The following is a 72,089-nucleotide window of genomic DNA, read 5'->3' on the forward strand; positions in this document are numbered from 1 at the left end:
TTGGCTACAGGACTCCTGAGTCTCCCGCATGATGGTGTGTGGGGAGGACCCGTCAGACAGACCGCTGAGGTAGTGTGCTGAGTCTCACCTAGTTCCAGTGCAGCGCCTCCACCTCACCAGGGTCCCTGCGTCCGCATGGGGATGATCCTGACGAGGAACTCCTCGGTGGTGCAACCTCCTGTGTAATCATTGGACTCTCACACACTGGGGTTTGTCTGATCAGCTCCATCTTTATTGTCACGGTGGGCATAGCTGCCCTCCACAATGGGTATATTCAGCCAATCATCTCGCCCGTGCTCCCTTTAGGTAGGTATATCACCTAGATCAGGGATTCACTTATTCCCGCAGGAATCACTGTCCTGTGCCAGGTCCCTGGACACAGCCTCCCATGGAGTTACTATAACATAACTGACACTCTGATAGAACTTGAACTCCTTCCTCAGCTCTGACAAGAGCTGGAACTCTTCCTCAACTGAACTAACTCTTAGACACAGTGCTGTGCCTTATGTAACTTCTGAGGCTGACACATCTCTGACATCACTAACCATGGAGTCAGAGCATGTGACCAGTCCCAGCCATACACAGGGCACCCCACCAGGGTGTGAGGGTAAACCTCCATAATTACTGCTGGCATGCCCACACTTACCAGGCCTTACTGCCAGCAGGAGAGATGACTGTAGGCATTTTACATGACCGCTACATTAGTAAAAAGATAAAAAGACTTCAGGGATCATCAAAGTCCCCCAGCTGCAAAACTGGGGAAATACAGATTTAAAATCCCTGCACCATGTTTAGCAAAGAAGAAAAACACATTGGTTCCAATGGGAATGGGTTTTTTTTCTTGATAAATTGGCTAATGTCTGTTTTTTCCAGTTTTGAAGCTTTGCTAAGGCTTTGATAAATAGAGAAAATGGAGGTCTGAGGAGTAAAAAAAGAAAAAAAAGAAGCAATATGCAACTGTAACCCTCCCTGCCCGGCTCCCTAGGGAGTTACATTGAAGTAGTTGTGTGGTTGACATCAGCAGCTATTCACCTTGTCTCGGGGTGCTGTCTGTGGTCGGCTGGGCGATGGAAAGGATGGGCGCCAGGAGTTTTTATAGTACAACATCAATCTTTATACATGTCCCCATGCTTGGGAATACTGCAGTCACCGTTACATTTATATTGACATGGTTGTACTTTATTTCATCCATACAGCTATCATTCTTGACAGACTTCTTCCCTAAGTGCCCTAAGTGCCCACTCTTAACACTCATGGGAGATGCATTCGTTTGATACTGTACTGTCTTCATCTTGTGAACCGGGCCCCCCTTTTTAGTAACATTGTATGGGCCCCATGTACTGCTGGCCGCTGCTGAGATCCTGGCTTATTCTGCGTATGTTACTATTAATAGCAAGCCCTATTCTGGAAATGACACTTCCCCAGGGGTGATGAGCACTGTGGATGAGGATCCGCTTGTATAGTTGATCCTCTGACATGCTGCGTCGTTCTCTGCTTTGCCCACAATGGCATGTCTGCATTCCCACTCAGGAACATGCTTCTTTCTTATGGCCATGCAACAGGACCATGACTTTTAGGACACTGTCTCTACTGTACCTGGAATATAATAAAAAGGGTGCCTGACCAGTACTATAAGTGTGGGAACATATCCCCTACTTGTACTCCCCGATGCTATGTTCTTCCTCTGATTCTGGAACATAATCTTCCAGAAATCTCTCTCTTTTGTACCCCTGCTACAAAGTTCTCTGTGTCATTACAGGATGGAGCCTATCAGGGCCACAGACAGATTTCCCGGGGCCCAGGACTAGAGTTACGATCGCCCCCCCCCCTTTCCTGTGTCAGCGGTCTTGCAAGCCCCACAATTTCACGCTTCACGAGCCCCCTCCTCTATTCCCCCCTCTTCCCATGTATTTATCTCCCCTCCATCTCACTCTTACCCCCTCTCTTCATCACTCACTCCCCCCCTAACCCCCTCTTCTCAGTGTTCATTAATGATCTTCCCACAGCTTGTAAGGAAGCCTCAATACACATGTATGCAGACGACACAATCCTTTATGCACACCGCCATAGCCTCTCTGACCTTCAACACATACTTCAGTCTGACTTTTTGAGACTCGAAAACTGGATTTCCCAAAACAAACTGTTTTTAAACACTGACAAGACTGTACCAATTGTATTTGGGACCAAGACTAAATTTTTAAAGCTTCCAGCGACTGAGCTCCTGATTAGAACCAACGCTAACACCACCCTAACCCCTGTCACTAGTTTTAAATACCTGGGCTTATGGTTTGACTCCCACTTAACATTCGGAATGCACATTGATACCCTGACAACCAAGACCTATGCCAAACTAGGGGTACTTTACAGGAACAAATCCTCCCTAAGTCTCCTGGTCAGAAAGCGTATCGCACAGCAGATGCTAATGTCAATTATTGACTATGGAGACATAGTATATGGCTCGGCACCTCAAACCCACCTTAGCAAACATGACACCCTCTACAATTCAATTTGTCGTTTTGTTCTCCAATGCAACTACAACACACATCACTGCGAAATGCTCAAAGAACTAGATTGGTCATCACTAGAGTCTAGGCGCAAAGTTCACCTTTCCTGTCTTGCCTTCAAATTCTTTATGGGCAAGCTACCCAGCTATCTGAACAAGCTCCTCACCCCTACCACATGCAGCACTTATCACCTGAGATCAGACTCCAAAAGACTGTTCATGGTCCCAAGGCTCAACAAAGTATCCGGCCGTTCCTCCTTCTCCTACCGTGCACCCCAAAACTGGAACAACCTACCAGAGACTCTCACATCCACCACCAGTTTAAGTTCTTTAAAATCTAAGGCTGTCTCACATTTTTATCTGATCTGTAACTGTTTCATACGCTCATAATATATATTTTCTTTAACTGTGCATACAATGTCTTGTATATAATGTATACCCTGTTCATTTATGTAACTGTATTTGTAACCATGTATTATTTGTCTTACTCTGTGCCCAGGACATACTTGAAAACGAGAGGTAACTCTCAATGTATTACTTCCTGGTAAAATATTTTATAAATAAATAAATAAACCCCCGCTCTTACACCTCCTCCTCTGTGTCATTACAGGGTGGAGCCTATCAGGGCCACAGACAGATTTTCCAGGGCCCAGGACTAGAGTTATTAACACCCCCGCCCCGTGTCACCGGTCTTGCGAGCCCCCCATTTCACACCTCGCGAGCCCCCTCCTCTATTCCCCCTCCTCTTTCCATGTATTCCTCTCCCCTCCATCTCACTCTTACCCCCTCTCTCCTCTCACTCTCCCCCCCCCTCTATCAATTACCCCACTCTCACTCAATCCCGCTCCCTCAATCCTCCCTCCTCACATTCATTCCCTCTCTACCCCCCAGCCCCATACACACAATCCCCCCACAAAATACATACAAAAAAAACCTGCCCCCCAATACAAATAACCTACCCACTCGCAAATGCATACAAAAAAACCATCCCCCAAATACATACAACCCCCAACTACATACAGCCCCCACCCCCAAATACATACAAAAAAACACCCCAGCCCCAAATCCATTAACAATAAACCCACCCCACATACAAAAAAACAAAAAGATACATACAAATACATACAAAAAACCCACACCCCAAATGCATACAAAAAACCCTCATCCCCAAATACATTAAAAAAAACACCCCCAAATACATACAACCCCCCCCCCACATACACCAAATAGATACAAAAAAAAACCACTTCCAAATACATACAAAAAAAAAACCCCTAAATAATTTTTTTATAACACTCCAAATACATACCTGTCCCCCATCCCAAATACATACAAAAAAACAACAAATAAATACAACCTCCCACCCAGAAATACATTAAAAAAACACCCCCAAATACATACAAAAATAATCCACCCCCAAATACATATACATTCAACCCCAAATACTTACAACTCCCCCAAATACATACAACCCCCCTCAATACGTAAGAAAAACAGCCTCCCCCCCAAATAAATACACAATACAGACTTACATACCTTGGGATGGTCTCAGGCCTCTGTTGCAGTGGTTCTCCCCCAGCTGCTACTGGCCTTTTGCCAGGGTTCCTTTTCCCCCACACTGTGCAAGCCTCCCTCACTGTCCCGTGCCGGGTCTCTTTCCCTCAGGCCAGTGCACTCCGGAAGCTGGGCCCAGCTTGCTTCTGGCACGTGCCGCCATCAGAGGCTTGACGTGTGAGAGTGTTAGTGAGGGAGGCCCGCAGCTGGTGAGAGCCGGCTATTACTATAATATTTGCAATCTGATTACAATCTTCATAATGTTGATTTAATTTATTACAGGATACATAAATTATGATTGCACATGTACACATATTGCAAATACTGTAAGTGTTTTAGAAACAGGTCAGGATGTCATAGAGCAGGGGCGCGCAAACTTTATTTGCTGCGCCCCCCCTGCCTGCTCTCCTCTGTCGGTGTGCTCAACTCCTTTGCCTCATGCAGCGTCATATGACGCTGCGGGGTCGTGTGATGTTATGTCACGTGACCCGCAGTGTCATTTGATGTCGCGTTACCGTGGCAACCATACGTCACATGACCTTGCGGCGTCCTTGCCATGGTCACACGTCCTGAAGCCAGCTGAACCTCGGTAAGTAGAGGTTGCAGAGGCCTCGCATGGTTCCCGGCATTTAATTTAAATTCCTTGGGGAAGAGCGCGGGACCTCTGCAACCGCCCGTGCCCCACCAAAAAAATCTCGCGCCACCCCCCCCCCCCCCAGTTTGCGCATTGCATAGAGGACGGAGGCATTTCCCTTTTAAGATAGGACTCCATGAATGGGTGAATTAAAAATGTTCTATGTTTGAGTCAGCATACAGCAGCAATAAAGAAGCAGAGGTTGTTAACTGTATCACTCTCTCCCACTCCTACTCTATGCAGGGTAATCAGAACTGGAAGAGCATGAATCACTGGAAACATGCTCCCAACGACAGGAAGTGAATTCACTGGGGATCAGATTTCCATTCCTTTCTGGTGACTGGCATTTGACATGTACTTATCAAATGTATTTTTATGCATTCACATTTTTTTTTTTAAATGTGCTCTTATGAGTCCTGATTACTGTCTGCTTAAAGTTATGTCTTTTTTAATAGTATTTTTAGCATGTGTTGTACCTGTACAACACAGACATAACACAGTCAGTGCTTCTGAAAACTTAATTTGCTACATTATACATCGTAAAATAGTACATAAATAAAACCGAAATATATATATAAATGCAGACCTGTCTGAGACATACAAATTTAACTACAAGTGGTATTTCTATTTGCTGTACAGTGTACGGTGGAGTTTTTTTTTTAACACTTTTGTACTCACAATAACTTGTTTTGTGTAGATATCAATATATCAATATTTTAAATATTAGAAATAGAAGCTTTGGAAACAAATATATTTCAAATACAAATATAGCCATGGCTGGTCCAGACTATCTGTGTGCCCTCCCGTCACGTAAGACATAGTAGCTACAGGCAGTGACAGGCTACCCTGTGGGGGTTATCCCCCTTCATGTGGCCAACCTGAGTGGCAGGAGAGGTGGTGACACTGGGTCTGTGTGCAGCCAATCGTGGTGCAGACCACGTGCCCTCCTCTTTCTGCATTAGGGAAGATGCACTCCAAATTATAGTCAGTTGGTTATTTATTTTACAACATGGTTGGTACTGCAGGTCAGCAGGGACCCCCGGACACCCACGGGAACCACCCAAGGACACCTGGACACCCATCGAGCATGCATTTCACTTGCTGAAGACAAAACTTAAGGCAGAAAGACCCACGAACAAACAACAACTGAAGACAGCTGCAGTAAAGGCCTCTGGCAAAACATCACAAAGGAGGAAACCCAGCGTTTGGTGATGTCCATGCATTCCAGATTCAAGCAGTCATTGCCTGCAATGGATTCTCGACAAAGTATTAAAAATTAACATTTTATTTATGATTGTGTTAATTTGTCCAATTATATTTGAGCCCCTGAAATAAGGGGACTGTGTATGAAAATGGTTGCAATTCCTAAACGATTCATACAATATTTTTGTTCAACCCCTTGACTTAAAGCTGAAGGTCTGCACTTCTATTGCATCTCGGTTGTTTCATTTCAAATCCATTGTGGTGGCGTATAGAGCCAAAATTATGAAAATTGTGTCAGTGTCCAATTATTTCCAGACCTAACTGTATCTCTCCTTTTCTTGGGGACCTAATGTAGCCAGATAATAATATAAAGATGATATAATTTTGGTTTTCCCAAAAGCTTGTCTACACATTTTCTCATAATATGTAAGATCTGGAATGTCAGCCTTGCCGAATTTCTCTTCTTTTAAATGTCTACCTTGTAGATAGCGGTAAAAAACTCTGTTTGGTAGACCATATTGTTCTTGCAAAGTTTGGAAAGATTTCAATTTGGACTGCGAGAATAAATCTATAACCTTTGAGATACCCCTAGATCTCCAGTTATCTAAATAGGTTTCATGATATCCTGGGGGGGGGGGGGGGATTGTGATTATTCGCCAATGGGGTCATCTGAGAACTCTTCTGTGTGAGTTTCAATTTTGTCCTGGATATGTCCCAGATAGCCCAAGAATGTTTTAGTATCAAATTGTCTGATACTATCTTTGGCTGGTCTTTCTTATCTAACCAAATTATATCTGCCAATGGTACTGGTGAAGTTAAACTGGCCTCCAGCTCCACCCATCTTTTAGATGTTGGAGGAATATGGCACTGCATCACCTGCCCCAGTTACATAGTTACATAGTAGACGAGGTTGAAAAAAGACATACTGTACATCCATCAAGTTCAACCTATGCTAAATTTAGACAACAGATACTTTATCCTATACTTACTTATTGATCCAGAGGAAGGCAAACAAAAAACCCCATTAAGGGGAAAAATAAATTCCTTCCTGACTCCAAGCATTGGCAATCAGATTAATCCCTGGATCAACATTCTTCCCATGTTTATTTATTTGGTATATCCCTGTATACAGTAAATCTGCCTTATAGCAGTTGAGAACATTCAACATTGCTAGACCCTCAAAGTCTTTCGGGTGATACAATATGATTCTGGGTTTTGTAATGTTCAAAACAAATTTGGTGAGTGTTCCTTGGAAAACAGCTAACTCCTGGGGTGGGACACAGATCAACAAAGTATGGAACAAATAAAAGACGCGGCAAAACATTAATTTTTATTACCCAGATGCGTCCCAGCCACGAGATAATGTTGACCATTGTGTAATTTCTCTCTCTGTTTCGCCAGTTTTGAAGAAAACACAACACTTTTACTGACTTCATTTTGGATAGTTGAACACATATCTACTTCCCCCTGAAGCCTTCACCATTTCTGTACATTATACATTATGCACTGTGACAAGTTTACTGTCACAGTGTATGAGGAAGCACCAATTAACTTTCTTAGAAAGGTGATTCCCCATTGCAGAGGAAACAAGTATTTAAAACAATTTGTCATATCAAGTCATATCCCATGGAAGCACCTCTTTGTATAACTGGTTGGCCAGTGGTTACTGTATGTGTTTAGGAAAATATATCACAGTATGCAAGCACACTAATTCTTGATTTTTTTTGGGTGGGATTGTAATAACACAAGTGTCTGTGTCTGTAATCCTATTGTCACACCCACATTGTACTGCTCTATGAAATATGTTGTTGCTTTATAAAAAAAATGATACTTATAATGATTAGAATATTTGGCTTCATTAGAAAAGGGTAGGATTCTGCATAAGAAGTACTGTTCTTTGTAAATCCAGTACCTTTCCACATTTATTAATAGATACAATAAGCTATGGGAAAATTAGCCATAGAAACTAACTGGTTGAAATAAAAAAAACTACTGGTTGAAAACAATCAACGATATTTCGTAACAGGCAAACATTTTTTTTTGCTTAAACCACCGTCCTTTTTTCGTCTACGCGCTAATTTTATTTCCAGGATAAGAGGAGAAATCCGGCAGACAGATCATTCATGTGCTGCAAATTGACCAATTACAGAAATGTTAGGGGTGATGCATATAAAAATCTTAAGAGCTTGTTTCATTTTAGTCTTTATACAGTACCATGTGAAACAGATATATATATATATATATATATATATATATATATATATATATACACAGCTAAACCCCGTTATAACGTGGTTCTTGGGGTCCACATATTGCGACCACGTTGGCAGCACGCTGAGCCTGTATAACTGGCACCATGAGTGAGAGGTACCGGGGGGGGGGGGAGGCATGGCAGTATGCTGAGCCTGGATAACACCGGCACCATAAGTGAGGGACATGGGGGGATACTCCCAATGCTGAGCCTGGATAACAGCACCGCTATAAGTGAGAGGCACGTGAGTTGGAGGAAAGATGAAATATACTTGGGGGTGACTGTCCGTTTGCACAGGGTCTGGCGCGTGCTCATTTCTATTTATAAAGTAAATAAACCCCTTTTTTGTTTTAACTTCACTTTCTCTCCAATTAAATTGGCTCTCTCGCCCTCTCTCTCCCCTTTCTCAGAATGCATGTGTGGAACTGGTGACAGGATTAAACTTTGATGACCCCACAGTGAAGCCTTCCTCCTCCGCCAACATTACATTGTACTCTTTCTTTAGAATAGAACAGACTTGTAAAGATGCAGTTCCCCTTACATGGGGGTATGTGTGGAGATTTCTTACCAGTGTCCATTCGTGGTCCCAGTCTCTCTGTGGTGGGTCAGCTTCCACTACTGGGGTTAGCTTCCACTACTGGGGTCAGCTTCCACTACTGGGGTCAGCTTTCACTACTGGGATCAGCTTTCACTACTGGGATCAGCCAGCCATGCCCTCCTCCATCACCGGGCCCAGCCACCCCCCCACATCCCCAACCAAACACAGTTGCGAGAGCAAGCCCTGACCCTGGGGACATTTTACTGCAGCTCTAACTTAAGCCCAGTTCCCATGTACACGCCCCTGTGCCAGAAGCTGGGTAAACTCATTCCCACCCCTCCCACGTGGCAACATGACATCACATGACCCCACGGGGTTATGTGACGCAGGAGCCGAGGGGAAAGGGTGGCGCCGTTAGCAAGAGCAGGCAAAAGGGAAATAAAGGTAGGAGATCTTTGGGACCCACGCTCAAACCACGTTATACGCGGATCCACGTTGTAGTGGATATAAACTTCTTAGGCACATTCTGTCAACGGTTCCTCCGCAAAAAAAACCTTGAAATTCATACCCTAGCAATCCCTGCACGCTGGCATGCCCGTAAAGGGAAAACCACAAAAAATACTTTTAAGGTGTAACCAGGCTCGTTAATAAAGGTCAAGCCCATTTTGGTTACCCCTGTTCCATGTATAAGGGTCCAAGAGTGTTAGATCTTGGTCCCAGTAACATTGTACCATTCCAATGTATTAAAAGTATTTTTACTATTTTTACAAAAATACATTGGAATGGTACAATGTTACTGGGCCCAAGATCTAACACTCTTGGACCCTTATACACGGAACAGGGGTAACCAAAATGGGCTTGACCTTTATTAACGAGCCTGGTTACACCCTCCCGTCACAACAATAATTAAGAGCAGTGTGGATTGCTGCTTTAACTGTTCAGTGGTGGTACGTGCCACCTGGCTTTGCAAATCTCTGTAGTGCTGGTAGGTGTAACAAATATTCTTGGCTGCTTAAACTTGTGTGGACTCACAGTTATGAAATTGTGTAGGTGTCATCCATTCTCTTCCCCCAAAGCGCTAGACAAACAGGTAACACAATATCCTACTTTTAACCCACGCTTATTACCTCAGGCTAAATGTACTAAAAATATATTTGTCAGAAAAAATGTTTCCTTAAGTGAGTGTAATCTAACTGAACAATGTTACAAAAGGTCATTTATAATTAACTGAGTAGGGCTGAAATAGGAAGCAGAAGACCAGGAAAATTACATCCTTCTGTAATGAAATTGCCCAACTTCCGCTGTCTGAAGCCAAAAGTGATATCCTATTCTGTGCTGATATATATTAGATGTTTTCTAACTTTGAATCCAGCAATTACAAAAATCATAACAATATAGTTCTGACGTGCATTTCCTGTATTTGTTTTTTTAGGTAGACATTATGACATATTGCTAAGTCGTAAGGCATTCAAGTGAATGGGCCGTAAGATAGTCTTATGGCTCAGCACTAGAGCGTTTATATTTTTTGCAGAAGCTCGTTGCGAAAATGCGAAAACCGTTGCCAAGCATTAAAAGTGAATATGCATTGCGAATTCCAAAATACAAGCAAATGGCATCAGGTCACAGAGAAAGTTGAAAATGTTGCATTTAGGTCTATCTTTGGTGATTCCTCAGCAATGTGAACATTTTGTGAAGCAAACTTAAAGCTGTAGACCAAGCAATAACCTACACAGCAGAAAATAAATAGAACAGGTTGCCCAGGTGTGCTGTGTGAGAGGCAGTGCAAAGACTCTGGTTTCTTACCTGCACTCCCAAGATATCCCACACTTTCCATGATAGTCTTAGCACTGAGTGTGGTCCTGAAGAGCAGCCCCCTGTGCACAATATTGTTCCAGTAGCCCTATAACAGGGGTAGCCAACTCCAGTCCTCAGGGGACACCAACAGGCCAGGTAATAGAGATATCCCTGCTTCAGCACAGGTGGCTCCATTCATCGCTCAGTCAGAAGGGCTGAGCCACTGATGGAGCCACCTGTGCTGAAGCAGGGATGTCCTTCATGGTGGCTCGTTAGGACTGGATTTATGCATCCCTGCCCTATAAGGGCTCGTCCAGGGTGGCGCTGAGAGGGCGCACACGCTCACCGTAGACACGTTGCGACAATGCACATGTCCTGCGTGAGCGGGTGGGCGCGCCTGCTCGGTGCTCAGCCGCTAGCCGATGAGGGCGAACCAGCTCCGTGACGTAGAGGCCGTGCCCCCAGACGCGCGTGCACCTAGCCAGCCAGGAAAAGCACGGACGAGCAGGGCGCAGCGCTGGAGCGTCAGCGCACCTCTACCCACCCTGGACGAGGCCTACGGTTGATAAAGAATAAGGCAGAAGCATAACACAATGCCTAACTCCATGATTATTTTTTAATGTTTATAACTACTTAGCACTGGAGCACCGAGAAATAGTGAGGCTATCCTGATCCCCTCTAACTACATGACGTATGACTGCTTTAAAAATGATCGCATTCTTATATATTTTTAGTGTATTCCATTCTTATTTATTTGCATAAAATATATATATATCTTTTTAGTTTTTCATAGGAAAGTCATTATCATAATCTTTTTTGTTACCAGAGCCAGGTACTATTTTTTGTAGGATATATATCCAATTGTTTTCAGATTTACTCATTATCTGGTATATTAAATGATACTGTTGCTAATGTAATATTGGTGGTTATTTCACAACGGCTTTACATATTCTTATACTGCTGTCACTTCAGAAATGAAAACCTTAACTACATAACACAGGATTTGTACTTTAGTTTAATAATGAAATATTATAGACAGAATGCAACAATGCATATTGTGCCTTTTTCCCCTATCTACAGTATTAAAACTCTTTATTGCATTAGACATACAGTATGTGTTAAAAATTTCAATGCATTTCCAGATTCTAACAATGGGCCATGGAATACTTTTGCCAGTAATAGCTTGTCTGCTGTACTACTACTAAGGTGATAACAACTGCATGGGTTGCATGCAACTGTTCCCACACCACAATAGCTCAGTAAGTACACACGTGAAGTATTCCATGTCCCTTTGGGAGAGTGACATAATTCCCTCCTGACTATGGTGACTGCAATTTGCACAATGATATAATCACTTTTTTTTTTTAAATCCTTTGCAACCTGTTACATCCTGTCCTGCCTATGAGTAATAAAGTATTTTTATAACTTACACTTTTTATAGCAAGAAAAAAAGTTTGTTTCATCATTTTCCAACCTTATTACATGTGGACTTTTTCGTGACTCAGTAGGAAATAGGCTTCTTTGTCACACATCAGCATGTCTCATTAGGATCCGAGAGCATTTTCTTGTCAAGCCCCCTGGATAAAAGGCTTGGATTAATACTTGTACATTCGTGTTCTATGCACTCATTTTTAATCAACTATTCTAAGATGTGTAGGCACATAAAATTAAATTGTACTGGTTCTGATTAACCTATTGAATAGCTTTAGAAAAAGTAATACTGTATGTATCTGAAAAATATAAGGGAGTCTAACCTGGGAACCTGTGTTGTCCAACTCAAAATCAGATTTGTTCATATGGTAGTTACTCTTTGTCAATTCAACTTTTTGTAATTCTGTGTTTGTAATGACCCAAAGTAGGAGGCTGTGAATGTGTGTAAGATGCTGGGTATGTGTATGCGTCAGATGCTGGTCCAATCAAGGTTACTTTGGCAACCTCAGATGCTGGTCCAGTTATGGTTGCCTTGGTAACATTGGAATGTTGTTCTTTGAAAGGTGAGGATGCTGAAGGCTAAGTTGAAGATTCAATTAGAAACAGGACTCACATGGGTACATCAATGTGAGGAGTTGTAAATACATTCATTCTTTAAAGTGCCAAGTAGTGTTAAGTCTTCCTCCAGCCTCTCCTTGTGTGTTACAGTATGGTGAATGTGCCCTGCCTGATTATTGGAATTGTAGAGGGGGACCGTACATATGGCATCACAAACAGGATGTAAGGAGTCCAAAACAGGAGGTGAGTGAGTGGCACCATGGCATTTGTATATACTGTATAATACGTATGTATGGAATATCGCTGGAAACCCAACATTATTACGTACTCCTTTAGAGCACCCTGGCTGCCAAGGTTCACTGGTGAGGTGTAACGGTGCTCTCCACAAACAGGACTTATACCGCGGGGCTGAGATGGGGATACAGATAACCGCCGACCTACAACCAGGAGAACAGGTCCGGATTGCAGAGTCACGGTCGTGTAGCCGGGTCAGGGCAGGAGAGTTTGGGTAGATTGAGGTTCTTGCCATAGCCATGGGTTGGAGAGAGAAGAGTAGTCTTAATCCGTAGCCGTGGTCGAGGAGAAGAGAGAGTGGGAGTCCAGTAACTAGGTTATTTGCGGTAAAAGGCTTGGATAAGCCTTTTTTTCCCCAACTTATATTTTATTATTTTTCAAGACATATAAAAAAAAAGGGGGGGGAGGAGGGTACAGAAAATAAAAAGTGTGTGTGGGGAAGGGTAGGGGGTTGCATCCACATTGGTCTCCACGCAGGGAGCATACAATAACTTGTATCTATACATGCACACATAGTGGCTGTACAGTCTATTCAGATCGTGGTCGTTTCTGGTCTCACGGCATAATTCAGATCGGGTTTTGCCATACATATGTCTCCCAAGGATCCCAGGTTGTCAGAAAACTGTTATATCTGTCGTGGATTAAACTAGTGAGTCTCTCCATAGTCATTACAAGATTCATTTTATGCATTACTGTCGTGATAGGTGGGGGTCGTTCTGTTTCCAGTATTTTGCAATCATTGCTTTGGCTGACGACAAAATTTGTACTGTTATATGATCTGCCTTCCTCTCTAGACCCTCTATTGGCTTTAGTAGAAGCACGTTTTCTATATCGCATGTCAAATCTAATCCTAGTACCCCCTTTATTAATCTTCTGATTTTACCCAAAAAAGAATTATCTTGGGGCAGGACCACCAGACATGTTTGAACGTGCCCAATTGTCCACAGTTACGCCAACACATAGGGGAAGTTAATGGGGAAAAAGAGTGGATGCGAGTAGGCGTATAGTACCACCTGTGAAGAACTTTCAGATTTGTTTCCCTAATCGCTGAACATCGAGAGGTTCTGGTTATTCTTTTATAGATTTCGTCCCAGTTCTCTTCTGTTATTGGATTGCCTATGTCCCTTTCCCAATCTGAAATATTTTTACTCGTTTGCCCCCTGTTTTGGTGCATTAAAACCTGAAAGAATTGAGCAATCGTTCCTTTGTGATATTCGCCTAGTTGGAACAGGTTCTCAAAAGTAGTGAGAGGTCTAGTCCATGTATCATATGGTTGTATCGAGGAGACCTAGTGTTTGAGCTGCATATACATAAATATTTGCGTATTCGGAATATCGAATTCTTCTTTTAATTCAGGGAATAACTTAATCCTGCCTCCTTTTTGCATATCCCCAATGGAGGATTGCCCTTTCTAGTTCCATCTCTTAAAAACATTTGAGTGGTATGTTGGAGGGAACTCGGGGTTATATCTAATAGGTGTCAGAGGGGAAGGGATAGATGAGATCTGCTTATCTTTACAGTTGTCACAAATCTTGAGGGAGTGTGTTAGGACTGGGTGTTCCTTATAATATACCACCCTATTTTCTTTTTTTTAACCACAAGAAAGACGTCGTCTCTGTGGAACGAGCCTCTGACCTCTCTATATCCACCCATGGCTTTGTGCCCTGACTTGCAGACCAATAGATTAGTGAACTCAACCTAGCTGCTTCGTAATATTTGGCTAGGTCTGGCTGCCCCCAACCACATTGAATCAATGGAAGCACCATCTGTTTTTTCTTGATTCAGGACTTCCTGCCATTTCGGATAAATTTGGCTCTTTCTCTCTCCAAATCTCTGATAACATATATTGTGACTGTTACTGCCAACACTTGGAATAGATACAGTATTCTAGGTAATAGATTCATTTTAATTGAGTTAATCCTGCCTGACCAGGATATCTGCTGCCCTGACCTGCTCGACAAATCTTTCTTCAGAATTTGATAAGATTTGGGTAGATCGTGCTATAGATATCCTCGTACTATCTTGTGATAAACACTCCCAGATACTTTATCTTATCTATCTTCCATTTAATAGGGAATTTCTTTTTCAGTTCGTTCTCTATTTCTTTGGGTATATGTAGGCTTATAGCTTCTGATTTGGTATGGTTGACTTTAAAATGTGAAAATTTGCCGAATTTATGTAGTGTATCAAACAGGCTTTTTAGGGATGATTCCGGGCTGGCCAGAGAAAGTAAAATGTCATCCGCAAAAAGGGATAATTTATATACTTTGTCTCCTATTGAGACACCTTGTATTTCTGGATTCGATCTTATTCTTGAAGCCAGTGCTTCTATACAAATAGCGAATAGTAGGGAGGATAGCGGACATCCCTGCCTTGTGCCATTAGAGATTTTGAATGGAGCTTAGATGTAGCTTGAGGTACACACTGTAGCTGTTGGGCTAGAATAGAGTGCTATAATAAAATTAATAATTATGAAAATGAAAAAGCATTTGATAGAGTGGCTTTGCCATTTATGTTTCTGGTGCTCAGAGAGGTGGGTCTCCATGAAAATTAATTATTCCCACTTAGGGGCAAGAAGGTTTCATCAAACAGTACATTACACAACTGTGATATACAACACAACATGTCTGCAAACAGCACCCAGCAAAATGACTTCAATAGAAGACGGTATGAAAGGGGAACCGAAATTGCAACAGAAAAAAATCTATGCACAAAAACATAGCATTATACGCCTCACTACCACCTGAGATCCTGCAGAGGAACTTTTGATATACATTTCCTCGCCATTTAGTGGGGGCACTTCTTTTTTTTAAACTAGTTTTAACTGCATTGTACCTCACATACAGTATAGCACATGCAGGGATTCTAAATTTGAGCCCCTCAGGTACTACATACATGTGACACATCCCATGCTATTAACTATATCATTGTGTTATTTTCCTCTTTTCTCTATGCAGTGGAGGATACAGTATAAAATTGGCAGTGTAGGTACAGTAGCAGCTGAAAGGGTCTACCTTGATATGCTTGCAGGCTTAACATGTTTTAGCCAAAAGATTGAATTAAATGACCCATACTTAGGAAAAGAAAAATCATATAGAAATTAATCAAATAATTTGTCATATTGGATGTGCATTGGGGCTGCTTTGTTTACTGTAGTCTATGGGTGAAGTTTTCGGCTGTTCTATACAGCATGCGGCCGTGCGGCCGCGCGTTCCTATGCGAACGCGCATGCACGTGCCGCATGCTTTTCATGTATATAGAGCCGGGAGCTGCAGGTTAGTGTATATGTGTGTATATGTGTGTATATGTGTATATGTGTGAGTATGTGTGTGCATGGGTTGTGTTAGTGAAAGTAAGTCCTAGATAGATTTTTTTTAAAGTTTAATAAATATATATATTTTTTTTTTTTTTACAATCCTTGACACACACACACACACACACACACGCACGCACGCACGCACGCACACACACACACACACATTTGAGCGCAGGTAGCGGCGCGTAAAGATGAATTTCTTCATCTTCGCCGCTGTCTGTCGGCTCCCCTCTCTCTGCCGTGCGCGGCCCTTCTATAGAAAGGCTAACTGACGTCAGCCAACTGAAATTCCGCGCGCGCGCACGGCGCTATAGAACGTGCCTTACACTGCTCCACCTGCTCAGTCTGTCTTCTACTTCTACATCTGAAAACAACAGCAAAGTGACCCCTGGTCGTTCTCATTCAGGACTTCTGACATTTTGGGGGTTTTGAAATCGGTAGAATATTTGGATGAGAAAGGCAAACATTTTTAATAAAAAGCATCAGTCATATCTGAGAGCAAAGATTATTCCTACAGTAGTTGTGTCATATAACAATTCCCCCTGCCTCACTACTAGGGACCCTTTCTAAATTCTGTTATAAATAACACTGTTTAATATAAGGGACCTTCTATAAATTATACTATCATAAAATGTGCATATATCCACAGTAGCATAACTTTAATAATAACTATACGTAAAGGAATATTGTTACATATTGAATTCTACTGTGTGTGCTGTACACTTTGTCTACACATTTCTGTCCAATTTAATGTTTCTGTTTTCAACCCAGCACATTCTTGAAAACAAGATTTTTAATTCAATGTATGTTTAGTGGTAAAAAAAAAACGTTATAAATAAATGCATAATTTTACAAACCATTAGAGCAACACACATTTCTTTTCTGTTTGTGAGTCCACATAAAGTAAACAGTAACCACTAACCTTGTATAAAACTAATTAATTGCTCCCCATTACATCTTTCATTCAAATAGTTTGATTAAAGCTAATATTTTGTTTCATTTTCCTTAAATGGCTAAAACTAAGGTAAGGAATAAGAATCTCTAGAAATGTCAAAAATATTTATTCAATGTGGATATTCGCAAACATACTGTACAAAAGTAATACTAAGGAAACTCAATCTGTTATCAAATTAAAGCAATATATTCTCCTTCCAAGCAGGAACATTGCTTTATGGACTGCGCTCTTTGGCACATGGCGTGCACCCGAGGCAGATCTAAACAAGGGGTCATGTGAGTGCACCTTTTTCCTATACCTACTGTATTATCAAATTTAAACAGACATAGTGTAAAATAAAAATGGAGCAGCGCACACATTGCCCAAGTAGTGTTATCAATGTAAGAGAAACTTTTAGAATGTTAAACATGCAATTTTTTGAACACATATGTGGAGAGTTAAAACTGCATTGGTGTAATACTGCACATACAGTACTACCTACATTTTGTCTCATTCTTTAGGATCGTGGGAATGAAGAAGTTATTATAGTACTTTCTACAAGAAAGGGTTATACAGAAAATTAATTACTTAGGAGGCTTTTACTTTACTAAATTTCAGAAACATAAAAAATATGCAGTAATACAAAAATATGCTTTAGTCTTATCGGTTAATTCATTAGCTTGATATTGCATAAAATAACACAGATTTTACCAATGCATTATTTTAATATTAAATTGAATGGACATGTACTGTACACGTGCATCCCAATATTGCAAAAAATTAGCATCTAGTTTGGGCAGCCATTAGATGTACGTTAACAAATATATAAACCCTCAAGAATGCATTACTCTCTCTAATGCTCACGATCATGGAGCCTTTAAAGTCAAGGTTGCAGATGAGAGAAAGGCAGAAGAAGACAAATGCAGTGAAACAGAGAGAGAGATGAAGGGAGAGAGCTGCAGAGGAGGAGGCAATTCAAGGGAGGAGATGGATTAGGGTCAGGGTATTCAGGGGGAGGAATACCCTGACAGGATTCAGTAAGGAGGTGGTGATACTGTTTAGTGAAGGTATAGAGGCACAAGCCCCCAGGGATGCTGACCAGGAAATGCCCATGTATACATTCACAATATAAAAGTATCTTCATTCTTTCCAAACATAGCTTAATAAGCCCAGAGATCCATATTCCACAATTGCATAGGTCAAACAAAGCCACCAAACAAAGACACCCACTCCAGGACATCTGATTATAATCCAGTGCTAGATAACCAAGATTAATACTGAATCTTATTCTATATGAGAGAAATTACATGATGTGTCTTGTATATTTAGAATTTTTTTACATTTTAGACCATTTTTGAGATACATATTTCGTCAATGCAAAAATCTTTTTCTCATATCTGTTATCCCATTTCAACTAGCGATTTATAAATTGCTTTTCTGCGGCTTTCAAGACAAGCCATATATACAATATGTTTTTTAACTATGCCAATTGTTTATGTCATTTATGTTGTTTTTATTTGTCATTTTAGACAGATAAGTGATTGTGTTAAGATATTTTGAGGATTTAGTAAGATAGCATTTGTTGTTTTATTTTCTGTTGTTTTATATTGCTTCATTTTTCATGTGGGACAGTGCTATATCTATCAACAATTTCATCCTTTATACAGATAGATTGTTACTTGTTTACTGCACTGTCTCCTTCTTTGTATATAAAGTTTTTTTCTTGTGCTCATTCCCCCTCCCTGAGTCTTACCACCCCAGTTGCTAGTTCAGCTGTTTAGAGGTTAAAAAGTTTTCAATTCTCCGTGAGAGAAGGGGCGTGACGATTGTCATTGGCTTAGAGTGCAGATACGTCACGAAGGGAGGGAATTATGGGTATTTATGTGATTCATGTGTCTGTGTAATTGTACTCTTTGATAAAGCGTGGGTGACCACGCGAAACGCGTAAGAGTGTTACTTTGCTGTTTTTAAATGTGCCACGAATACATTTTTGTACTTAGTAAGCTGGCAGTTCTGTTTCATATTTTCCTCCAAGGCAGCTGCACCGCCATCTACTATTTTTTCGTGGTACTGTTTAGGAAGAAATGCTATTGTGGCTCTCTAAGGGGGCTATGCACTAAACTCCGCGTTTTTGCGTTCGATTGGAAAAATTTTGCTCGGCCATTACATAGGCGCGATTCACTAACAAGGTCAGGCCAATTTGTTCTGGTCGAGCAAAAATCTGCCCGATCGCGCGAGCTGCTTTATACCCCTCTTGCTATAGAGCTTAAACTTGTAAAGTGTGATAGCTGATAGAAAAAAAAGCCTGTAAGAACTGCATGTAGACGCTGCGTCTCCATGCACGGCTCTTACAGGCAATCTTACTGTATAAATTTTATTTTATTTATAAAATGTTTTACCAGGAAGTAATACATTGAGAGTTACCTCTCGTTTTCAAGTATGTCCTGGGCATAGAGTTAAAATGACAAATAGTACATGGTTACAAATACAGTTACATAAGTGAACAGGGTATAAATTATATACAAGACATTGCATGCATAGTTAAAGATAATATATATTATGGGCGTATGTAACAGTTACATATAATATACATTATAATACTAGTGTACATATGCAGGGGGTCTCCTGAGCTGACCCGCATTGGTTGCAGCCTCAGGGACCCCCTACTTCATGAGATAAAGGCCCCGTTATGGGGTGCCTGTATCCCCTGTGCTTTTAAAGGTCCCGCGTCACGTGACCGGGGGATTTAAATCCTGCAGGGGGATACCGGCACCCCATAATTGAGCTTGTATCTCATGAAGTAGGGGGTCCCGAGGCTGAAACCAATGCAGTTCAGCTCAGGAGACCCCGTACACATCTACACTAGTATTAAAACACACATATCAATAAACAATAATTCATCACCGTGGCGGCTATCCGCTATGGTAATGAAGCTGCATTAATGTAATATTTAGTAATAGTGTTTGGGAGCAGGGGGTCTCCTGAGCTGAACCGCATTGATTTCAGCCTCGGGGACCCCCTGATTCCTGAGTTACAGGCCCTGATATGGGGTGCAGGTATCCCATTATTTACATGTCACACGTGACGCGACGTGGACGCTATAAAGATGGCAGCGGCACTGGCATCCGATGCCCCTTACCTGTAACTCTGAAAGCAAGGGGTCCCTGAGCCAGAAATCGAAGCGGTTGAGCTCAGGAGACCCCCTGCTCCCGCTAACTATTAAAAAAAATACATTAAAGCAGCTTCATTACCTTAGCAGCTATCCGCTAAGAAAATGAAGGGGTTAAGGCACAATAGCATGTTTATTGGGGACAATTGCCCCCAATAAACATTGCAATATACAACACACCTACCCCCTGTGCCCCCCAACAATGCCTACACCCTCCTAACATACATAAAATATCTTAATTTGGGGGGATGCACAGGAATTATACTATAGGCCGGCAGTGGCCCTCGGGTGGTCCCCGGAAGTGTCCAGGGGTCCCCGCTTGCCTGCAGTACCAATCCTGTGCCCCAAAAATTAAATAAATAATACATAAATACTTTAAAATAAATACGGCACCCTCCCCCCCCCCCCCTCGCACCCTAACACATACAGTACAATAACGGGCAAAATTACTATTATACACATATGGATAATAATGCATTTGCCCATTTAAAATACATTAATCAGCATAAATAAAGTAAACAAATCTCCAGGAGGTCCCAGCGGGTCGCCACGGGCTCCAATGGGGTCAACGGGTGGTCCCGTGGGTATCTGGGGGTCTCTGGGTCATCCCCACAGGTGTCTGGGGGCCCTTGGGTGGTTCCCACAGGGGGCTGGGGCCCTCAAGTGGTTCCCATGGGGGTCTGGGGCCCTCGCATGGTCCCTGTGTGTCTGCGGTCTGGGGCCTTCCCTGCAGGTGTCCCCCGTGCAGGTACCCATCGGCATCTGGGGGTCCTCGGGTGGTACAAATGCTTGGTTTGCTTGTTTTGATGAATTTTAAATATAGTTGGCTTGTTTGTTTAGAAATGTTGGTGCAATGTAATTTGTATTTTTATTTAGTTAGATGTCATTTTTAGTGGTGTTTTGAATAGTTTATTTCAGGGGGTGTGCTTGCTTTTTAATAGTGGCTTCTTTTTGGTAGTTAGATTTTGTCTGCTGGTGGTTTCTTTGAGCGTTCATTTATTGCATAATGGTTTGGTTTTGGTGGTTTTTTTTTTATAACTTGTATTTTATTGTGAACAAATGCATGGTATACAGAGTGAACATTATATGCATGCACAATATAAAATAGCACATGTAATGTGGGCTTTGGATCACATATATGAGAATCGCACAACTTTTCGAGCCCTACTCGGTCGTGCGAGTGCAGGTGAACAAATAATAAATAATAATAATGAAAAAAAAAAAAGGGAGGGAAGGGTTGGGGGGGTAGAAGGGAAAGGGGAGGAGGTAAAGGTGGTTGGTAGGGAAGGATATAACAAGGCTAGTTTTTCTTGAAGCATAGATGGCCCATGAGTTGTAAGGCTATAACTAGGGCTTTATTCAGCTTTAAGTAGTTGATCCCATTGTGTGTGTGGGGGTAGTTATTTTACTCTCCTGTAGGAGAACGCATTTCTTACTATTAAAGCCAAATTGTGTCACGCTCTACCCCAGGGATGTCTGTCTGTGCTAACCAAGGGGTCCAGACTTTTAGAAAGTTATCGCCAGTATCATTAACTAAACTTGTTAATTTTTCCATCTGGCAGATAAACCAAATACGATTCCGAATCTTTGGGATAATTGGAATATCGGGGCGTTTCCATAGTGCTGCAATCTCACACCGTGTGGCTATTGCAAAATGAGCAATTAATTTGTTATGTGACTTTGATAGATCCTTTAAAGGTCTGTTTAATAGAAACAGCCAAGGGTCAGGGGGAATAGAGAGGTCAAAAATCTTCTGAATCCAATTTCTAATTTTTTCCCAGATTTGGGTTATCAACGGGCAAGACCACAGCATATGTAACAGATCAGCTGTTCCTCCACATTGTTTGGGGGCACAATGGGGAGGACCCTGGTATGTATTTCGATAATTTTAGTGGGGTGAGGTACCATCTCATAAGAACTTTATATGCGTTCTCCTTCAGTGTGGTGCATATGGAACTTTTGGCAGTGGCTAGAAATATGGAGTCCCAATCCTCATCATCTAGGGATTCCCCTAAATCTATCTCCCATTGGTTCTGGAATGAAGGTGTTTGCTGTTTAGATCTAGCAGATTCGACTACCTCTCCATAGATCGTAGATATAAGTCCCTTAGTGTCGGTTTCTGCCCGGCAGAGCTTTTCGAATTTCGTCAGGGGAGGGTACGGGGCAAATTTGTTATAGAATGCTCTAATCTGGAGGTATTTATAGAATTCTGAGTGGGGCAAATCTTTTTCTAATCTGATATGGTCGAATGTTTTAATTTTCAGATTATATCCTTCCATATCCTTGATTCTATTGTATCCTTTTAGTTTCCAGATTGAACTATTTGTACCAATTAGGCCAGGTGCAAAACATGGGTTATTCCAAATGGGGGACATCAGAGAACGTCCTGATGTGAGTGAGTTTTTTATGTTTGTTGCTTCCCAAACCGATATGGAGTTGGTCAATGAGGTGAGCGGTAGGGCAGCAGTTTTCCTCGCTTTTTTAGGTAGCCAAATCAGGTTGCTAAGCTCTAATGGAGAGCATGGTTTTGGTGTTTTAATTGTGAATTGTGTAATTTATTTTGCATTGGATTAATTGATTGTTGTTAATTTATTTCTGTTTACTTCTTGATTTGTTTTTATTTTCTTATTGTTTGGATGGCATTGGACTTGTTTGTAATTGTTTCTCTTAGGTTTAATTAAATAACTAAATAATCATCACTACTCACTAAAACCATTCAGATGGGGATTGATTTACACCTTTAGAGAAATAACTGCAGATTTTTAGAAAATCTAAATACATTTATTTAGAGAAACTTGGTCAAATCCCAAGCAAAATTGTGTAGTAAAACATATTAATGCTTTGTCTTGCAATTCTAATAACATATCATTTTGCTTACTCTGTAAATACCGAGATTGCACTATAGATCAATTGCTTTTTCAGAGTTTGTATAAACTTCTGGACTTAAAATGTAAAATAGTCAAGAAAAGACAGCTACAAAGGCCTATTTAAGATGTCACACCTGTTTAAACTTAGCTGGTCTTTGCAAAAGTTATATAATTGTCTCTTTGTCAGCCCACTCAAAGAGTTCATGCACTTTTCTGAGTTAAGTAACTGAAGTAAAATATTTCTGATGCACTGGACACTAAGCAATACATAGAACTTCCCGTAGCACTGTTATTTCCCAACTACACAACAGGGAACTTTGGCAAAGCCAATGTTCTTATACAATTATTTCTGGCAATGCTTTACAGCACTATAAAAGAAGTTTGGCATTGGAGTACTCTGTTGTACGAAGCTGAAAAACTAAAATACACAATTCCACGGATAGCTAAGCATTTATTGTTCCAGGAACTCTGATATGTGGACACACTGTGTGTATGTAATACCTAGCCTCCAAAAGTATTGGCAAAAAGTATAGTTCTTTATTTCATCTGAGCGAGCAATGACTCTGAGCCGTTATTGACACACATCAAATATTGATAGTTCAGCATTCAGCCTTGATAGGCAACCTAACAGTCAAAGTTCATTTTTGGTGGAGGTTGAGAATGCAAGGATGAGGATTTGATAGAAAAGAATCCGTATACAGAGAAAAGATGAATGTACATTATACTAACAGACTTTATTAAATTGTTGGGTTTCACTGAAATCTGAAGAAAACAAGTCATTTTAATATATCTCGTAGATAAAAAAAAGTCTCAGTTAAGAAAAATAGCGCATTTACTGTACGTTGGAGTTCAAGACCATGTAAATGTTTTATTTACCATACAAACATCATACAGACATTTCTGTAAAGATGATCTTCAATTTTGTGGAGCAATGAATCTCTTCTACTCAAAAGGTAATTTAAAGAAATAAATGTGTAACTCAGAAAAAAAATTACACGTATATGTTAAGGTGCATTTATAAAATCAGACTAAAGTAGCACAACTTTGCAACTGTTTTTCAACATGCAGAAATTAAAATGTTTGAGATATGATTTAAAATTAGGTTGTTTTTTTTAACCAAACAAATAACATGTTAAGTGAAGCAATTGCTACTTACTCTGGCTGCATTACAGTAACACATAACCTAAATGTCATAGTAATTTGCCACTGCTGTAATTACACCTGCTAGTAAGGAAATAGACTAACAGCTGTTGTCACAAAATTCTACCACACGCTTTCTAAAAATAAATATATTGCTAGCTAAAATATAACAGAATACTGTTTTTAGCAATAAAATGAATGACCACGTTAAATACATATTTAGTGTAGCCTAAACCCAGTTTAGAGAACATTTTCTAGTATGACAGTCTATTTATGTATATATGCTAAACATACTTGGTGATATGACTATTATCTACTGGCTGCCGGCAGCATCTGTTTGTCAGTTGGACAATAAAATAACGGCTATTCATGAAACTATTTTCTAAGTAAGAATATTGTTGTTATATTATCCAGTACATAATTGATAACATTTGTTTATATTTCATTGAACAAAATGTCTTCCTTTTGATGCATTAACCACCATCCAATTTCCACCCAATTCCCACTCATGACAAAACCTCAAACAATAAACTAGAACACCATAGTGGATCAAAAGAGCCCACAGATTTATTCATACCCAACGATAAACATAAGACATTGCTGGATACCCTTTATGACCTACAGTACAATCCTTCGACATCTGGTCATTGAGCCGGATGAGTCCCAATAAAGGATGTGTAACCTTATTGCACTTCTTGAAAGAGCCCCCTTGACCTCTGCCATCCGGCACTGGATTTTCTACTTAAACCTTACAATCGGTGGTTTGGGGCATGCGTCCCAATAACAGTGCTCAATCCAATTCTGAACTCCAATCTTATGAATATTTTCAGTCCATATATATGTGAAGCCAGTATGACCATACAGTGAGATATTGGACCCAGTGCTAAATTAGAGCAGCAAAACCACAGACACTAACAGAATGAGATGATCCATGTGTCAAAATAAAGCAATGAAGGTATGACATACCATTGATGTGTGGGATAGTGCTATACGGGACACTGCAGCTGCGGCACTGTTACCGGTCATCAAGTCTCCACTGAGGGAGAAAAAACAATACTCACTGAGGTCTGTTTCCTTGCTTGCGTGCATCAACGCTCCATAGTCAAAGTTGTGGTAGAAATCCCTGGATTCCAGCGGTGCACAGCTTGGTAGATATAGGAGACCAGCAAGGTGTAGGTTAAAAATTGAAATTTATTGAAGTAACATGGTATGGGGGATACACTCTGACGCATTTCGGACTAACATAGTCCTTAATCATAGAGCTGACTCGCGCCGTTTGTTTCCCCAGTCTTAAAGGGTAAGCCCCCCCCCCCCCACCTGCGTCATCGCGCTGCGTGCATTTAGCGCGAAAATCGCCGAACTATGCCCTCATTGGTAAGTGCTCTTAGCCAATAAGCAGCCGTATGCCGCGGGTGTATTTCGAGCAGGGGAATGACGTGCATGTTGGTAACTGCGCGTACAGCCCCTTCTTCCAGACAGGTCGCGACGTTGCTAAGCAACCATTATAAACAAAAACAATGAACTGCCCGTCTCTGTGTTCTATGGGGATAAATACATCATCGTATGGGGGGGGGAATGGGTGGAGGAGGGGAGAGGGGAGTGGAAGGTGGGAAGGGGAAGGGAGGTGGAGAAGGTAACAAAAAGACTTGGGGAAAAAAGGAAACGGATTGAATAAAATTGGCATGATGCAACATGCCCAATGACAGTAAGAAACATACATAACAAACATAAACAATTAGACATTGTATAGCAAATCTTTAAGCTGCAATGGAGATCACAGAGTCTGCTAAAGGGCAATCGATTAATGTTGTATTGCCTATGGATCATAATTAATAATAACAGTGCATTCATCATAAGGCATAAAACAACTTGTCCCTATTGTACTCCATGCTGAGATATATTGATCAATCATATCTGTGAGTGCCATATTTATTTCACCATATGGGGAAACTGATATTAACCCCATATATCTTAATTGATATGATGACAAAAAGTATATTAAATATGGTGAATAGGCAGAAAGAATAGGCTGTGTATAGTACATGTATAATTTTGGTAAAGTGATTATTAGTCCTCTTAAAAGACCACTATCTAGATTTGATATAATATGATCTATTATGTAAGCAGACCCTAAATTTCATGAGAGTTGTGTTGTCAATTATAGATCTTAATGTGTAGGGCAAAAGAATATTACATAGGGCAATGCATGCATCTAAAGTGAGGACACTAGACTTGTGTTTTTGTCAGTTAAGGAAGTGTTTCAACTCCCAGTCCTGATTCATGCCCCTGGGTGCCATTGTCCCAAGGGCATAAATCCAGAACATCTCCCGACGATTTAATGAGGCCTCCCTGTGTCCCCCTCTAGGATGTATAGAGATATTCTCAAGGGCGCTGTATGTAAGCGTTTTAATAGATCCTAATGGGCATGTATTAAAATGGCGCGCTACAGGGAAGCGTTCGTCGCGATTTTTAATACTACGGATATGCTCTGTAATTCTCACTTTCAGTGTTCTAATAGTTCTACCTATGTAGCCACTGCCACATGCACATTTCAGCACATAAATCACAAAGTTGGTGTTACACGTCATGAATGATTCAATCCTATATGTATGACCCGTATAGATATCCCTCAAAGACTTCAAGGGTTCCGCATACTTACAAAGGTTACATTGGCCACATTTATAGAATCCTTTTGGTAATTGTGTTGATTTCTTGTTCCTAGAGCTAAACAGACTAGGGGATACATAATTGCTGATTGTCTTGGCTTTTTTGAAAACCAATCTTGGTTTTTGTATTGTGTAGGGGTCTAATTCTGAATCTAATTTCAGAACTCCCCAATGTTTCTGTAAAATGTATCTTATCTGCTCTGCTTGTTTAGAGAAGGTGGTTATGAAGAGTGGGCTCTGTTTAGTATCATTGTTATAGGATGTTTTTTTGGGGTTTCTTTTCTTGATCAAATGTTCCCTATCTGCTTGTAAAGCATATTCATAGGCACTCTCCATGTCCCCCTCTCCATAACCACGCTCTCTGAACCTTTGTTTGAGTTCTTTAGCTTGTACCAAAAAGGACTCTTTAGTAGAACATAGCCTCCTTCATCTTAGAAATTGCCCTTTGGGTATACCCTTTATAAGTGGTCTCGGGTGGGCGCTGTTCGATCTGAGCAGGGAATTTTTGGAATTCGTTTTTCTATAGATGTTGGTCTGAATTTGTTGTCCAACATCTATATATAAATGTAGATCTAGATAATCAATCTGTGAGTCACTGTATGAGTGTGTAAATTTCAAATTGTATGTATTTGCCTCAAGATATTCAAAGAAAGCGTGTAAAGTGTCAATATCCCCATTCCAAATAAATAATAAGTCGTCAATAAAGCGACGATAAAAAATAATATTATCTCTACACGGGTTGTTGTCACCAAAAATGTGAGTGGACTCCCAAAATCCCATAAAAAGGTTTGCGTATGAAGGTGCAAATGACGTGCCCATGGCTGTGCCTTGTGACTGTAAATAAAATTGTGCATCAAACATAAAATAATTGTGTTGTAACAGAAACATTACCGAATCTAACAAAAAAGTGTTTTGTGCTAAATTTAGGTTGGAGTGATTGAGAAAGTGACTAATTGCTCTCGTGCCCAAAGTGTGATCAATAATAGTGTACAAAGAAGTTACATCGAGCGTGACCCAAGTGTAACCATTAAGCCATTTGATTCTTTGAATATCTTGAAGCAAATCTGCAGAGTCCCTTAGATAAGCGGGTAGTGTTTTGACCAATGTTTGTAGAAAATAATCAACGTACCTAGATAGACCATCTCCCAAAGACCCAATACTAGATATAATAGGTCTGCCTGGAGGGCAGACTAGAGTTTTGTGGATCTTTGGGAGATGGTGAAAAATAGGTACGACTGGAAATGGATTGTACAGATAAGCTGACTCACGATTATTGAGTACTCCCAACTCCCTACCCAGATCAAACAGTTCTTGAATCTCCATCAAATACATCTGAGTAGGGTCCCTGTCCAACTTACAGTATGCTTGTGTATTGGACAACTGTCTTATGGCTTCCGTATGGTAAGCTTGTGTGCTCATTATCACCACTGCTCCCCCCTTGTCCGCATTCTTGATAATAATATCGGACCTTTTCTTGAGTGTATTCAAATTTGTCCTATCCTCTTTGGACAAGTTGTCAAAGGAGGGAGCGGTGAATGTATAGCCTTTGGCCAGAGCCTGTAGATCCTTCTCCACTAGTCTCTCATAGGTCTGTAAATGAGGACCCTTGGAGGAGGATGGACAGAAAATGGACTTACTCCTGAATTGTGTGTGTTTTGTACCACTCAAAAATGTGAACTGCTCTTCATTACTCAAAGAATCTGATGCTGTGTCGTCTCCATCTAGATCTAAGATGTCCTGAAGGACCCCATACTCTTTGAAGGATAATCTCTCCTCCTGAGGTTCATCCATTGTGTGAGAGGGGTCGGTATGACCACTATCACCCAAGGGAGGAGGCTCAGTGGTTGATTTCTCCGTGGAGGCGAAACACTTTTTTAAGGACAATTTACGGACATACTTCTGTAAGTCGATAACCGTGTTGAACAAATTGAAGTCATTCATAGGTGCAAAATTCAGACCTTTGTTCAACACGGCTATCTCTCCATCTGAAACAGTGATCACTGAAATATTTATAACATTGTGGCCTTCCATCAAGGGTCGATTTTTCTTTTCTTCTGAGCTCTATGATTAAGGACTATGTTAGTCCGAAACGCGTCAGAGTGTATCCCCCATACCATGTTACTTCAATAAATTTCAATTTTTAACCTACACCTTGCTGGTCTCCTATATCTACCAAGCTGTGCACCGCTGGAATCCAGGGATTTCTACTTAAACCTTATACTTTCATTATCACTTAATCCATCCAACACATTCTCAGCAAGGCCACCCCACCACGCCGTCATAGGGCAAGGCCATTTACCCCTAAGTTGGTCTTGCCTTCACCGCCAATGATGGAGCCATTTGCAGAGCATCCAGCAAACCTGTTTAAAATGTTCAAATATGATATCCTTGATTATCTGTTAAAGAGCACTCTGAAAACTCTAGGTACCTGCATGGGGGCTGTATTCTGTATTCCAATATGGTACTGTTAATACAAGTGAAAGGCACTCCAGTAGACTTAAACACAAGTGTTTATACTCAATGTTTTTGCCATAACATGGGCCTGATGTCCAATAGGTGGATACCATTGTTACTAAACAGTCCTCTTGTGATGTCCTCCAAAACCATGTGCCTCCAAGTAACACCTCTCACATTAAACAAACTGAGATACTACCCATACAACCTTTTTCTTACATGTCCATAACCTTGTAACTCATTGCGCCCCTCCAAATACAGTCAAGGCATAATTTCAGACCAAATCAACAACACAAAGCCAACAACTGTGCTAATGCACTTTTTTAACCAATGAATAACATCTACCATTTTCAAATTCACCAATTAGTTACTTCCCAAATATAATAATAACATTTCCCACAACTGGCTTCTCCATCTTTCCACAGCAAGGTTAGGCAAAACAGTAGCTGATCTAAGTGCATTCCTTTTACTCTTTCCATAGGACTTCTAACTCGTCCATCTGAAAACTGAGATGTGCCACGCATGGCCTACTTGCTACTCTCCTTGCAGCCCAAAGATGAAGGAGTGCTCCCACATCCACTCCTTATTCTTAACTACAATACCAAAATAATACTAGTTAATTCTACATCAACTGTGGCCTCACATACCCTTAAACCACTGAAAACCCATGCCCTTAATCTTCTTAATGTCTTTCTCATGAAACCCTCGAAGGCTTGTCTTATAATATCAATTGTTAGTCCAAATAAAAAAGGTATCACCTAATACTGAAGTATTAATTTACTCTGCACTATCACAACTGGAATAACATGGTTATTTCGACTTAATTTGTAAAACCCTAAACTGGTTGCCTCTGTAGCAGCCCTTATTCTGAAGAAGTGAGTACCAGCAACCACCCCTTCATCATATACCTTTTACTCTTAGGTTAAGGCCCCGCTCCCTCAGTCAGCGCGCCCGCACTGCAGATGTCAGGAATCGGCGTTCTCCTCGCTTCCCACACAGAGCACTCCCTCTCCGCAGGGAGCCCCTGGACACACAAAACAATCCTGCCTTACCGGCCTCCACGGCTCCTCGCCCCTACCGCCGTCGCGGGATCACTCCCCTCGGCGATTCCTCTGCTCAGCGCCGGGTGCGCCCACGCCCTCCTGCACGCACACCTACACGCACGCCAGCCCCAGACGTTATGTGCATGCATTCCCAGCTTACAGAGCACACGCCTAACAGAGCACTTTTAACCACTGCTCCTGCAGTGAGGCGTCGCCCCCAAGCATCACACAGTTCCATGCAAATCAAGGATTACACTCAGCTGGGCTGTAACACCTCCCTCCTATCAGGGAAGACTCCTTGCAGTCCTCCAGGCCTGCCCCCTTTTCCCATTGGCCTGCCCAGCTTTATTATGCCTGTGCTTCCCATCACTCGTCGCTCGACATAGTCTCTGTATGGGAGTACTTCTGGATTCTCTCAGTGTTTTCACAGGTTCTGACGCGGCTTGTACGACTACCCCCTCTGGCTCTCGATCTCGGCACCCCTTGGACAACGCTCACTCTGGTAACCCCTTGAACATGGCTTGGACTACGACCTATCTCCACTCTCCACTCCCTGACCTCGGCAAGGCATTCATCACTCTATCTCTACAACCGGTACCGGCAAGTATTGTCTACCTTACTACACCTGGCCTGGCAACGCTTCATACCACACTCCGGACATGCTCCCTTTGCTGCGGGTGCGTGTATTACCACTTCCCCCTTCAGCTCAGGGGACGGGTCTGGTCTGCGGGCAGCACCGGCGTAACATTATGTCGAGCCCACAAGACACAGACCAGACCAAACTACAGCAGTTTCTATCTAATCTGCTTCAGCAAAACCAAGCCATGCGGATCAAATTGTGGCACTTACATGCCAGGTCGCAGTACTCTCAGACAGGGTACTGACCGCGACCCCGCCAGATGTAAGCCCCCACTCCGCAAGCGCAGTTAGCATCTCAGATGTAAGGATTCCTCCCCCCAAGCCTTATGCAGGTGAACCGCAAGATTGTAGGGGTTTCCTAAACCAGTGTGAGGTGCAGTTTGAAATGGCCCCCCATCTCTACAATACTGATCGCAAGAAGGTAGCCTACATTTATAACCTCCTCACTGGCAGCGCCCTGGCTTGGGCTTCCCCTGTTTGGGAGCGACGTTCTGACCTTACCCAAGATTACCCGGCATTTAAAGCCGAGTTTCAACGGGGATTCGATTCCCCCGCTCGTCAGGAGATGGCATCTGTTTCTCTCCTCCAGATCACTCAGGGACGGCGGATGGTGACACAGTATGCTGTGGAATTCCGGACTCTAGCAGCCGAGACTAACTGGGGACAAGAGGCTCTCGTCTCCGTATTCTGGCAAGGCCTGGCAGATCCCATCAAGGACGAACTCTCTCGCCAATCCAGGCCGGATCAACTGGAGGTCCTGATTGATTTGGCCGTTCGAGTGGATCAACGCATCCAGGTACGCCGCTCAGAGCGTCAGCGCACTCGCTTCCATAACTTTCAAGTTCCGTTCCCCAGTACTCTCAGCAGCACTCCTGCTCCCCCAAGTACTACCACACCTCTTCGTCCTGCACTGGAGTTGCCAGAGCCAATGCAATTGGGGGTACAACGCATCCGCACACCGATACGGCAGTTCCGCCACGCCGGGGGATTGTGTTTCTACTGCGGATCCATGGAACATCTGGTTCGGGAGTGTCCACTGTGTCCGGGAAACGGGAAACCCAGTGAGTACAGAGGGGCTCTCTCTGGGTGTAATGTCTCCACGTCCCCTTCAAAAAAATGAACTCCCTAAGAAACTTACATTTCCAGTCTTCCTTTCAGGCGATAAGTTCAAGACTTCTACCGCCGCTTTCATTGACTCAGGAGCTGGAGGAAACTTTGTGGATCTTGAATTTGCCAGGGTAAACCGTATACCACTAGTGAGAAAGAAGGTTCCCATCGCACTCGTCGGTATCGATGGACGTCCTCTTACCCCGGCCCACATCTCCTTAGAGACGGCTCCCTTGCTTCTGTCTTCACATCTGCACAAGGAGACCTTAGTTCTCGATGCCATTCACGCTCCTGGGATACCCATCACCCTTGGTCTTCCTTGGCTACAGCTTAACAATCCTCTCATTGACTGGACTGCCTCCGCTCCAATTTCCTGGAGGTCGAGGTCAGGCGAGACTCATCAACTGCTGGCCAATACCTCTGTTCCCGAAGTTATTCTACCTTCCATTTACCATCAATTCCGGGACGTTTTCAATAAGGTACAGTCAGACCTCTTGCCGCCACACAAGACTTACGATTGTCCAATCGATCTAGTTCCTGGTTACTCCCTACCCAAGTCCAAGACCTACCCCTTGTCGTTACCAGAATCTCACGCTATGGATGAATATATCCAGGAGAATCTCAAGAAAGGCTTTATTCGTCACTCCAATTCCCCAGCAGGGGCTGGGTTTTTCTTCGTCAAGAAAAAGGACGGGTCGTTGAGGCCTTGCATCGACTACAGGGGTTTAAACCAGATAACTATTAAAAATCGTTACCCCCTTCCCCTTATTACCGAACTTTTTCGATAAATTACAGGGGGCCAAGATTTTTTCCAAGTTGGATCTGCGTGGTGCCTATAACCTGGTGCACATCAGGAAGGGGGATGAATGGAAGACGGCCTTCAACACGCGTAGTGGACACTACGAATATCTGGTAATGCCTTTCGGCTTATGTAATGCTCCCGCTGTCTTCCAGGATTTCATCAACGACGTCTTTCGTAAGTTACTCAATATTTTTGTTATTGTATACTTGGATGATATCCTGATTTTTTCCAAAGATTTCCAGGACCATATACACCACACCTCCTACGTCCTTTCCCGTCTCCGTGAACACCATTTGTACGCCAAACTGGAGAAGTGCACCTTTCATACGACCTCTACTCCGTTCCTGGAGTATATCATTTCCGATGAGGGGTTTATGATGGACTCCGGTAAACTTCAAGCAGTCACTGAATGGCCAAGACCCAATTCTCTCAAGGCCATACAACGTTTTTTAGGGTTTGCTAATTACTATCGTAAGTTTATACGGAGTTTTTCCACCATTGTGGCACCCCTCACTGCGCTCACCAAAAAAAGAGCTGATCCTTCTGCTTGGTCATCCGAGGCCATCTCCGCCTTCGAGACACTCAAGGAAGCTTTTATATCCGCACCTATTCTCCGTCATCCCAACATCGAACTTCCCTTCGTCCTGGAGGTCGACGCTTCTGATTGTGGTGCTGGTGCCATTCTTTCCCAGAGACCCACGCCCCAAGATAAGTTACATCTCTGTGCATATTTTTCCAAGAAATTCTCGTCTGCCGAGAGGAATAATGACGTGGGTAACAGGGAACTTCTGGCCGTGAAGATGGCTCTTCAAGAGTGGAGACACCTGCTGGAGTGGTCAAAAGAGCCGTTTACTATTCTCACGGACCACAAGAACCTTCTTTACATAGAGAACACTCAACGCCTTGGTCAACGACAGGCTCGTTGGGCTCTGTTTTTTCTCGATTCGATTTCACCTGTCCTATATCCCCGGGACCAAGAACGTAAAGGCAGACGCACTCTCCCGAATACATTCTTCTGAAGAGAGGCCAGAGGAGTCGTTGGAGACTATCCTTCCACATGAGAGGATTCTCGCCACGTCTACATTCAAGAATCTTGACAAGATTTTGCACTCCCAGAGACGCATTCCCAAGGACTTGGTCGTTCCCGACAACAAACTCTTTGTACCATCCAAATTTGTTCCAGAGGTCCTGTCTTGGGGTCACTCCTCTAAATCTGCAGGTCATCCAGGTTTTAAGAAGACTACTGATCTCATTCGTCGGAATTTCTGGTGGCCAAGGATGTCTCAAGATATTCTGGAGTTTACCCGCATGCCCCACGTGCACTCAAAGCAAGACTCTCTGTCAAAAGCCTCAGGGTTTTCTGTTACCCCTTCCAGTTCCCGACCGCCCCTGGTCCCACATTTCTATGGACTTCATCGTGGAGTTGCCCAAGTCCAGAGGAATGAACACTATCTTGGTGGTCGTGGACAGGTTCTCGAAGATGTCCCATTTCATTCCACTTAAAGGATTACCCACCTCCCCCGCCCTTGCTGATATCTTTACGGAGCAGATTTTCCGGATTCATGGGATCCCTTTGTCCATTGTTTCTGACAGAGGTTCTCAGTTCGTATCCAAATTTTGGAGAGCTTTCGCGAAGAGATTGGGCATCTCTTCTTCCTTCTCTTTCGCCTATCATCCTCAGTCCAATGAACAAACGGAGAGAATCAATCAATCCCTGGAGAAGTACCTGAGATGTTTTATATCCGATTTCCAGGATGATTGGGCTCAACTCCTCTCTTGGGCAGAGTATGCCGTCAATTCTGCAAAAAACGAGTCCACCCGGGAGTCACCCTTCTTTATAAATTATGGGTTCCACCCTCCCTGTCTTCCCATCCCCAACATTCCTTCTGGAGTACCAGCCGTACACTGGCGACACACTTTATTCGAGCTCGGCTAGTCCCACGAATTCGGGTATACCCGGGTGTATTGAGGTTTGTGACTATTTTCTGCCCGAGTACATTGAGGTATTTTCCAGGCAGGGATTGAAGTATTTTATTCCCGCTGGCTGCAATACTGCACAGTATATATATATATACTGCATTACAATTCATGAATTTATGCCATCTGGTAGACACCCGAAGCATTGCAGCCTATTAAATCCTAATCATTATCATTTAACAGATCAGCCGCCCGTCAGCCAGGCATGAACCCAGGCTGGGAAGGCAAACACAACGGGGCTTGTCAGAGGTGAGGAGCGGCGCATTCCAGGTATCTGCCAGGTACATACTGGGTATTTGCTCGAATAAAGTGTGTCGGTGCAGTAGATGAACGCATTTCTTCCCTCCAAACCGCATGGTCCAGGATTCAGTCTACCCTTTTCAACTCCTCCCGCAGATCGAAACTACAGGCCGATCGTCGTCGTCGTTCGGCGCCCAGTTACAAACCAGGGGATTTGGTATGGCTCTCCTCTAGGAATATCCACCTCAAGGTACCATCTCCTAAACTGGCACCTAAGTTCCTGGGACCCTTCCCTATTTGTGAACAAATCAATCCTGTGGCATTCCGGCTCCAACTACCACCCAGTATGAAGATTCCCAATGTCTTTCATGTGTCCCTCTTAAAACCATTTATCTCCAGTCACTTCTTTCCGGATCAGACTCGTAAACCGGATCCCATTACTGTACAAAATAACGAGGAATACGAAGTTCACTCTCTTTTGGATTCTCGCCTATCCAGGGGTCAGCTCCAGTTCTTGGTGCAGTGGAAGGGCTTTGGCCCTGAAGAGAGATCCTGGGTACCTTCAAAGGACATTCATGCCCCGGCCCTTCTTAAGTCCTTCAGGAAAAAGTTTCCAGAGAAACCGTTCTTGGACCATCCTGAGGCCGTTCCTGAAGAGGGGGGTACTGTCAGGAATCGACGTTCTCCTCGCTTCCCACACAGAGCACTCCCTCTCCGCAGGGAGCCCCTGGACACACAAAACAATCCTGCCTTACCGGCCTCCACGGCTCCTCGCCCCTGCCGCCGTCGCGGGATCACTCCCCTCGGCGATTCCTCTGCTCAGCGCCGGGCACGCCCACGCCCTCCTGCACGCATACCTACACGCACGCCAGCCCCAGACGTTATGTGCATGCATTCCCAGCTTACAGAGCACACGCCTAACAGAGCACTTTTAACCAGTGCTCCTGCAGTGAGGCGTCGCCCCCAAGCATCACACAGTTCCATGCAAATCAAGGATTACACTCAGCTGGGCTGTAACACCTCCCTCCTATCAGGGAAGACTCCTTGCAGTCCTCCAGGCCTGCCCCCTTTTCCCATTGGCCTGCCCAGCTTTATTATGCCTGTGCTTCCCATCACTCGTCGCTCGACATAGTCTCTGTATGGGAGTACTTCTGGATTCTCTCAGTGTTTTCACAGGTTCTGACGCGGCTTATACGACTACCCCCTCTGGCTCTCGATCTCGGCACCCCTTGGACAACGCTCACTCTGGTAACCCCTTGAACACGGCTTGGACTACGACCTATCTCCACTCTCCACTCCCTGACCTCGGCAAGGCATTCATCACTCTATCTCTACAACCGGTACCGGCAAGTATTGTCTACCTTACTACACCTGGCCTGGCAACGCTTCATACCACACTCCGGACATGCACCCTTTGCTGCGGGTGCGTGTATTACCACTTCCCCCTTCAGCTCAGGGGACGGGTCTGGTCCGCGGGCAGCACCGGCGTAACAGCAGACAGGCGGCGCGCTGACAGGCACAGACCGTGATATGCGGTCTGTAGGGAGCCGGGAGCCCGAGCAGGAGGGGGGCAGGAGTGGGAGGGGGGCGTGGTTTGAGTGGATGGACCCGCTACTCCCCCCCTCCCTCCACGGGCTCGGGCTCGGTCTCCCGGGCTGTAGGAGGGAGCTGCTGCGGGCTGCTGGAAAGTAAGCAGCTTCCGCTCCCTCCCCCTTCCACCAAAAATGCCCTCCTCACACACGCTGATACACGCTGATACACGCTGATACACACACACACACACCACCCCCTACCTTGTGTAGGAAGCTGTCTGACAGCTCCCGCCCCCGCCGCTGATAGGCTCATCAGCGCACCACGTGACGCGTCACCGCTCGGGATCACAATTTTCTTGCATCCCCTGCCGGCTGACGCATCACAGCTTGTAGTGAGCCGTGCAGCGAGGGGGGACTGGGACTGGCTCAGAAGGATTCCCCTGCTGGTGGCGAATGCTCACGCGGCCGCCCGCGCCGCTGGGTGCAGCGGGTCCCAGCCCTTATGCTCTGTTAACGCCTCCAATGAACACAATTCCTCCTTCTGTATCCTAAACAAGGACAGACAAGACCCCACTCTTGCTTGATTTATTTTTAAATTCCTGATTCGCAGTCATTCTACCTTTCTCTAACAGAACATCTTCCCACCTACATCCCCTGTCCGGCTACCATAAGCACTGGAGAAATTACCCTGTTCATAACATTATCCTGCTGGCAAAACCCAAGTGACCACTCAATACTATGCTCCACTTCATTGCTCCATCTCCCAATTCTGCTGCTCAGCTCCATTGCCTGCTTTGGCACTCTGAATCAAAGCATCCCTGTAACCTTTGCTTGCTGTATCACAGCTCTGAAACATAGACACAATTAAGCCCTTTAGAGACATACCTTAGAGGAACCCCTCACCACAGGGACAAATGGATCACCTCCCACATGAACCCACTGAACAGGGAGAGAGGGGCACACTATCACCTCTTCAACTCCAGTGCAAGGAATAGGGGAATCCATTTTGCCTGGGGATAATATCATACATTATATATTTCATTTTACAACACAAATTTACTTTATGTACTTACTGTTGGCTTTCTTCAAATATATTTTTATTAAGTATATATATCTCATTATTGAAAGCTTCTAACATATCGATTACTTGTTAGTCTAATAAAAGGTATCATACCACCTACTCCCTCTCACTCCTTTGTTTTTGTTTTTTAACTAAATGAAAGAACCAACACAACTTCCCACCCTTATTTGCCTATATTGTTTAATGTTTTTTATGAAACAAAAGGGGAAAAAAAACTATGGAAAATGTTTTTTTTTTTTAAGTACAATTAATTTGTATTTTGGCAAAATTAATACAGTACATTGTTCAAAATTGCTGTGACGGGAGCGGGTAACCAGGCTACACAATAAAGGTTTAAGCCCATCTGGTTACCCCTGAAACCGTGGGGTAACGTGCAGTTACCTAGCACCATAAGCCAGGGATCAGGGATTATATATGTGAAAAATAAAGTGACCCCTGCTTTTCCTGTTTACAAGTTCCCTTTGCCCTTGAAACGTGAAACTTCTGGTGTGTAAGTTTTATTTGGAATATTTGGGTCAAAATGCAATTATTTTGTTTGGAGGAGTTTGGGGACCAAAGATACCAGTAATTCTCGACGACGTGCAGGCAATATTTGCCGGTACGCAAGTGGAATTTCCCCGGGGCTGCCCGGTGTCCCCCAGACTCCTGGTTTTCGAGCCCATATATCCCAGATCCATCTCCCGCACAGATATGGGTTCCCCAAGAGATATTGTGTAATAAAACATATTTTATTATGAGTTGTACATTTACTATAAATGTCTATTCAGCTAGCCTGGGAAAATACAAAGGTGCAGGGAAGTCTGGATAGATATCGTAGTTCAAAGGGGAGACGGGATGTTGAGAGGTGTCGGGGTGCTAAATGGCCGGTGCAGGGCAGAGTACTGAGTCCTCAGAACAGAGACCCCCTGTAGGGAGGACCCTCTGGTCTGCCGGACTCTCTGGAGCCTGCCCAGTAGGTGGCAATGGGTTGACTGGGGGAAGCGGCAGAATGTCGGCGCATTTCCTATTGGTCAATTCATATGTCCCGCCCACAGGGTATCCCGAGCCGGTTTGCACGCCCCCTCCTCTGATGTCAGCCAAAGGACAAGCCCTATTCCTATTGGCTGGCGGGGAGGAATTCCCACGCTCTGGTCGCTCCTCCTACTGTACCTCCATGCTGAACATACAGTAGAACAGCGGAAGGTATGTAAGGAGAAGCCCCAGTCAGAGAACCAAACCATCTTATAGCTTGAGTCGATGACTCGAGGGCGGGCATTTCAATGATGCTCTGTCCCAAATAGCAGAGCAACTGGCTTCGTTTTGAAGCTAGGAGAGTCTGCCCTGCAGAGGCTAAGTCAGAGGCGAAGTTGAAGTTCTTGTTTTGGAACGTAGCAGTCGCGTCTAGGACCTGAAGCCGAAAAGAGGACCAGGAAGCCTGGGCATATATCTCATTCAGGGTAAGCCCTCCGAAGCGGGCACCATGCACCTATTTTAGCCCAGATTTCACCCCCAGCGTCCCAGTAAGTGTGTATATTTCCTGTATCTTTGTATTTCACTGTGTGTATGCGGGTTTACCCGAATAAACCTCATTTTATTCCACTACTGTAGTTCTTGTTTTTATCTATTTGTTTTGGATTTGTGGTTCTTGTTTTTATTTAAACAGGATCCAAGTACCAGGATGAACATATAGATATTTGCTGTATAATAGGTAAGAAATGTGGTTTAGTGTTTGTTTACACTATCTACAAGTTAACTGGGGATATAAGTTCACTGGCTGCAGCTTCCGCCCCCACTCTCCTTCTTGCTCAATAACTATGACTAATGTTTATTTGACATAATGTTCTGTTCTGTTCAGGTTGCACATGTTCTCTGCACAAACTGAACAGCGCGTTTGATAGCCTTGAAACGGTTTCTACCTGCACAAAAAATATATTTGTACCCCATTATTATATTTCTGTTTCACCTATTGTGGCATTACAAAAGGTAGTGACAACAAAGATTAATTAGCATTTTAATATTTCTCTGCTTTTGTCACCACATCCTGCTCGGATCAGATGCTTAAAGCAAGAAACGTTAGAAGAAAATATTAATGCTCTTAGGGCCTCATGCAGTAAGCGACGATTATGTGAAATCGGCAAGCTTATCGATTAGTCATGTTATTGGCGTTTTTCCCTCTCCGTATGCAGTAAGTGCCGAATACATTCAAAATCAAGCCGAAAACAAATCCGCCCACTCTCACGATGATGAGCCGATCACACACAGGTGTATCGGCGTGCGTGGCGGGGTGCTGTTAGGTTGCACAATCACAAATCTTGCTGAATCAGGCGAAACAAGCATGTTTTTGATTGCGCGCCATATTTAAAGGCAACGTGTACTGCTAATCATTCTCTGTGTTGTTGGGAGTGAGAGAGAGAGAGAGACGCACAGAGCTGGACGATTGAAGATTTGCATATTGACTGAGAGACTTGTTGTGTATTGGGAGAGCTTTGTCCTTTGTTGTTTTGTTTACATCTTTGTCTTGTTTTATATGTGGAAGTGGGTCGTGTGATTGCCTGTACATTTCTTGTCTGTTTTTTGTGAGTGCTGGAAGTATGCCCGCAAAGCGTGGGAAGAGTGATGCTGGTGGGAGTGGGAGTGCTACTCGTGCGAGTACGCGTCAGAGTGAACGTTCTGTTCAGGGGAGTGATGTTGCTGGTGCACCGAGTGGTGTTGCTGGGAGTGGGAGTGCTGGTGCTGGGAGTGGGAGTGCTGTTGTTGGGAGTGGGAGTGCTGGTGCTGCGAGTGGTGTTGCTGGGAGTGGGAGTGCTGTTGTTGGGAGTGGGAGTGCTGTTGTTGGGAGTGGGAGTGCTGTTGCTGTGAGTGGGAGTGCTGGTGCTGGGAGTGCTGGTGCTAGGAGTGTGAGTGCTGGTGCTAGGAGTGTGAGTGCTGGTGCTAGGAGTGGGAGTGCTGGTGCTAGGAGTGGGAGTGCTGGTGCTGGGAGTGCTGCTGGTGGCGCAGTTGCTGATGGGGTGTCTGGTGGTGGCGTGCTTGCTGGTGGCCAGCTTTTGGAGGCTCTTCCATTGGAAGAAGGAGAGTCCAGTCAGCACCAGCCAAGCTCTGACCCTAAACCTGCTCGGAAGAAACGTGTGGAGAAGCCACGTAATCCTCGCTTCAATGACCAGGAAAATAGGGCTCTTGTCACTGGCATTCTGGAGCACTATGACAGTCTCTATGGACATTTAGTAGGTAAGTGTACCTTTACATTTATTATTCAAATACATGTGATCCTAGGTCATCTGAGTTTTGTTCATATGCAAATATGGGTACACAATATCTTTCTATGTTCATTAGTGTGGAAACACAGCTTTTTATCATGCCTTACAAGGACAAATAAACACAGGCGGTCAATTTGCCAGAACTGCATACAATATGAATGCAACCTTGCTTACATGTATAGGTTTAGTAGTGAATGCTCATGTGCTTCACATATTACACATAAAACAGCATGTTTGCTATCTCTTGGAACAGCTAGCAGTGTAGGAAACTGGTGCTTATATTATTATTAATTTACCTCATATCTTTTATATGTTTTTCAAGGGCGGACAAGTGCAGCAAGCAAAAAAGAAATGTGGGACACAATAGTCATTGGTGTCAATGCCTGTGGGAATAGTGTCAGGGACAAGTATCATTGTCGGAAAAGATTTGATGATATTAGGTCCAAATTGAAAAAGAAAATACAAGACCAACGCGTGCATGCTACTGGCACTGGAGGTGGGCCCACACCACAACGTCTCATATTGACTCCATTGGAGGAGCTGCTTCGGCCAAAATTACTTACCGTCGTCGTGGAAGGCTTGGCTGGTGACCGTGACATTGGAATTTATCCGTCACAATTTCCAGCAGGTGATAAATATTACTGTACTAGGCGTGTCGTTGCTTACACTTATTTTGCATATTTACACTGCTTTTTATACTGTCTTCACAATATAAGCATACCTGCATCTATATATGTATATGTCTGATTCTGTATATATATATATCTCAAAATAGACATATATGTAGTAGTCCTACTAAAAGCAGTAACTAATATAGCACGTGCCATTGCGTGCTCATTTACATGTGAATTCCCAAAATGCATAGCTGCAGTGGAAGCAATTGATGGTGGGCGAAGATGGGGAACAACAGGGTAGTACACATGTGTAACACATGTTCATGAGAAATTATTAGTAGCTACAGGTACAGAACAGAAATATGTATCATATTATTGTGTATTTTATTGATTTTACTCCGACAAACATGACATTACTGCCTATTTTAAGCATGCATCAAAGAAATTGCATGTAACGGCCTACAAACATCACTGGCACTAACACATCTATAGTTGCTTATGAAAAGGTCCATTTTTGCTTTATGTCATATACAGACAGCATAATGAGGCACACGTATCATATGTTATGTCATTGTTTTCATAACTTAAACACTGCAGATGACTACTTAGCTCATCTACCATTGTGTTAAAGCAGCTGCAATTAATATCTCATCACAGCATACACTTCAACAGAGGGGGTGGGGTTCAGCACACACACTAATTACAGCCTCATTTCACGGTCAACTTAGTTCACACCATTTTCACCTGTTTCAAGTAATTGAAAGGTGTGGCTGATTAGGCTTTTTGGGGAAGGGAATACCTTTCTTACAACCTGAATAGCACAACTGAAGTTAATCACACTCATTTGAAAGCTTAACTCTAGCTACTAAATGCCCCAACAACTCATTACTTATCAAAGCGTACGTCACACATTAGTTCACTCATATCTATAGTTGAACTACTATCAAAGACACATTATCACACACTGCATGTGTTGTCTTGTTGAGTCACAGCCACATTCAGGTGTGCCACATCTTCGATTAATGTACCACACATATCCTCTACCAAAAACAACACTTTTTGCAATATGACCACCTTCATGATAACCATTGTGAATGGTCATCTCATGATAGTTATGTACATTATGATACTGATATCACTACACAACATATGATTTTTATGTACTAATTTAATCTATTTATCCTCACGCATTACTGCAGAAACATAGTATGTTGTATGTTAGGGAACTCAAAACTTCTAAGTACACAGGCATGTACAGTGTTATTACAACTATTTATGTTCACTTTCACACACATTTTCGGTTAAGGAACTGATGTTGTTAGTTAATCATAAATACAGAACATACAATAAGTGTTTGTTCAATATTTACACATGTAAATGTAAAACTTATGTTATTGTTATATATAGTTGCCCCTGGAGGACATGTGTCACCTGAGATGGAACAAGTGTCTTCACCTGGGTCAGCCAGCTCAACACAACTAGAAGGTGAGTGTATCATTTGCTGGCCATATAATATGTGCTCTTCTATATGTTATGTTGTCATGTTCATTATTTGTTTTGCACATCTTCTTTAAATAGGATTACTTAGTGTCAGTGCAAATTAAGTGTAAGGCAACATGTATTGTGTTAGTGATGTGAACTATCATGTAGGACTTCGGAGTTTAGAGCAACTTTTCATTCATTCATATTTCATACTGAGTCCAAACATTATTCGTAAGTCAAGGTAGTTTTTAATGTGAGGTTATAAAACGTATGCTAACATGTTAGGTGTTACTTAGGACACAGTACAATTACATAGTAACACAGCATACATTAACATGCCATTTAATAATGTGTACATTTCTTTTTAGAACATCATGGTGATGAGGATGATGAGTATGATGAGGATGATGCCGCAGAAGAGACTGAAATACAATCATGTGACCATGAAGAGGTGCCAATAGAAACTGTTGTACCGCCAAATCGTCCATCAACTTCCACATACGATGCAATTGTAGCTTCAGAGGGAAAAATAGTGGACGCAGAAAATCGTCGCCATTCAGACATGATGACAGTGCTGGAAAGGATGATTGGACTGCAGGAAGAAACAGTATCACAATTGGCACATCTCCACAGAGTCTTCATTGAAGTGCCTAAACAGTTGCAAAAAATCAACACCTCATTCGAAGCATTAGTTGTTCAGCAAACACAAGCTAATTACTGGAGAATGACTAATGTACCACAATTCAACACCTCACAGCCAGGATCTGTTCATGCAGGTCAGTTTTCACCACATTCATCTGATATTCATTCACCAGGCCCAAATGTTACCGGTCAAGTAGCAGACATTGCTGTGCAGGTTCCTGACGACATCCTACCGCTGCCATCTGTACAAATTCAGCAGCTGACACCTACAAAGGAGGCCACAAAAAGAAAACACAAGCAGTTACTACTGACCAGTTTTTGGTCAAAAACAAAAAAAGACTCACATGAAACAGACCGACCATCACTTGTGCAGTGTCTACCAACTTGCTCACATGTGTCAGTGGGCACAAGCTCTGTCGGTGAGTCACTTGCCATAAGCCCTGTCCGTGAACAGTCAGTACCCACAAGCCCTGTAGGTGAGTCACTGCCCAAAAGCCCTGTAGGTGAATCGCTGCCCAAAAGCCCTGTAGGTGAATCGCTGCCCAAAAGCCCTGTAGGTGAGTCACTGGCCACAAGCCCTGTAGGTGAGTCACTGGCCACAAGCCCTGTAGGTGAGTCACTGGCCACAAGCCCTGTAGGTGAGTCACTGGCCACAAGCCCTGCCCGTGAAGTGCCAGAGGCCACTCAAAGTGGCTCTGTTGTGCCTAAAGTTGGTGGCAAAAGAAAAAGGAAAATTCAAGAGACAACAAGCAGGCCTGTTACTCGTTCGCAAAAGGAACAAAAAAAATAAATGTTATAATTCAGAAAATATGTCTTTGGCCTTGTTTTGTTGACTTCAGATTATCTAATTACTATTGTATGTATGCTGAAGACTGTGTTGTTTCCAAACTTTCAACTATGTTCTTGTACACGTGAAGTTTTGGAAATGTTAACACTCATAATTAATTGTGTTATAAATAATTATGTTTTAATCGTCTGTTCAGTAATGGTCCACCAGGAGCCAGTTGCTAAGTTTAGAGAAGCTGCCATTGACTTTGCAGCAAAACATTGCATTTGGGTGTGTTAATTGATGTAAGAATTGCATATGCATATTAGTCACATGCAATTATAAAAACACCTAAGTAAGTGCAAACATCTTTCTTGTACGTGTACAGCAGGATTATGTGTAAATTATTACTTACCTTTGCCTTGCTTGGCCATTGTAATTTTGTCCTTTAATCATTTGTGTGTTCGTTTCAATAACATCTCAGAATGTATAATAATATATATACACACACACTGTGTGTGTGTGTGTGTGTGTGTGTGTGTGTGTGTGTGTGTGTGTGTGTGTGTGTGTGTGTGTGTGTGTGTGTGTGTGTGTGTGTGTGTGTGTGTGTGTGTGTGTGTGTGTGTGTGTATATATATATATATGTATATATATATGTATATATATATAGTACTATATAGTACTATATAAACTGGTATACATGTATTTTACAAACTAATACACTTCATGCTTCCTTGTGAAAACACTATTTTAATAATACAGGCCTAATGTTTGAGAAATATCCTACAGTAAGTATGAGACTCTAACAGTATTGTGCTTAAACAAATGTTTATTACTTAATTCAATCATGTTTCTCACCATTTAAATAGGTTTCATACAAGGTATACTTAATGCCATCAATGTTGTGTGTACTCCTGCAATATTAAAAAAAATAAAATATAATATATAAATATATATATATATTTTTATAAGAGAGATATATTTATATATATATATATATACACACGTATTTAAACTCATGCAGACAGGGAGTTAACCAGACTTTCACATACACACAGAAATGTAAGCGGGGAAAAAACATTTCTTTTTGCAGGTGTGTGTTTTTACTGATATGCCTGGCTAAGAAATATTTTCACACAGTGGTCTTTGTTAGTTTTCAAAAAAACACTATGTGAACGCATTCAAAGTCTAGGGATGTTTTTCACAAACGAGATAAAAGAAGGAGAAATGTTTCTCCCACAGTCCCATATCACGAACCACAACTGTTAACCCAATTAGACAAACAAATCCAATTGGCGTTTGAAATAAGGAGTCAAAGTAGTTAGTTTTGTTGACCTTGACAAGGAAAAACAGGAGTTTGTTAGCCATTCAGCACATTCATTTTGATGAGCAAATAACACAGACCTGCACACAGCTTTTGTGCTACTCAGACATGGCTGATGAATTCGTTAACAATATTAATCCCCTTTTAGGGTATAAGTACATGATCTGTGAAGCCATCTTGAACAGTCGCGGACAGAAAGCAAGCACACGCCAAATCGATGATTTCATTCGAGCAAAATATCCTTATTACCAAGACCGTAAGCATGCACGGAATTTTAATTCCTCAATAAGATTCACTTTATCAAGTAATGACTTTTTTGAACGTGACCAGGATAAGCTACAACACACCTATGGTTTCTGGAAGATTGCCCCGGAAAAACAATTTCTCCTGAAAGACGGCACTTATATTGTCGTGAAAGGCATATTTATTCCTAATGGCAATAGCAATGTATCCGCTACTACTGATCCGTTTGAATCGATACGTGCTGCAATATCTGCAGCCTCCATTCCTGAAACCCACATTGTACAAGAACAAAAGTACTATGATTATGTACCAAGCCTTTCAGCTGAAAATGCATTGGAATGGGAACCCGAAGAAATGAACCTACCTCCCGACCAATTATTTGAAGAAAGCAGTGGCGATTCCTATGAGCGCATCCTGGAGGAGATATGTGTCATACTGGATTCAGCGGTTGGGTTAAGCGTGGATGAAAATGCCTTGCATTTCTGGAGCGACCAGTTGCAGCCAGGCGAAGAGTTAATTCTAGAAGAATGGTAAATATAACAATCGTTATGCGTTGACTCTGCGTTTAAATTTTTTTTTTTTTTGTAACCACCATTTTCACTTTCAATGCGTGGATACAGCGTAACATTGCAGACTGCATAACATGTAGCGATCACAAACAAATTGTTTCCTAATACAATATAGTAGAACCTGAAAGAGTAGTACACATTGCTGACGGAATAAATATACGTACTTTCCTATCCCTTTAAACATATTAGCAACATTTTTCCATTACTCTAACACATACCTGTTTTGTTATCATGCAACATCTACAACATTGAAAACCGGGTCCACCACGTATGACGTGGGACCCTTGTCATGGGCCAAGGCGTCCTTAAAAAGGATTACTGATGTAAGTCCCGCCCCCAAGCGACGTGCGCGCCTCAAAGCCTATTGGCTGTCATGTTTTGTTATAGTAACGGTAACTGCAGTGTGTGATGCGTGCGGCTCAGTGTTTGTAGGCGTACCCTGGGCGTTAGCCGAATGTTAATTGAGTGGGAGGAGTGTTAGCGTGCGTTTCACGCTGGCTTAACATGACGTCACACGTATTGCATTTGCGCATTGTGTTATCGGCCGTGCTTTCTGTTCAAACACGTCTGTTTAAAAAGAATACAGATGTACTCGTTTAGAACGAATGTAGTTTCGTCTTCATTGTATTTGAAATAAAGATGTTATGTTTACTGGTATTTTCAACATGTATTGAACGCACAACGTACGCTTTGTTTTGCGCATGCGCTAACAGTTAGTGGAGCCAAGCGTGAAGTGCGTGCGCACACAAAGATGTGCGCGCACATCTTTCAGTATACAGGCAACGTTCACTTCTTATACATAGTTATGCCTGCTACAAATTTAAAGAAACATTACATACTGATGAACAGTTTTACTTCTAACATATAAGTGACTGACGTGTGTATCTACACAATCATATAGAGCTGCGTAACGCGTTGTCACGGATGCATATCTAGTAAGGTGCCATCTTTGACCATCATGTGTTTGCTGTATTTCAGAGATGTCGGGGAAGATACAATCGGATCAATGTATGATTTCAGAAGAGTCTACCTTTATATGAGATGATTGTGAGGAGGAGCCACCGACTACTATACTACATATGGAACTAATTTTATATTGCTTGCAGCGCTTATTAACAAACAATTAAAAATGTGATACCCTTATGCCTATATTGCATAAGCACTTAATTAACATAATGATGTTGCAAAAGAGTGCCTCATGAATTTTTATTGAGTGTTCTTTAATGACTACTAACATTTTATGACATGGTGTCTTTTATATATAACAACCATTCCCACTCTGCTAACACATTTGTGTATTCTAATATGTAATGGAACGTATGACTGTCGAAACTATGTAACAATAATAATAATAATATGAGCATGTTCATGTATAGGGCTGCTAGTTGTACGCAGCGATTTACAGACACATGTTTCAGCCTGAGGTCCCTGGCCCGTGGAACGTACAAATGTTTTTTTGCCGCATGAGGCACAGGGAGATAAAGTGACTTGGCCAAGGTCACAAGGAGCCCACACTGGGAATTGAACCAGACTCCCCTGCTTCAAACTATCAGTGCCAGTGTGTGTCTTTACTCAGTGAGCCACTCCTTCTCCCAATGTAAAGGACACTTACAACCAAGTAGCCATTTATTTTTAAAATCTCTTGTTACATGGGTATGTAGATAAAATGGTTTGGGACTGTAGCAAATAATGTTACTGGCCAGATGTTATGGTCCCCTCCAATGCATGATGTTCTGAATATGACATCACCATCATGTTATGAAGTACGTTTCTGTGTATATTTCATTAACCTAACTAACTATAGTTTACTGTGTTTATTAATCGTTTAGAAATACATAGTATAGTCAATATGATGATATAAGCTACCATAATAAAGCTGGTGTTATCATTTGTCGGTGTTATACATGGATCCTACACCAATTGATACACACACAAACAGTTGTCTTAAAAAGTGTGTCTATGCTAGTGATGAATGTGCTCCCGTAAGTAAACAAATAAGTACAGTTATCCCCTTTTCTCCAAACACCTCTATATTACATTAATGGAAATTATAAGGAAACATACATAAAATGTGATGAAATGTGAGTAATCATTTTGTAATACAATGCACATGAAACCTCAAGAGTAGCTAAATGCATATACATGATACAGAAAGTACATATATGTAACATTTGTGTTTAAACCAATATGTTGGGTTTTTAGTTCCAATAATTATAGGAAGATTGAGGTAGCCACATCTTATGAGAGATGTCAGCAAATATACATACCATGATCAGTCATACTGCAAATATACCTATAATGCAAAGGAACAATATATAAATTGCAAACATTGACATGCCATCTTCAGTACCGTAAAGAACACATCAAAGTGTGTATTTGGTGTTAAATGTGCAACACCATGTATATTTAATGACATTCAAAATGTAAATCAGCCTGGTGTACACATCATCTGGATGTACATGTTACACTGCACCAATAACATTGTATGTAAGCATACTAGAAGCATGAATGATTATGGGCATAATATGTGTTTTGTCTTAGCATAAGGAATAACACAATGCTAAAATATTATTGCTTTGTTACCCAAGTTGTATTCACATACACACAACTAAAGTACAATTGAAGAGGGATTATATAACCTGTGCAACAATAACATACCGGTGCCACATCCCTTTGTGCACACAGCAGAGAAAAGAAAGGTGTGCAACCCATATTCATCTGTGTCCTAACAGAAGGTTATATAAAGAAACATTATTGTTAATATAACATAATTAAACTATAAAAGTAGTACTAGGAACATATGAGTTTGTACTTACAAGAAAAAAATGAATTGATGAGATTCTGTCGTGTCTGGCCACCACTGGCTGTTTGTTCATTTTCAGCAGCTACATGGGTGGGATGCTCGTCTACCAAAGCCTCAGCTAGGTCTGACTGTACATTGTGCCTGAGTGCAACATTGTGCAAAATGCAACAGGCAAGGATAATATCAGACACTTTTTGAGGCTTGTATAGAAGAGCCCCACCAGTTCTGTCCAGACACCTAAACCTGGTCTTGAGTAGGCCAAATGTCCTCTCTATAACAGATCTTGTAGATATATGGGCTGCATTGTACCTCTCCTCTGCTTCAGTTTGAGGGTTTAGCACCGGAGTCAAGAGCCACGGCCTAATTCCGTATCCTGAGTCACCTATAATGAATGGAGCACACATAAGCTGACATTAGTGATCAAATTGTACAATGCCAACATTCCTAAATCAAAATGTGTTTTGTGTTAGAACATGTAAATGTGTACTCACCCAGCAGCCAACCAGGTTCAAAATGACCCTCTTCGAACGCATGGAAGACTGAAGAGTTCCTCAGGATAGAGGAATCGTGACTGGAACCAGGGAACTTGGGTACCACATGCATTATCCTCATCGTGGCATCACATACCACCTGTACATTGAGTGAATGGTAGTGCTTCCGATTGCGGTACACATGCTCACTCTGACTAGGTGCAATCAAAGCAACATGTGTGCAATCGATTGCACCCAGCACAGATGGTATCCCTGCTATATTATAAAAGCCAGTCCTGACTTCCAGCCACTCTGTTGCCTCTGTAGGAAAATGAATATAATTCCTAGCGCGTCTATTGAGTGCATAGAGAAACTGGGTCAAGGCCCGCGAGAATGTAGATTGCGAGACCCCGCCCACTATGCCCACAGTTGTCTGGTATGACGCGGAAGCAAGATAATGTAATGAGCACAGCATTTTAACAAGCCCAGGGACTGCACGACCTCTGGCTGTGAAAAAATCTAAATCCCCCCTTATCTCCTCATAAAGAGATAAGATTGCTGCTGAACTCAAACGATAGCGACTTACAATCTCCTCCTCACTCATCCCATCTAACAGGGTTCTCTCCCTGTACAGACGCGGACGAGGCACAAGTTGTCTCCTCTGTCTTCTCCTCTGATCTCCTGTCCCTCTACCTGTCCCTCGGCCTGTCCCTCTCCCTGTCCCTGTCGTATCCGCGTCACTGTCACTGTCCCTCGGTGTGTCCCTACCTTGCCCTATATCATTCTCTTGATCAGCAAGCATGTCATAGAAAAGAATGTTCCTGCGTCTCCTAAACATTCGCAACATTTTGAAATGAGTAGCTGTGAATGAGCAGGTAATGTGCGTCCTTTAAATAGGTATGTGATGATGTCAGGTGACATAGTAAAATGCAAGGTGTTACATTAACATAATAAAGTACTTCTGTGGCAAGCTGTGTGCACTTGTTGTTCTAAGTATTTGTTGTGTGTATTCTGCAGGGAATGATGATATTTGGCAATGATGTGACGTGAAGCTTTGTACAAAGATTGCTTGCAAATAAATAGTTGCATGTGCAATGCATGTAACACTTGTGAACGCAAGAGTCAGTCATGTAATGAGACAAAAAGGCTGAGATTGACGTGGGAAAAGTTTTGTGTAACATGTGTAATTAGCCATGTTATTGTCACATGTTGCCAACAATGAATAGTCGTGTGCATATGCATGCATTTGTGTAAGGAGGATAGTTGCTATAGAATGAGTTTACAAGGTGTCCCAATGATGAATTACTGTACATGTGTGTATAAGTTAGGTTGAAGTGCTTGTAATGCAACGGTTACAATGTAAACATGCAATGTGATTGAGCGTCCAATAAGTGACGTCATGAAAATAGGAAGGACCCAAACGTAGATGTAAACATGAGAATTTAGATGTACATGAAGGTTTAAAGATGCGTGACACATTACAAGCATTGTGTAATGTAAAGGAACATGAATATACGGTGTATGTGTGACATGTGTGACATCATGTAAATAATTGTCGCTGAGTTGAGTAAAATGTGTGATATGATGTGAGGTTCTCCTTTAAGAGTGTAGTATAGTATTTTCCCTTGCCACATCATCACATGATGAGTAATGTGACCCGCAAATGCTGAAAACATGTAAAAGTCGAATGTTATGCAAATAAGACACATCAGCTGTGACACAATGCAGGGAATGCCCCCACACTGTAATGCAAATCCCCCTTGTATTGTGAGCAATGAAACGTAAACAGTACTATACTGTTATACGTCCCCGCTCCATTGACTTCCATTGATGTACAGAAGATTTTTTTTTTCTAAGTGCCGTTCCGGCAGCCTTAGCGATCGTTCTCCCGTCCAAAATGCCAACTTTAGTTGGCGGGAGAAATCGGCCATAACATCTCAATTTCGTAGTGCCGATCAGCCCCGATAAGCTGTTTTTTTTTGTTGAATCCAGCCGATTTAAAAAAGTGGCGATCAGTGTCGAAAACAGGCTTATCGGCAGCCGACTGGCCATAACCAAATTATCGGCTCCGAAACCTGGCGATATGAAGCACTTATCGGCGCTTACTGAATCTCAAACCCAATTTTGGCTATAAAATGGCCATATTTCCCTTATCAACGCTTACTGCATGAGGCCCTTAGTGGTAGATTCATAATGCTCCGTTAGGGACTTAACGAGACGTTAACCTCAATTAACGTCTCGTTAAGTGCTAACGGGGAGTAAGTGCTGCCTTCATGCTAAAATGGCCTGCCATGAATTTAAACAGACCTTAGTGCTAATGATATGCAAAAGTGGTGTGGACCACCTCAATGCATATCCTCAGCAGTCCGTTAAAGTTAACGTTGCACATAATGCTATGTTAGTTTACAGTAGGTCGTGGTTATAGCTGCCATTAAGTGCTTCCAGCTTCCAGCACCTATTGCCGGGTAGCAGAATTGTTTTTGGCTTTATCTAGGATTTTGAAGTGGGACACTTTTGCCTTAGCAATATATAAAGCCAAAGGGAGTACTATGGAGTAAGCCAAAACATTTAGATCATTTTAATCGATCTGGTGCTTCAGGGGTTAATGGTGCAACAATTTCAATTCAAAAACACAATATATTTGGTTTATGACAGGCCAAGACTTTTCCTGGGTCTGGGTTGGTTTTCAAAGATAACTTAACTGGAGGGGCCTATCACGGATGACCCATTAAAAATTACACACGTGTTTTGTGTAGAACGTCATAAACGCTAACCAGAGATGATTCCATTAACCACAAAGAAAACTAAATGCTTGTGAATAATTTCTAGCGCATTCCAGAGAGAGCTGACACACCGGTTATGCTTTCATTGGAAGGCTTTATTAAAAACGAGAATATCATGTGATGTCATCTACTGTATACACTAAGAGTTACATGTGTGTGTTCGTGACATAGAATGGAATGTAAGGAGACCACACACTGCATGGTTAAGAGGTGCCATGGGCAGATATCCATTTGTCACTCAAATTTAGGATCAATGCAGTCATGATTAGTCTCGTTGCCTCTGTCAGGACCGTCTGAATTTATTGATGTGGCTCACATGTTTCTAAGTATTAGAGAAGGGAAGTTATGAGTGCGGTTATATACTGAGGCAAATGTAAATTACATTTTGTAGGAGGTTTTTTTACTATTAAAACTGTCAATCTAATAGCTGATTTACGACCGGTGGGCTTATGTTGTTTCAATGGGGAAAAAAATAATACATAAGTCTGAGCAAGTTATTATGAAAATCAGATTTTAACAGAGGTGTGTTTTGGACCAAACACGTGAAGTCTAATTTCTGCGTCAGTAACCTCTCTGGGAGAAAATCCCGATATATGGCAATGTACTGTGTAAGGATTCCTGTTTTATCCTGTTTTTTTTAAGAAACTGTCCTGCATTTACTGTAATTGTATCTTCTTGTAAGTCTTTTTCTATCATTTAAGCACTGTATGTTTTATATATTATATATATATATATATATATATATATATATATATATATATATATATATATATATATATATATATATATATATATTAACACACATTCCCAGATAGCTCAAACTTCTACACCCACCACATCATGAATATATATTTATGTCAAAAAGAGTGCTACTGGGCGAGGCAAATGTATACAACAAAAGACAGGTGTGCCCAATGCTCCGTCCAATTGACAAAACATATATGGTAAATAGTATAAAGTTTAAATACTTCAATAATAATAACAACTTGGTTATTTAGTTTAACCCCTTGGCCAAAGCGTCGTAAGCCTGCATACCAAACGTCAAGGTATAACCAAAAATGCAGGTCCTACACTACACTGTGAACCCTTCCTTTTACCTCTGTACTAGGGGAAAGGACCATAGTAAGTCCTGTTCTTGCAGCAGAGTGAAAGACCTCCCAAGTTAAAAAGGTGAGGAGGAGTGAGCTCTGGGGGGAGGTGCCACCAGAAGTTTGAGCTTGCTTGGAATGTGTGTTAATCAATTTCTGACTGGTAACAGTTGTAATGGAGGAAGGTGGCACCTCCCCCCAGAGCTCACTCCTCCTCACCTTTTTAAATTGGGAGGTCTTTAACTCTGCTGCAAGAACAGGACTTACTATGGTTCTTTCCCCTCATACAGAGGTAAAAGGAAGGGTTCACAGTGTAGTGTAGGACCTGCATTTTTGGTTATACCTTGACATTTGGGTATACCTTGAGCATTGGGCACCCCTGTCTTTTGTTTTATATATACAACTCGGGTGAGTAGAGTTAGCGATGATAGTGATATCGAGAGTCTGGAGTTGCCAGTTAGTTATGCCGGGAGTATGCAGTTCAGTTAGTATGCCATGAGTCAAAGAATCCTGCGGATCGGTCCGAGGAGTTGGAGGAGACTACGGTCTCCCCTGCGCAGAGTGCAGGAGCAGAGAGAGAGAGGAGCGGAAAGATCAGCGTCCTTTAGTAGAGCTGATAGAATTATAGACTTGGTGGACCAATGCCCTCACCCCACTGCCAGGGGTGATGGGGAGAATCCAAGACCCACCGCGAGGATAACCTCGGGGGTGGGCCACGGGGTATTGAAACCCTAGCTCAGACCATCCTGCCGGAGGAGAGACTTGGAGGGAAGGAGAGGAAGAATTATCTGTGTGGAAGGCGAGTGGCGTAATAACCCGTCTTGGCTATTGTTGTTGCGGCTGCTGGAAGCCACTATCATTGGGAGATTGCTGCTCTGTCAATAAAAGAGACTATTCGTTATTATCAAAGACTATGGGCCTCATGCAGTAAGCGACGATTATGTGAAATCGGCAAGCTTATCGATTAGTCATGTTATTGGCGTTTTTCCCTCTCCGTATGCAGTAAGTGCCGAATACATTCAAAATCAAGCCGAAAACAAATCCGCCCACTCTCACGATGATGAGCCGATCACACACAGGTGTATCGGCGTGCGTGGCGGGGTGCTGTTAGGTTGCACAATCACAAATCTTGCTGAATCAGGCGAAACAAGCATGTTTTTGATTGCGCGCCATATTTAAAGGCAACGTGTACTGCTAATCATTCTCTGTGTTGTTGGGAGTGAGAGAGAGAGAGAGACGCACAGAGCTGGACGATTGAAGATTTGCATATTGACTGAGAGACTTGTTGTGTATTGGGAGAGCTTTGTCCTTTGTTGTTTTGTTTACATCTTTGTCTTGTTTTATATGTGGAAGTGGGTCGTGTGATTGCCTGTACATTTCTTGTCTGTTTTTTGTGAGTGCTGGAAGTATGCCCGCAAAGCGTGGGAAGAGTGATGCTGGTGGGAGTGGGAGTGCTACTCGTGCGAGTACGCGTCGGAGTGAACGTTCTGTTCAGGGGAGTGATGTTGCTGGTGCACCGAGTGGTGTTGCTGGGAGTGGGAGTGCTGGTGCTGGGAGTGGGAGTGCTGTTGTTGGGAGTGGGAGTGCTGGTGCTGCGAGTGGTGTTGCTGGGAGTGGGAGTGCTGTTGTTGGGAGTGGGAGTGCTGTTGTTGGGAGTGGGAGTGCTGTTGCTGTGAGTGGGAGTGCTGGTGCTGGGAGTGCTGGTGCTAGGAGTGTGAGTGCTGGTGCTAGGAGTGTGAGTGCTGGTGCTAGGAGTGGGAGTGCTGGTGCTAGGAGTGGGAGTGCTGGTGCTGGGAGTGCTGCTGGTGGCGCAGTTGCTGATGGGGTGTCTGGTGGTGGCGTGCTTGCTGGTGGCCAGCTTTTGGAGGCTCTTCCATTGGAAGAAGGAGAGTCCAGTCAGCACCAGCCAAGCTCTGACCCTAAACCTGCTCGGAAGAAACGTGTGGAGAAGCCACGTAATCCTCGCTTCAATGACCAGGAAAATAGGGCTCTTGTCACTGGCATTCTGGAGCACTATGACAGTCTCTATGGACATTTAGTAGGTAAGTGTACCTTTACATTTATTATTCAAATACATGTGATCCTAGGTCATCTGAGTTTTGTTCATATGCAAATATGGGTACACAATATCTTTCTATGTTCATTAGTGTGGAAACACAGCTTTTTATCATGCCTTACAAGGACAAATAAACACAGGCGGTCAATTTGCCAGAACTGCATACAATATGAATGCAACCTTGCTTACATGTATAGGTTTAGTAGTGAATGCTCATGTGCTTCACATATTACACATAAAACAGCATGTTTGCTATCTCTTGGAACAGCTAGCAGTGTAGGAAACTGGTGCTTATATTATTATTAATTTACCTCATATCTTTTATATGTTTTTCAAGGGCGGACAAGTGCAGCAAGCAAAAAAGAAATGTGGGACACAATAGTCATTGGTGTCAATGCCTGTGGGAATAGTGTCAGGGACAAGTATCATTGTCGGAAAAGATTTGATGATATTAGGTCCAAATTGAAAAAGAAAATACAAGACCAACGCGTGCATGCTACTGGCACTGGAGGTGGGCCCACACCACAACGTCTCATATTGACTCCATTGGAGGAGCTGCTTCGGCCAAAATTACTTACCGTCGTCGTGGAAGGCTTGGCTGGTGACCGTGACATTGGAATTTATCCGTCACAATTTCCAGCAGGTGATAAATATTACTGTACTAGGCGTGTCGTTGCTTACACTTATTTTGCATATTTACACTGCTTTTTATACTGTCTTCACAATATAAGCATACCTGCATCTATATATGTATATGTCTGATTCTGTATATATATATCTCAAAATAGACATATATGTAGTAGTCCTACTAAAAGCAGTAACTAATATAGCACGTGCCATTGCGTGCTCATTTACATGTGAATTCCCAAAATGCATAGCTGCAGTGGAAGCAATTGATGGTGGGCGAAGATGGGGAACAACAGGGTAGTACACATGTGTAACACATGTTCATGAGAAATTATTAGTAGCTACAGGTACAGAACAGAAATATGTATCATATTATTGTGTATTTTATTGATTTTACTCCGACAAACATGACATTACTGCCTATTTTAAGCATGCATCAAAGAAATTGCATGTAACGGCCTACAAACATCACTGGCACTAACACATCTATAGTTGCTTATGAAAAGGTCCATTTTTGCTTTATGTCATATACAGACAGCATAATGAGGCACACGTATCATATGTTATGTCATTGTTTTCATAACTTAAACACTGCAGATGACTACTTAGCTCATCTACCATTGTGTTAAAGCAGCTGCAATTAATATCTCATCACAGCATACACTTCAACAGAGGGGGTGGGGTTCAGCACACACACTAATTACAGCCTCATTTCACGGTCAACTTAGTTCACACCATTTTCACCTGTTTCAAGTAATTGAAAGGTGTGGCTGATTAGGCTTTTTGGGGAAGGGAATACCTTTCTTACAACCTGAATAGCACAACTGAAGTTAATCACACTCATTTGAAAGCTTAACTCTAGCTACTAAATGCCCCAACAACTCATTACTTATCAAAGCGTACGTCACACATTAGTTCACTCATATCTATAGTTGAACTACTATCAAAGACACATTATCACACACTGCATGTGTTGTCTTGTTGAGTCACAGCCACATTCAGGTGTGCCACATCTTCGATTAATGTACCACACATATCCTCTACCAAAAACAACACTTTTTGCAATATGACCACCTTCATGATAACCATTGTGAATGGTCATCTCATGATAGTTATGTACATTATGATACTGATATCACTACACAACATATGATTTTTATGTACTAATTTAATCTATTTATCCTCACGCATTACTGCAGAAACATAGTATGTTGTATGTTAGGGAACTCAAAACTTCTAAGTACACAGGCATGTACAGTGTTATTACAACTATTTATGTTCACTTTCACACACATTTTCGGTTAAGGAACTGATGTTGTTAGTTAATCATAAATACAGAACATACAATAAGTGTTTGTTCAATATTTACACATGTAAATGTAAAACTTATGTTATTGTTATATATAGTTGCCCCTGGAGGACATGTGTCACCTGAGATGGAACAAGTGTCTTCACCTGGGTCAGCCAGCTCAACACAACTAGAAGGTGAGTGTATCATTTGCTGGCCATATAATATGTGCTCTTCTATATGTTATGTTGTCATGTTCATTATTTGTTTTGCACATCTTCTTTAAATAGGATTACTTAGTGTCAGTGCAAATTAAGTGTAAGGCAACATGTATTGTGTTAGTGATGTGAACTATCATGTAGGACTTCTGAGTTTAGAGCAACTTTTCATTCATTCATATTTCATACTGAGTCCAAACATTATTCGTAAGTCAAGGTAGTTTTTAATGTGAGGTTATAAAACGTATGCTAACATGTTAGGTGTTACTTAGGACACAGTACAATTACATAGTAACACAGCATACATTAACATGCCATTTAATAATGTGTACATTTCTTTTTAGAACATCATGGTGATGAGGATGATGAGTATGATGAGGATGACGCCGCAGAAGAGACTGAAATACAATCATGTGACCATGAAGAGGTGCCAATAGAAACTGTTGTACCGCCAAATCGTCCATCAACTTCCACATACGATGCAATTGTAGCTTCAGAGGGAAAAATAGTGGACGCAGAAAATCGTCGCCATTCAGACATGATGACAGTGCTGGAAAGGATGATTGGACTGCAGGAAGAAACAGTATCACAATTGGCACATCTCCACAGAGTCTTCATTGAAGTGCCTAAACAGTTGCAAAAAATCAACACCTCATTCGAAGCATTAGTTGTTCAGCAAACCCAAGCTAATTACTTGAGAATGACTAATGTACCCCAATTCAACACCTCACAGGCTGGATCATTATATGCTGGCAACTTCTCACCACATTCATCTGATCTTCAGTCACCAGGTCCCAATGTTTCCGGTCAAGTAGCACACATTGGTGTGCAGGTTCCTGACGACATCCTACCGCTGCCATCAGTACTACATCAGCAGCTGACACCTACAAAGGAGGCCACAAAAACAAAACACAAGCAGTTACTACTGACCAGTTTTTGGTCAAAAACAAAAAAAGACTCACATGAAACAGACCGACCATCACTTGTGCAGTGTCTACCAACTTGCTCACATGTGTCAGTGGGCACAAGCTCTGTCGGTGAGTCACTTGCCACAAGCCCTGTCCGTGAACAGTCAGTACCCACAAGCCCTGTAGGTGAGTCACTGCCCAAAAGCCCTGTAGGTGAATCGCTGCCCAAAAGCCCTGTAGGTGAATCGCTGCCCAAAAGCCCTGTAGGTGAATCACTGCCCAAAAGCCCTGTAGGTGAGTCACTGGCCACAAGCCCTGTAGGTGAGTCACTGGCCACAAGCCCTGTAGGTGAGTCACTGCCCATAAGCCCTGCCCGTGAAGTGCCAGAGGCCACTCAAAGTGGCTCTGTTGTGCCTAAAGTTGGTGGCAAAAGAAAAAGGAAAATTCAAGAGACAACAAGCAGGCCTGTTACTCGTTCGCAAAAGGAACAAAAAAAATAAATGTTATAATTCAGAAAATATGTCTTTGGCCTTGTTTTGTTGACTTCAGATTATCTAATTACTATTGTATGTATGCTGAAGACTGTGTTGTTTCCAAACTTTCAACTATGTTCTTGTACACGTGAAGTTTTGGAAATGTTAACACTCATAATTAATTGTGTTATAAATATTTATGTTTTAATCGTCTGTTCAGTAATGGTCCACCAGGAGCCAGTTGCTAAGTTTAGAGAAGCTGCCATTGACTTTGCAGCAAAACATTGCATTTGGGTGTGTTAATTGATGTAAGAATTGCATATGCATATTAGTCACATGCAATTATAAAAACACCTAAGTAACTGCAAACATCTTTCTTGTACGTGTACAGCAGGATTATGTGTAAATTCTTACTTACCTTTGCCTTGCTTGGCCATTGTAATTTTGTCCTTTAATCATTTGTGTGTTCTTGTTTCAATAACATCTCAGAATGTATAATAATATATATACACACACACACACACACACACACACACACACACACACACACACACACTCTGAGTGTGTGTGTGTGTGTGTGTGTGTGTGTGTGTGTGTGTGTGTGTGTGTGTGTGTGTGTGTGTGTGTGTGTGTGTGTGTATATATATATATATATATATATATATATATATATATATATATATATATAGTACTATATAAACTGGTATACATGTATTTTACAAACTAATACACTTCATGCTTCCTTGTGAAAACACTATTTTAATAATACAGGCCTAATGTTTGAGAAATATCCTAAGTATGAGACTCTAACAGTATTGTGCTTAAACAAATGTTTATTACTTAATTCAATCATGTTTCTCACCATTTAAATAGGTTTCATACAAGGTATACTTAATGCCATCAATGTTGTGTGTACTCCTGCAATATTAAAAAAAATAACATATAATATATAAATATATATATATTTTTATAAGAGAGATATATTTATATATATATATATATATATATATATACACACGTATTTAAACTCATGCAGACAGGGAGTTAACCAGACTTTCACATACACACAGAAATGTAAGCGGGGAAAAAACATTTCTTTTTGCAGGTGTGTGTTTTTACTGATATGCCTGGCTAAGAAATATTTTCACACAGTGGTCTTTGTTAGTTTTCAAAAAAACACTATGTGAACGCATTCAAAGTCTAGGGATGTTTTTCACAAACGAGATAAAAGAAGGAGAAATGTTTCTCCCACAGTCCCATATCACGAACCACAACTGTTAACCCAATTAGACAAACAAATCCAATTGGCGTTTGAAATAAGGAGTCAAAGTAGTTAGTTTTGTTGACCTTGACAAGGAAAAACAGGAGTTTGTTAGCCATTCAGCACATTCATTTTGATGAGCAAATAACACAGACCTGCACACAGCTTTTGTGCTACTCAGACATGGCTGATGAATTCGTTAACAATATTAATCCCCTTTTAGGGTATAAGTACATGATCTGTGAAGCCATCTTGAACAGTCGCGGACAGAAAGCAAGCACACGCCAAATCGATGATTTCATTCGAGCAAAATATCCTTATTACCAAGACCGTAAGCATGCACGGAATTTTAATTCCTCAATAAGATTCACTTTATCAAGTAATGACTTTTTTGAACGTGACCAGGATAAGCTACAACACACCTATGGTTTCTGGAAGATTGCCCCGGAAAAACAATTTCTCCTGAAAGACGGCACTTATATTGTCGTGAAAGGCATATTTATTCCTAATGGCAATAGCAATGTATCCGCTACTACTGATCCGTTTGAATCGATACGTGCTGCAATATCTGCAGCCTCCATTCCTGAAACCCACATTGTACAAGAACAAAAGTACTATGATTATGTACCAAGCCTTTCAGCTGAAAATGCATTGGAATGGGAACCCGAAGAAATGAACCTACCTCCCGACCAATTATTTGAAGAAAGCAGTGGCGATTCCTATGAGCGCATCCTGGAGGAGATATGTGTCATACTGGATTCAGCGGTTGGGTTAAGCGTGGATGAAAATGCCTTGCATTTCTGGAGCGACCAGTTGCAGCCAGGCGAAGAGTTAATTCTAGAAGAATGGTAAATATAACAATCGTTATGCGTTGACTCTGCGTTTAAATTTTTTTTTTTTTGTAACCACCATTTTCACTTTCAATGCGTGAATACAGCGTAACATTGCAGACTGCATAACATGTAGCGATCACAAACAAATTGTTTCCTAATACAATATAGTAGAACCTGAAAGAGTAGTACACATTGCTGACGGAATAAATATACGTACTTTCTTATCCCTTTAAACATATTAGCAACATTTTTCCATTACTCTAACACATACCTGTTTTGTTATCATGCAACATCTACAACATTGAAAACCGGGTCCACCACGTATGACGTGGGACCCTTGTCATGGGCCAAGGCGTCCTTAAAAAGGATTACTGATGTAAGTCCCGCCCCCAAGCGACGTGCGCGCCTCAAAGCCTATTGGCTGTCATGTTTTGTTATAGTAACGGTAACTGCAGTGTGTGATGCGTGCGGCTCAGTGTTTGTAGGCGTACCCTGGGCGTTAGCCGAATGTTAATTGAGTGGGAGGAGTGTTAGCGTGCGTTTCACGCTGGCTTAACATGACGTCACACGTATTGCATTTGCGCATTGTGTTATCGGCCGTGCTTTCTGTTCAAACACGTCTGTTTAAAAAGAATACAGATGTACTCGTTTAGAACGAATGTAGTTTCGTCTTCATTGTATTTGAAATAAAGATGTTATGTTTACTGGTATTTTCAACATGTATTGAACGCACAACGTACGCTTTGTTTTGCGCATGCGCTAACAGTTAGTGGAGCCAAGCGTGAAGTGCGTGCGCACACAAAGATGTGCGCGCACATCTTTCAGTATACAGGCAACGTTCACTTCTTATACATAGTTATGCCTGCTACAAATTTAAAGAAACATTACATACTGATGAACAGTTTTACTTCTAACATATAAGTGACTGACGTGTGTATCTACACAATCATATAGAGCTGCGTAACGCGTTGTCACGGATGCATATCTAGTAAGGTGCCATCTTTGACCATCATGTGTTTGCTGTATTTCAGAGATGTCGGGGAAGATACAATCGGATCAATGTATGATTTCAGAAGAGTCTACCTTTATATGAGATGATTGTGAGGAGGAGCCACCGACTACTATACTACATATGGAACTAATTTTATATTGCTTGCAGCGCTTATTAACAAACAATTAAAAATGTGATACCCTTATGCCTATATTGCATAAGCACTTAATTAACATAATGATGTTGCAAAAGAGTGCCTCATGAATTTTTATTGAGTGTTCTTTAATGACTACTAACATTTTATGACATGGTGTGTTTTATATATAACAACCATTCCCACTCTGCTAACACATTTGTGTATTCTAATATGTAATGGAACGTATGACTGTCGAAACTATGTAACAATAATAATAATAATATGAGCATGTTCATGTATAGGGCTGCTAGTTGTACGCAGCGATTTACAGACACATGTTTCAGCCTGAGGTCCCTGGCCCGTGGAACGTACAAATGTTTTTTTGCCGCATGAGGCACAGGGAGATAAAGTGACTTGGCCAAGGTCACAAGGAGCCCACACCAGGAATTGAACCAGACTCCCCTGCTTCAAACTATCAGTGCCAGTGTGTGTCTTTACTCAGTGAGCCACTCCTTCTCCCAATGTAAAGGACACGTACAACCAAGTAGCCATTTATTTTTAAAATCTCTTGTTACATGGGTATGTAGATAAAATGGTTTGGGACTGTAGCAAATAATGTTACTGGCCAGATGTTATGGTCCCCTCCAATGCATGATGTTCTGAATATGACATCACCATCATGTTATGAAGTACGTTTCTGTGTATATTTCATTAACCTAACTAACTATAGTTTACTGTGTTTATTAATCGTTTAGAAATACATAGTATAGTCAATATGATGATATAAGCTACCATAATAAAGCTGGTGTTATCATTTGTCGGTGTTATACATGGATCCTACACCAATTGATACACACACAAACAGTTGTCTTAAAAAGTGTGTCTATGCTAGTGATGAATGTGCTCCCGTAAGTAAACAAATAAGTACAGTTATCCCCTTTTCTCCAAACACCTCTATATTACATTAATGGAAATTATAAGGAAACATACATAAAATGTGATGAAATGTGAGTAATCATTTTGTAATACAATGCACATGAAACCTCAAGAGTAGCTAAATGCATATACATGATACAGAAAGTACATATATGTAACATTTGTGTTTAAACCAATATGTTGGGTTTTTAGTTCCAATAATTATAGGAAGATTGAGGTAGCCACATCTTATGAGAGATGTCAGCAAATATACATACCATGATCAGTCATACTGCAAATATACCTATAATGCAAAGGAACAATATATAAATTGCAAACATTGACATGCCATCTTCAGTACCGTAAAGAACACATCAAAGTGTGTATTTGGTGTTAAATGTGCAACACCATGTATATTTAATGACATTCAAAATGTAAATCAGCCTGGTGTACACATCATCTGGATGTACATGTTACACTGCACCAATAACATTGTATGTAAGCATACTAGAAGCATGAATGATTATGGGCATAATATGTGTTTTGTCTTAGCATAAGGAATAACACAATGCTAAAATATTATTGCTTTGTTACCCAAGTTGTATTCACATACACACAACTAAAGTACAATTGAAGAGGGATTATATAACCTGTGCAACAATAACATACCGGTGCCACATCCCTTTGTGCACACAGCAGAGAAAAGAAAGGTGTGCAACCCATATTCATCTGTGTCCTAACAGAAGGTTATATAAAGAAACATTATTGTTAATATAACATAATTAAACTATAAAAGTAGTACTAGGAACATATGAGTTTGTACTTACAAGAAAAAAATGAATTGATGAGATTCTGTCGTGTCTGGCCACCACTGGCTGTTTGTTCATTTTCAGCAGCTACATGGGTGGGATGCTCGTCTACCAAAGCCTCAGCTAGGTCTGACTGTACATTGTGCCTGAGTGCAACATTGTGCAAAATGCAACAGGCAAGGATAATATCAGACACTTTTTGAGGCTTGTATAGAAGAGCCCCACCAGTTCTGTCCAGACACCTAAACCTGGTCTTGAGTAGGCCAAATGTCCTCTCTATAACAGATCTTGTAGATATATGGGCTGCATTGTACCTCTCCTCTGCTTCAGTTTGAGGGTTTAGCACCGGAGTCAAGAGCCACGGCCTAATTCCGTATCCTGAGTCACCTATAATGAATGGAGCACACATAAGCTGACATTAGTGATCAAATTGTACAATGCCAACATTCCTAAATCAAAATGTGTTTTGTGTTAGAACATGTAAATGTGTACTCACCCAGCAGCCAACCAGGTTCAAAATGACCCTCTTCGAACGCATGGAAGACTGAAGAGTTCCTCAGGATAGAGGAATCGTGACTGGAACCAGGGAACTTGGGTACCACATGCATTATCCTCATCGTGGCATCACATACCACCTGTACATTGAGTGAATGGTAGTGCTTCCGATTGCGGTACACATGCTCACTCTGACTAGGTGCAATCAAAGCAACATGTGTGCAATCGATTGCACCCAGCACAGATGGTATCCCTGCTATATTATAAAAGCCAGTCCTGACTTCCAGCCACTCTGTTGCCTCTGTAGGAAAATGAATATAATTCCTAGCGCGTCTATTGAGTGCATAGAGAAACTGGGTCAAGGCCCGCGAGAATGTAGATTGCGAGACCCCGCCCACTATGCCCACAGTTGTCTGGTATGACGCGGAAGCAAGATAATGTAATGAGCACAGCATTTTAACAAGCCCAGGGACTGCACGACCTCTGGCTGTGAAAAAATCTAAATCCCCCCTTATCTCCTCATAAAGAGATAAGATTGCTGCTGAACTCAAACGATAGCGACTTACAATCTCCTCCTCACTCATCCCATCTAACAGGGTTCTCTCCCTGTACAGACGCGGACGAGGCACAAGTTGTCTCCTCTGTCTTCTCCTCTGATCTCCTGTCCCTCTACCTGTCCCTCGGCCTGTCCCTCTCCCTGTCCCTGTCGTATCCGCGTCACTGTCACTGTCCCTCGGTGTGTCCCTACCTTGCCCTATATCATTCTCTTGATCAGCAAGCATGTCATAGAAAAGAATGTTCCTGCGTCTCCTAAACATTCGCAACATTTTGAAATGAGTAGCTGTGAATGAGCAGGTAATGTGCGTCCTTTAAATAGGTATGTGATGATGTCAGGTGACATAGTAAAATGCAAGGTGTTACATTAACATAATAAAGTACTTCTGTGGCAAGCTGTGTGCACTTGTTGTTCTAAGTATTTGTTGTGTGTATTCTGCAGGGAATGATGATATTTGGCAATGATGTGACGTGAAGCTTTGTACAAAGATTGCTTGCAAATAAATAGTTGCATGTGCAATGCATGTAACACTTGTGAACGCAAGAGTCAGTCATGTAATGAGACAAAAAGGCTGAGATTGACGTGGGAAAAGTTTTGTGTAACATGTGTAATTAGCCATGTTATTGTCACATGTTGCCAACAATGAATAGTCGTGTGCATATGCATGCATTTGTGTAAGGAGGATAGTTGCTATAGAATGAGTTTACAAGGTGTCCCAATGATGAATTACTGTACATGTGTGTATAAGTTAGGTTGAAGTGCTTGTAATGCAACGGTTACAATGTAAACATGCAATGTGATTGAGCGTCCAATAAGTGACGTCATGAAAATAGGGAGGACCCAAACGTAGATGTAAACATGAGAATTTAGATGTACATGAAGGTTTAAAGATGCGTGACACATTACAAGCATTGTGTAATGTAAAGGAACATGAATATACGGTGTATGTGTGACATGTGTGACATCATGTAAATAATTGTCGCTGAGTTGAGTAAAATGTGTGATATGATGTGAGGTTCTCCTTTAAGAGTGTAGTATAGTATTTTCCCTTGCCACATCATCACATGATGAGTAATGTGACCCGCAAATGCTGAAAACATGTAAAAGTCGAATGTTATGCAAATAAGACACATCAGCTGTGACACAATGCAGGGAATGCCCCCACACTGTAATGCAAATCCCCCTTGTATTGTGAGCAATGAAACGTAAACAGTACTATACTGTTATACGTCCCCGCTCCATTGACTTCCATTGATGTACAGAAGATTTTTTTTTTCTAAGTGCCGTTCCGGCAGCCTTAGCGATCGTTCTCCCGTCCAAAATGCCAACTTTAGTTGGCGGGAGAAATCGGCCATAACATCTCAATTTCGTAGTGCCGATCAGCCCCGATAAGCTGTTTTTTTTTGTTGAATCCAGCCGATTTAAAAAAGTGGCGATCAGTGTCGAAAACAGGCTTATCGGCAGGCGACTGGCCATAACCAAATTATCGGCTCCGAAACCTGGCGATATGAAGCACTTATCGGCGCTTACTGAATCTCAAACCCAATTTTGGCTATAAAATGGCCATATTTCCCTTATCAACGCTTACTGCATGAGGCCCTATGTGTGACTGTGAAAGTATTACACTGGGACCCAAGGGGTTCTTCTATACCGGTCCTGTCGCATATTCCTGGGAGTATAGAAGATGGAGGCGCTGCACCACTAAGAGATCATGGAGGCTACCACCCCAGAAGCCCGGTCCTGGCTCCCCCACAACATCGCGGGAAGCTCAGGACCTCCTGTTCCTCACAGGTACGCACCACACCGCATGTAATCTGCCCTCATTCACCCTAGACACCATCGTAGAGTCTGGGGGAAGGGGGTGAAGCAGGGTTACATTTGGAGGCGCTGCTGAGATATGTCAGAACAGGACCGGCTTATAGCAAGGCGGAACGGGCAGAGCGAGATGCACTATCCGAGCAAGTGTTGGAGAAGGATGGGTGCCCAAAGGAGGTGGCGTAGGAAGGGTGAATAGTTAGAGCTGACCGAGTCCCTTGAGGCAGGTAGCATGAGGCAACTGGGGGGGTTAGTCTGTTAACCAGTACAGGGACCATGGCCCAGGGCCCACGCTATGAGTGGCCAAAAGCATTAGATGCCCCGTACCTAGAAAAGAGGTACCATAGCTATCACCCACACACACGCACCACAGAACACTTGCATGGTAAACATCGAGTACAGTGCACGGAGGAGAGGAGTTCCGCTGAGCCTGGGGTACAAGCCACCTCAATTTAGTGAGAAACAGAATGCAGAGCACACAGTTGACGTCAGTCAGTGTATTTTAGGTACGAGATACCCGTTAGACATTGAGGATAGGGCACATGGGCGTTTGGAGGACTCGTCCAAGATGGCAGCCATCCCTACATGTGCTCCGCGGTGCAAGGACCTTGATCTAAAATGGCGGTTCCCGCCCAGCCTGGAGCAAGCACGTGCGTTGTGCATGGAAACTATTAGGAGAATGTGGCGGGACATGTGTAATAATTTGGCGCCAAACCCGGATTCTTTGCAAGGGGAGCGGAGCGGCGTGAAAGCCGAAAGCCCACCCACCTCTGTCGTGAATGGTCAGAAAGCCCGGCCACGTCACGCTGAACAAGAAAAGATCCCACCTCTGGATTCCACCAGAGGGAGTGGGCACAAGGGGAGCCAATCAGGAGAGTCCACCCCAGCGAAGGGAGGGTCCGGAAGCCTGAGCGAAGAGCTTCACTTTTGTCTGGCATTCGAGGAGCAAGGAGCTGGAACATTGAGCTGTTCCCACCCTGCGCGAACCATGTCCGAGATGAGTACTTCCATCTACCAAGTACCAGGAGGCCTACTGGTAGTGGAGGTAGCTGAGTACGAATACATTCGGTGTTTGTGCGTCCACTGTGGAATACCGGGCGCAGTACCAAGCACCAGGGCCCGATGCCCTCAATGTGGCGCATTTTATCTTTGGCCGAACGAGCCGTGGCCTTTGTTTGGAACCCCGCAGGGTGCCTATCCGGGAACCTTGACGGAGGTGGCGGAAGGAAAAGAAAAGACTGCCCTGGGTCCCCGTTATACCATATCAGGAGGAACCAAGGCTTCCCTCGCTATTAAACTGAGAGAACGGGCAACAGAGAAGAGCGCGACCGCAGTGAAGGTACCAGAGCGAGAACACTTTGTACCTAAACACACTGGTTGTATCGCCGAAGAACCGGGTGACTCCCTAGCGGAGGAACCGATTGTGATTTCGTCGGAGGATGAGATTGGCATGACATCGGTGGCGATGCGCCTACCGGCGAACCACCACAAAGGCATCAAGAGAGAGCAGACAAGTCCAGAGACCATCCTACGGTGAGCGCTGGTACGGCCGGAGGCCCGTAAGAGTCCCACCGCAGTGGTGACTCCCAGTGCGACGGAGACCGAGACCGAGACGATCCTAGAGGAGCCCGATGTCATCAAAAAGCAGCGGAGCGGTAAGGAGACTCCACCACCGCCTTACTCCCGCCAGGCGCAGACCGCACTCACGGTGAATGAGAAAGAGAGGCTTGAGGACTACTTGTTCGGCTGTGCACCGGATGCTCCGCCACCGCCCCCGCAGGTCCTCGACGCACTGCCGGTGCGTGACCACGGGGCGGATGGAGATTCTGCAGGCGATCCTGAGGATGTCGTTTCCGGTTCCACCGGGAAGAAAAGTCCTGGGGGAGTGTTCTCCTCTCGAAGCATAGACTCAGCCATCGCTTGGGCTGCCCTACAGAGTCGAGGCCCCTCCCGAGACTCCATGAGCATGGCGGGGAGTGCCTCTAAGCACCGATTCCTTTGGCGTGGTGTCACCTGCTTGCTGGACAATGCCCTGGACGTTCCCCCAGCCCCGGCCCATAGCTCCACTGCCCCGGCCACTGCCCCTGCCCCGTCACGAGTGGTGCCACTGGGACCTACCAGGGATAAGTTATGTAAACACCCCAAATACTCCAAGGACTTGCGGGATTGGGAGTTGAGTGAGGAAGGGTCTGATGGGGAGATACCGTATTCAAGTGTTAAACCTGTACCTAACCCTGTGCCGTTTTCTCCTGCAGCTAGAGGGAGGGCCCGTGGGTCTCACACTCCAGTAAAGGCTGGGTCTACCAGTAAAGTGGTGCACAAAATGAACCCCACTAGGTATTATAATGCCAAGGGAAGGAGAGATTGCTCACGATCTACTGATGCGGGTACGTCCGGTGTATCATCACAGGTAGAGTCTGATGTAGAACGCACTAGTCAGGCCGCAAAGTACGAACACTGCGACAAATGGTGGGCGCCTTTGTTCACCGGATACCACGAGGGGATGGACCGTACGCGGTTCTTGTTAATTAAGAACGATGTAGTAGATCATTGGTGGGCGGCTAGTTCTTTCACTCCGCAGGAGATGGAGGATGAGTTAGATCACCGGTTTAGGGAGATAGAACAGAAACGTATTGTAACTCGAGGCCCCAGTATATAGTATGATGAGGTAGCTCCAGAGGAGCCTGTATTTTGGGTACTGCCGAGCAGGGCAGGGCACCGCACACTCACCAAGCTAAGTCGAGCTGACCGGGCCATAGTCGCTAGATACCGGCAGTCACACGGGTATGAGTATGCCTACGTGCCTGAGCCCATCATGAGAGAAATTGAAGAGAACCGAGACAGTTGGCTTAGGGAGGCAGTCCAGGAATACCTTCGGACCACGTTCGGTCAGGGATGATATCACAATGAGAATAAGATTAGTGCGCTTGTACACATATGGAGCATCGGTAGGTGTATTTACATGCACGGTGTTACATACAGGCCTGAGCATGGGCCGGTTCAGTCGTTCACTGTGACCATCACTGATCATAATGGACGGCGGGTAAGAAAGCCTGATCCAATGCACTATCTGTAGGGTTCTCCATGTCGGGAGTACCTGGGTGAACTTGTATTAAAACTACCTCATTATGCCATGTATTATGACAATGTTATGTGTGCTGTTTCCCAGGTGGTTCACCGCAGGATGGTTCTGCTAAAGATAGGTCCAAGTGGGGACCATTGGATTCCACCATAGGGAGAGTGTAGCCCCCTGTAAACAGCACAGGCTATACTTATCTTCCTTCTACTGTGGTAAGTCCTGTTAAGATCAGGCACCAGTAATCATCATGGGTTTTCCCCCTTCATAGCCCTATCCTGAGTGGTAGACGCAGGCCTGGACTCTGCTGCAGGCGTGAGCAAGAGGGGAGGTTCTGCTGACATCACATCAGGGGCGGGGCTAGCTCTATATTTAGCAGCCAACTCCGGTGAGTAGAGTTAGAGTTGATAGTGATATCGAGAGTCTGGAGTTGCCGGTTAGTTATGCCAGGAGTATGCAGTTCAGTTAGTATGCCGTGAGTCAAAGAATCCTGCGGAGGAGTTGGAGGAGACTACGGTCTCCCCTGCGCAGAGTGCAGGAGCAGAGAGAGAGAGGAGCGAAAAGATCAGCGTCCTTTAGTAGAGCTGATAGAATTATAGACTTAAAGGTTACACCTATAACCTTTTGCGAGAAGGCCCTAAAGCCTTCTACCACATCGTAACCCATATACGGTCAATTCTATTAGTTTAGTTCTAATGTGGATGAGATAACTTCAGGAATGATCTAGCTGGATATTGCAGCTAAGCACTGCAAGTTATTCCAGTGGGTTTCTTTGTAATGTTATGTTGTGTACTTTACATGACAATTGCATGTGTAACATATGGCAACACCACAGCATAACTGCCTGTCTTAATCCTGCTATTCATTCGGTTATAATAACTACATTCTGGCAACCTTCACTATTAATTCCTTGCACTCTTGATAGACATGCAAAGCTAAAATGTTCATATGTAAGATACAGTAATAATAACTGATACAGCATGATTCAGCAATGTAGACATTTGACATTTTTATGTGATGTTAGTATTTGGAAAATGAGAAATGTTATAGAGAGATAAAGAGAAGATAAAGAACTTGGGTGTCTAACTTTAGACACGTTTTAAAAATGTGTTTGCCAAATTTCCATTTATTGTTCTATTCCAACTGTAACAACTTGTACATGAGATAAAAATGGAATATATAAAGTACTGTATCATGCTTCCGTGTTATCGGTTTCAATAAAAAAAATTGTAGAAAACACCTGAAAACGTAATAAAGCTAAAATATAAGCTTCAACTTTCTGTGGGTCAAGTGCAATAGCTTCCTACCATCCCAGCAATTACATACCTAATCAGCCAATTCGACCTATCTCTATTGTTTTTATGGCTTTGTCAGTAACCAAGGGAGAAACTGGAGTGGAGGAGACTATGAAGGAGCACTGTTTAGTTACGCAAATAAAAGTGAGATACAACAGTAACAGTTTGTATGTAACGTATCCTATGCCAGTTGTTTAAACTTGAGTTCAAGTGCATGTGGGCACATTTTAAAATTAAGTAGACTACAGATTATAAGTATTTGCTGAACTGACAAAAAAAATATTGTTTGCCTTTTCAAAGTACACAGAAATGTCCCAATATGTGAGAGCTCTGACACAATGCAAGATAAGGCATTAGAAGTTCATGGTTTTACAAATACAGTTGAGATAGGAGACGTCACAGGTAGGACCACCACTGATTTACTGATGTCAATTCACACAGTGCTATTTGTATTGCATGAAGTTCATTAGATGACACAGAAAGAACAGTTAAGTAAATGTATTCAAGGTTTAGAGTCTGAAGGGCAGAAAAAGTTGGCCACAATAATCATTTCATAGATCTTCATAGAAGATTGTGCTAGTTTCTTCATTGAG

General features: G+C 42.5%; 3 long non-coding RNA genes across 5 annotated transcripts; 1 reads left to right on the top strand and 2 right to left on the bottom strand.

Annotated features, from left to right (window-relative positions):
• Nucleotides 1–12,508: 12,508 nt before the first annotated feature.
• Nucleotides 12,509–30,040, top strand: LOC142496512 (uncharacterized). 2 transcript variants are annotated; one of them, XR_012802027.1, is made up of 3 exons: nt 12,509–12,709; nt 17,233–17,306; nt 29,788–30,040. It is a non-coding gene; the product is annotated as an uncharacterized LOC142496512 (long non-coding RNA). The 2 variants fall into 2 exon arrangements; XR_012802026.1 differs by having other exon boundaries at nt 17,236–17,306.
• A 13,307-nt stretch (nt 30,041–43,347) lies between these two features.
• LOC142497358 (uncharacterized) lies at nt 43,348–50,129 on the bottom strand. 2 transcript variants are annotated; one of them, XR_012802235.1, is made up of 5 exons: nt 49,417–50,127; nt 49,259–49,325; nt 48,868–48,893; nt 46,396–46,550; nt 43,348–43,964 (listed from the first exon to the last, which is right to left on the bottom strand). It is a non-coding gene; the product is annotated as an uncharacterized LOC142497358 (long non-coding RNA). The 2 variants fall into 2 exon arrangements; XR_012802237.1 differs by lacking the exon at nt 43,348–43,964 and adding an exon at nt 45,319–45,378 and having other exon boundaries at nt 49,417–50,129.
• Nucleotides 50,130–60,172: 10,043 nt separating this feature from the next.
• On the bottom strand, nt 60,173–64,992 carry LOC142496513 (uncharacterized). The gene is made up of 5 exons (XR_012802028.1): nt 64,278–64,992; nt 64,120–64,186; nt 63,729–63,754; nt 61,258–61,412; nt 60,173–60,232 (listed from the first exon to the last, which is right to left on the bottom strand). It is a non-coding gene; the product is annotated as an uncharacterized LOC142496513 (long non-coding RNA).
• Nucleotides 64,993–72,089: the final 7,097 nt, after the last annotated feature.

The sequence above is a fragment of the Ascaphus truei genome, chromosome 6 (genome assembly GCF_040206685.1).
Source record: "Ascaphus truei isolate aAscTru1 chromosome 6, aAscTru1.hap1, whole genome shotgun sequence".
NCBI lineage: Eukaryota > Metazoa > Chordata > Amphibia > Anura > Ascaphidae > Ascaphus > Ascaphus truei.